The 72,089-nt window shown below is 38.6% G+C and overlaps 1 protein-coding gene across 1 annotated transcript; it reads right to left on the bottom strand.

Moving 5' to 3' along the window:
• Positions 1–20,161: 20,161 nt before the first annotated feature.
• On the bottom strand, positions 20,162–60,666 carry b3gnt2b (UDP-GlcNAc:betaGal beta-1,3-N-acetylglucosaminyltransferase 2b). Its single transcript, XM_042501907.2, has 3 exons — positions 60,400–60,666; positions 36,305–36,470; positions 20,162–26,542 (listed from the first exon to the last, which is right to left on the bottom strand). The coding sequence occupies exon 3, from the start codon at positions 26,515–26,517 to the stop codon at positions 25,324–25,326; it is 1,194 nt and encodes a 397-aa protein (XP_042357841.1). The 5' UTR covers positions 26,518–26,542; positions 36,305–36,470; positions 60,400–60,666; the 3' UTR covers positions 20,162–25,323.
• Between the last annotated feature and the right edge of the window lie 11,423 nt (positions 60,667–72,089).

The following is a 72,089-nucleotide window of genomic DNA, read 5'->3' as shown; positions in this document are numbered from 1 at the left end:
TAGAAAAAAAAAAAAAAAATTAAAATCAAATCAGTCCTTAAATCCTACTACATCTTTTGGTGTAGCTTACTCCTGCTTTAAGTCATGTTTAAAGAAAAACATTTGATGGCTCCAGTTTCTTAAATGTCAGAATTATTTTTAAATGTCAAACCCACGAATGTTGACATTATAGTAAGTTGAATATTTGGGGATTTGAGAGTTGGTTGGACAGAACAAAGCATATGAAGATGTTAAATGGGGGTCTAGGAAATTGTTGTGAGGATTTCCACTGTTTTCTTTCTATTGACCAAATGATTTATTTATCAGCTGAGACAATAATTAGCTGGTTTCTCTGCTGTTGAAAAGCATCTTTATTTTCTGCCCTAATACCAATGATGGCCTCCTGTGCTAAAATATACCCACCAGTGTTCATTTTTGAAACACTAACATCATTAAAAACATTATAACGATCAATTTTTCATCTCAGGGACCGTTCAGTTAATCTGTTCAGTGATAAAAATCTGATTTTTGGAGTCGTTCTCTCAGAATCAAAAAGGCAAAGGTTCGTTCTAGAGGAGTAAAATTGACAAACTGCGCTCTTTAATGCAGAAATCCGTTGAGGCAGAGAGATCTCCATCAACAACAGCCCAGGATGCCAAGTAAGGGATGCAGGTGCAATCGTAAAATATGCCAATACCCTCACCAGTAAGTGACTGCAACAAGCTCACACCTGTTCTCTGACGGCTGCCAAAAAACACAGTAATGTCTCACCTGAGTTAAGACAAGTCAGGTGGAAGGAAAAGAGTACAAGAAAATGTCAATTATTACAAACCAGGTCATCACTAAGTAACTCCTGTGATGAATGGAACGTCTCAAACAGATATTTAACAGCATTAAACTGGATCAGAGGGCAGATTTTAACATTAATGGAGACATTATGTTCAAGTCTTTGTGGCAATGTCACATCACAGCGGTCAGAGCACCTTATCTGCTACATCGCTCGGAAATTAGAGTTAAATGAATCTGTTTTGCCTCTGCTGAGGAATGGCTTTTCCGCGAGAGCAAATTGCCCATTTACACTCATCTGGGCGGCTATCAGATCCATGTCTGTGCGAAATTAAACCCACATTCACCCAGGGAGAACCTGGACTGTGCACAAACTGCGCAATGATCCCTAGTTTGAAGAATCACTTCTCCTCTGGAGGAACATGGTGCTGATTACATATGGCCTGCTCGCTGCTGATAGTGAGAGCCAATACATCACATTCCCATTTTATGCTGACTGCGAGAGCCGAGCAGATATGCAGCGGTCAGTATTGCTTCACAATGATTACAAAGTAAATGTTTACTCAAGCTGTCATGGTTTGAAATCCCATCATCTGCTGAGTGCAGTGGATCTGAATTATTTGAATGACCTGCAGTGAGGAGTTCAAGGTGCTTATTTTTCTTCAAAAGTAGGGCTGGCAAAAATCCATTAAGGGTCAACATATTTTGGCCATGAGTCTTCAAAATACCACAGAGCAGCCATACATTTGTTTTCATTTAAAAGAATCAGGATACTTAAGCACAAAGAAAGATAAAGGATAAACTTGTCGGCTCAACAAAACAATTGCCAGAAAACAATTGTTGGCATTGTATGTTTCTGCAAATAACAGATATGTTACATTTGTACGTCATTGTCTGTGTTATCATTTATACATTGAAACTTTAGATTTGAACAAAGCTGTGGTTAATGTATTTAGGTTAAGGCACAAAAAACGGTTGGTTATGGTTAGGAAAACATCATGTTTTGCCTAAAATGCCCAGTTTTGGTGGTATACTCCGAGCAGAAAAAAGCTGTTGTGTCTGGATAAAAAACAATGGCTTTTAACTATGACCAACTTGGCAAAAAAATGCCCCACAAATTTCAGGAAATAAGTAAAATGTGACAAGAAAATCACCCAAAAAATAGTGTTGAAAAAGGGGAAGCAATATTAATACAATTATTAATAATATATATATATTTTTTAAAAAAACTATATTTATAATTACAATAATTTTACCTTTCAACTATTTTATTTTTTGTTGTGTGTGTGTTTTCATGTTTTTATATATTCAAAAAAAAAAAATGTTAATTTCCTGCTAACTTTTGGACCATGTCTTGTTGCCTTCTCCCCATTTTTTGAAGGAAATTTAACCAATTTACTCAAGTTTCACATGGTTAAGAAGAGGTACATGGAGATCATTTGGGTTGAAAATAAAGTTGTTCCCATTTTTCAGACGATCCAGATATATTTCTGGTATTAAACAAATATAAAAAAACCATTTGCTCTGGGAAGCATGGCGGCACAGAAGGGTCAGATAAATGTCCTAAATATAGATGTAATTGTGTGAATGCACAGCAGTGTGATGCTGGAAATGTAACATGCATGGTCTGTTAACCTCCCCCCGACAGAAAGAGAACAAGCCAGAGAGATGTCACTAGATCAGCACACTGCTGCGAGATCATTAGCTAACAAGCGTCAGACAGTATCAGCTCACTGAGTGAACAGAGAGTCCAGCAGACGAGTCACTCTCCAGTTACTCTCCCCGAGAGAGAGCGAGCTCTCCACTTCCACTCACACAACCTGAACAAAGGCTAAATTAGTCTCTGGATGGCTGTCTTGGGGCTTTTTGGGAACCCAGTCAGGCGGGGTTGAGTGCAGAATGACTTCCTTGTGTGCTCGACCACCACCAGCCTGGATTAGACACTTCCGCCTGCCTTTTTAAATAGTCTGTTAATTAGCTGCAGGGTGGCTGGATGAAGTCATTACGGGCTTCACTGCAGGAAGTAATTCATCAACACCACTGGGCCTGTTTAATATGCCGAAATCAATATCGGCCTTTGCTTCTCTTTGGTGTTCCTCATTGGTTTTGCCTCGTGTGGAAGATGAGGCTTCAGTGTGTGAGGCGCATGTTCAGGGTGTTATCTGTGCTGCTTAATGGGTTTTTAGCCCTGCCAGCGGTCTGGCTCTGGGGACGACAATGTCAAATATTTCAACAACTATTGAATGGATTGCCATGAAACTTAGTGCAGACATTTATGGTCCCCAGAGGACAACGCCTGCTGATGTTAGTGGTCTCCTGTGTTTTCCTCTAATGCCTCCAACAGGTCAAAATGTTCAGATATCCAGTGAAATATCTCAACATCTACAGGATGAACTGACTCCACATTTTGTTCAGACACTCATTGTCCCCAAAGGATAAATGCTAATGATCAGTGGTGTAATGTAACAAAGTAACAATACTTTGTGACAGTATTTAAGTATTTTTTGGCAGTATCTGGACTTCACTTGAGTTTATATTTAGGTCATCTTTCACTTTTACTCCAGTGCATTTCTCCGTAGCATCTTTGTGAACGAGCGGATGAAAGGAGGGACAGACAGATAAATTAAGGAATGGGAGGGAAGAAGAAAATGGATTTTGTCATTTAAAACCTTCAAGTTTTTAAAAAAAGTTTCTTCAAGTGTAATTTATGTCATTTTTAAGGTGGTGTATGTTAAAAAGATTTAAACGTCATAATTCTCAAAATTGTACCTGCTTTTTTGTGAGCATTCATTGTTTGTTTTTCAATATTTAAGTGCATTTTATATCATAAAATTATGTTAAATAAATATACTTTTACTCTAACTTTAACTTTTACCAGAGTCATTTTCTGGTCAGAGATGTGTACTTTTACTCAAGTATGACTTTCAGGTACTTCATTCACCACTGCTAATCATTTTTCTTGTATTGTACGTTTGTATCGTATCTTTATGCAAACCACGGAGAGGTTACATTTGTACATTAGTATGTAGCGCGTACGCTGAAACTTTATGTTTCTTTACATTTTAAGAATGACTGTGGTTAATGTGTGGTTAGATTTAGGGTAGAAACACTTTGTTGTTATTCTTGACTTAAAACATTTGCTTTTGGTGGCTCGGCACTATCCCTGGTGGAAGTACAGTGATGAGCTAAAAACACCCATGTTTGGTGACTAAATAGCAGCTGGAAATGCTGCAATTACTCACTAAAAAACAGCCAGATTTGTTGTTTGTTGGTGTCTAACAGAGGTTTGCCCCCATATTTGAAAAATACAAATTTGTGGTTTGCAGAAACATGAAATGCTAATATTTTGTCTGGCGACGGGGCTGTTTGTCTTCTTCAGGATGAACTTAAATAAATAAAGTGATCCCTTGAGTTTTCATAAAGCTTCATCATCGGGTCAGAATTTAATTTGTCCAACACTTTATGACCAAATATTTGCAAAACAAATGTGATTTGTGTTTTATAGCACAAAACTGTCAGACACCTTTTTCACAGTAAACTTGTGACCTTACAACACAACCGTTCCTAAAAACAGGAGCTGACATATTTCACAGCTGTTGTGAAATGAAGGATTTTCTCAGACGTGTTGCTTCATATTTCTTTGTTTTGATTTGAGTTTTATATGCAACTCAAACGCAGTTTGTTTTCCCTCAGCTGAACATTATAAATCACTGTCTGCTTTCTGTCTCCTGGAATAAATTACAGCCAACACTACACAGACAGGAACTGCTCGTCTTTATTCGTCGTCAGCGGGGACAAAATTTAAGTTCTCTTCTCCGACAAACCAGCCGCAGGGAGGAGAGACATTAAACAGGACTCTAATGTTCAGCTCGGTTCAACTAGGGAGAAGGGAATTCACAGCCACCTGCAACGAGCCTGACATCCAAGCAATACATAAACACAAGTGACATCCGATTCTTGTGTTTCCCGCCTCCGTCGCCGTGTTTCACACCGCAGAGGCTCTCATGAGGTCTTTAAAGAAAACCCTGTTTCACCTCCAACAGTATTTGACTTCTGTTGCTGCTCTCTCTCCGTAGTGTCAGAGCTACATGATGAAGGGATGCCTCAGGATAATTACTGTACACACAGTGGTGGGAGAGGTATTCGGGACCTTAATTTGAGTAAAAACACTTATACCACATTATAAAAAATACTCTGTTACAAGTTAAAGTCCTGCATTTAATTTTTTACTTATGTAAAAGTAAGTACGTGATTCCAGGAAATTGCACTTTAAGTATTAAAAGTAAAAGTACCAAATGCAGAAAAATCTTAAAAAAAACAAAAAAACAAAAAGACACCCCCTCAAAATTATTTTTTTAAAAATTGAAAAAAACAACAACAACAGCCTCATTGTAAAAACTCAAATAATTGGAATAAATAATAAATAAATTGGAATAAAACAGACAAAAACACCTAAAAAGGACAAAAACATGCCAAAAAACTCAAATTTGTTTAAAAAAAGAAAAACATTTCAACCCATTTTTAAAATCAAATTAGTTGGTAATTCATTTTCTGTCAACTTGTTAATAAATTAATCAACTAATCACTGCAGCTGTACTTATATTAACAGTTTTATAGCCCAAAACAATATTTCTTAAACTCTTTTCAAGCAAAAATCTCAATCTGAAAAGTTACTAAAGCCTTCAGATATATGTAGGGAAGTAAAAAAATATTTCCCTTTTGAACGTGGTGGAGTAAAAGTATAAAGCAACGTGATAAGAAAATACTTTACATTCCACCACTGTGTACATGAATACTGCTGAGTGGAGGTGTTGAGCCTTTAATGGTTTGTTATGTTTACACTGAGGGGAAATGCGGGGAAAGAGGCGGTCACATGACTGGAAACAGGCCAGTTCAAATCATCATATCTGCAGAAATCTGGGTGTTAGAAGTGAGACAGGCAACACTTCCTCTTGTCTTAGAAACAGCCTCCCAAAACAATTACAAGCAAAGGCCCCCAGGTGCTGGTGTTTGCATGCATGTGACTCTTCCTCCTCCTCCAACAGAATAATGTGTTCTCAGTCCTCAGCAGTCAGCAGTTTAATAAAAAACACCATTAACGAGCACTGAAAGCCTCGCAGTGTCCACCAAAGTCTCCACATCTGGATGCATTTTCAAATTAGCCCCTAATAACTGATGTTAATAGAAGATATTTGTCAAAGTGTCACGTTATTCAGCCCTAAAGTTTTGCTTTAAAGGAAGCTGACCCGACCTGCCACACAGGAGCAGGCTCGTTTAAGTGGAAGAGGACGATAAACAGTCTGTCCTCGCTGTGAAACAGGACTTTGATTAAGGAGGAATGATGAGTGAAGACAAAAACACTCACATGCTAACAACTGAGCCTGTCTTCTGCTGTATTATTCACTATATTTACCATTAAATACACAAGGAACCTTCTTCTCACTCACATGTACACACATGCACATAAACTTACAAGTTCAATCATTTTTAATGTTTTTCCTATTTTTTTCCAAAATCCTGAATTTGCCCATTGTTAAAAGTGTGGATTTTCATGTGATTTAAGAACTTGTACTCTTAGACGGTCGCCCAAAGTATGTCCATACCAATTTTCAAGACTAAAGACCAATTGGAACAAAAGTTCTTATCATACCGAATATAGTCTTTAAAAAATGGGTTAATCTATTTTAAAATGCTCTCTGAATTTCGGTCATTCAACTAATTACGTAGCTGACTGTGTTTCAGCTGTAGTTTGGGTTCTTCTGTTAGGTTTTGTGTACTGTTTCAGTTGCTGTTGTATAAAAGACAAACTGACACAGACTTCAGCCTCTTAAAACAAAGCTTGAATTGCAGGTTTTGAAGATGTGCTGACTCAGCAGCCACACTGATCAGCGCTAATAATGAACAAACTTTCAGAAGATATTTCACAACACCTGGCTGACGGGTGAGAGCAGCTCCTGAAACACTGCCTCTGTTGTGCACCGTCTGCAAAATCTAGAGTTTGTGAGCTCCCCCGGCCTCCCCTCTCACACACACTGAGATTGGCACAGGGATAATTGATTTGTTCTGGAGTTTATTATCAGGAGTTTTTCTCTTTGGCTGTCCAAACATATTGAAGGCAGGGACGAAGGGTGGAAGACCTAATAGTTTTGGCAGCGTCTCCACATCGACTAAAAGCAAAGAATTTAACGACGGGGAAGAAAAAGAAAAGCAAAAGGAAAAAAAGGAAAAAGGATGCAACAAATAAGTTTATGTGTTTTAGAAAAAGCTTCTATTAAGGAAATGAAGAGTAAAAATAAAAGCATAAAAATTTAATTTTGGAGCACAGAGACTGCCCTGCAGCGAGACACTCAGCCCAGAAACAGAGACTCAACGGCCATCAAGCTCACTGTGATGAGGTTTTAAATAAAAAAGCAGCAGAATGAAGAAAAGTAGCTGAATCAGAGAGAGAAAAAAGAAGATAAAGAGAGAGAGCGCAGAGGAGGGGAGCCTAATACCCTCCTTGGTTGAGCTGCGGCTCTCGCCGGCCCACTCATTGCTTGCAGGTGTAATAACAGGGACTGATCCAGTGCCGGGGTCGGGGGTTCAGCGGCTCACAGAGGAGATATTTCTGCTCCCCTCTCCTCCCTCTCCTCTGGAAAAACAGCAGCTCAGCTAGTAAAATGTCTCATATCTCCGTCTCTATCTGCCACTAAAAAGACGTCAGCCATTAGGAGATGAGCCCAGATACAGCCTCCGTCGCCGGCTTGCTTTATTATCGCTTTTATGGCTTTTCTGTTGCACTAAATCATTTTGAGAGTCCCGGACGTGAAGCTGCACAATTACAACTACATCATGTTTGATGGGCCGCTCTGAAATCTAATATGAGTAAAGTGGGTTTAAACTCCACAGTTATTGTGGTTAGAGTCACACATATGAGGAGATTATTGATAATATTTTGACATGTTATTGATCTGTGGAGGAGGATTATCTGATCTGCTGCAGGTCAGAGGTCAAAGGTCAGATTTGTATCTTGCTGCATGAATGCATTCCTATTTTGTACCAATTTTGCAGAATAATACAGAGATGAGACCAAGTCAGTGTTTTGCAAGTCACAACTATGTCTTAAGTTTTTAAACCCGAGTCTCATGTCAAGACTGGCTTAAGTTTTTAAATTTAAGTTTTAATTCCTTTGCAAGTCATAAGGCGCTCCTCACCACATGTAATGCCATTTTAATAACAAAATAATGCTATATTATATTCATAAAATCATGGATGTTTTCCAAGATGTTTATTTATTTGTTACAACAACTGTGACTGAATTTAATCAACAAGTAGAGCTGACATTCAATCATTATAAAAAAATAAATAATACTAATGATGCATTTTATTTATAGGGAGCTTTTCAAGGTACTCAAAGACACTTTACAAAACTTCATAAAATATAATCCTCATACAACAGTTCATATGATATCCTATGAATTTGCACCTCACAAATGACTCCCAAGTCAAGAATTATAAGTTTCAGGTCGAGTTCCAAACTTTAAGTTTTGAGTCACAAAAAAGTTATTATGCACCTTTTAACTAACTTTCATGGCATTTTAACAAAATTGAGTGACAATTTATTTATATAGTAATATAATTTATCTGTATTTATTTGTTAAAAGGATTGTTGCAGGTTTTGCACTCCATGGTTTGTTTGTTTTTTTATTCGATTTGTTGACAATCTTATAAATTTAAAAAAATAAAGTGGCGCTCAGTAACGTAACATTAGGTCAGGGTTCTCTCCTGCAATTGATTAGATGCTGTAAGATTCGTACAAACAAAGAGGATCTAAGGAATCAAGAGTCGACTTTTCAGGACTGAATAATGTGAGTTTATTCAAGAAATTTAGGGATCTGTGGATCACTTTTTACATAACATACTTTTTTATCTTTGGGCTTAAAGAGAACGTATCGAATATTTTCAAGTCAAAGACACGAGTCCAAGTAAAGTCACGAGTCATTGGTGATAAGTCCAAGTTGAGTTGTAAGTCTTTTTTTTTTTTTTTTAACATTTTATCAAATAGAGTCTAAAGTCATCAAATTTGTTATTCAAGTCCAAGTCATGTGACACGAGTCCACACCTCTGATATCTAAAAATTTGATTTGATTTAGATTTTGCTTTTTGTTTGAAAAAAAATCTGAAATTGGCCTCGCGTAGCAGGACGCAAAAATACACAAAAATATGGGATTATAAAACCAGCAGAAACACTGCAAATCACATCAGACATTACAAATGAACGAAGAGCAGCTACAACGTTCCCTGCTGTCTTTCACTGCTCGGTAAGATCTGTACTCTGCGTAACTTTTCCGCTGTTATTCTCTACAGTAACATGCAAGACGACACTACTTCTCTGCACTAATAAGACACCAAGCAACAAGGTGTAACAAGTGTAACACTACTTCTGCAAATGTCAAAATGAAACAGCATGCAGTCAAAGTTACTCAGGCATGAAGAATGACTCAAATCAGATAAGAGGATAACTGCTGCAACTTAACCGAGGGAAATTTAAAACAGATGGTGGTCGACTCTGGGTCACATCTGGGCTCACAGGCCAAAGAGATGCAGATGTTATGAGTTCACTTTGTAAACTATCGTGATGTTTTTGGCAGGTTAACTCCATGATACTTAAGTACGATAAGGAACGTCATTTTAGGAGCTTGTATTTTGAGATGATGTAAATTAAACTTCCTCCCAGCAGGACTGCAGTAATTCTGTGTTCTTATTGCTACATAATCAGAGTATAATTTACTCTGATATTATTGCTACATGATGATTATACATGATGGAGTTTAGAGACAAGTTCTCCAGAGTTATTGTAGTTTTTCAGCCAAAAATATCTCAAAAACAATAGAACTTTCTGTTTGAGAAAGCGGTGACACAGTGTTTCTTTGTGTTTCTATGTGTAGCTCTATTATACGTTTGGAGGCAGTATTGTTAACACAGTTGTCTGTAGAGATACAACATGAATCCTTTAAACCAGCACTTACTGTAATGAGCTGCTGACTCCACCACCTCGCTTTTTGTTTCCGTAGAGAATCGAGCATCTGAAGAGCTGCAAACAAACACACCAACACAATTATGCTCAGCAAACACTGAGGCCTCCTGGGTAACTCAATCAGAATAATTCACTTCATTACTTCTCTAAACAGTCCGCTCCGCCGAAAGTGAATTTAAAATAGTTTACGCAACATTACTGACAGACAGCTGACACGAAACGCAGACAAAGCCGCCTCAGTGTCTCTCAGTGGCAGGTGATACACAAAGAGACAGAAAACCTGAACACTGAATGTAAAAACTTGTGCTAAAGCTCATTCTTTAACTTGATTTTGTTGTGAAATAAAGCAGTCCATATTGATTTATTAGAAATTTATTGATGTACCTTATTGTAAAGTGTTACCTACATTTTTTTATTGGTATAATTTATTTTTCCCATTCATTTTATGTTCTCTGCTATATCATGTAAGCATTCATATTGCACTTTATTGAGCCTGCTTGATCTTATTTTCTTTATTATTATTTTATTGTAGGATCCTTTATTTGCTTTTGTAATTCATTTTGAGGGGAGATTCGTTCATAAGCCTCTCGGGGTTTCCTGTATCTCACCTGCACAATCTGCTTCTATTATGTTGATGTTTTGCTCTTTTGTTCGTTAAGTTTATTTTGGAAAGACAAAATACATAAATTGAAACTTGAACGTCCAAAACTGACACTGAGGGGGAACCCAGTGTGTCATATTCTGATTTTAAGCGATTTTCGCAAAAATCTGTTGCACTCAAACACCTGAACAACGACTGAATCGCTTCTCTTTCATCCTCATTTAGATGGTTCATGTTTTCCTGCAGTTAAACTCACAATTTAGATGTTTCTGCCGTCAGATAACTGAATGAGAACAAAACAGTGATTTGATTGAACGTTACTTTTTGAGCAACTTTAGTTCTTATGCTCCTTGTTTACTGAACATTGGTCAAATCAGTATTTGATGATTGTGAATAAAAAGGAATTAAGTTAATTTCTTGAAAATATCTAAAGCTTCATCACCTACTGACCTTTAAAATGTGCTGGCTTCTCTGTAAGATTCAACAGATGTTTTTTTCTGTTAGATAACAGTTTAGAGGAGCGTGTAACAATAAAATGAAACTCCACAGGTCGCCCAAATATGATCCTCTGAGCTGCAGGAATAAGAGGACGAGCAGGGAGAGAAATGAGGAGACACACAGCAGTGAAGGTTCAGGTTCAGTCAGTTTTTCCATTTGGGATTTTGTGCCACCTTTTTCCTCCATGACAGCGTAAAAACCACATCTGCTTCCACTGAGGGGGATAAAGATACATCTCGCTTTACTGCGTTTGTTTGGTTTGATACAGAGAGACGACCGTTTGACGCAGGTGAGAGAGACAAACAGTCCTCACAGCCTGCAGGTCAGAGCAGACGAGGAAAGACGAGAAGGGAGAAACAGTGCGTTCAAATAAACTGAAGATGGTTAAAGTGGTCTGAAAGAATTTCATTAGATTTAACAGAGGAGATGAAAGGTAAAAAGGGAGGAGAAGAAAGAGGAGGAGAGGACTCCAGCTGGCAAAAACGAAAAACAAGACAGATGGAGGGAGCTGCACCGACAGCGATGAAGATGAATAACAATAAAAATGAGGCGAGAGTTTCCCTCACTGAGGTGTGTGTAATCATTAATTATTATGACAGCGGGGAGAGAAAATAAAAGATGCAGCGATAAGAAAACTCTTCAGATCCAAGATTACAAGACTCCTAAACTTTAACCCAAAATCATAAAAAGGAAAAGGGCAACAAAGGGATCAGTTAATCAGCAGCTGATCAGCCAGGTGCTTAAATGTCAGGCCTTAAAATTTGACTGCTTTAGAACAAAAACTCCTCTCACACTGGAATAAAATCTGAGGACATTTCCATTAATCAAAGACATTTCAGCTGCTTGTTGATGAAAGATAGAGGCAAACGTTTCCTCTAAAATACAGCAAATACACTCGCTAAATGCTGACACAGATTGTATTAGAAAAAAAAACAAATAAAAATAAAATAAAGATATGTATGTCTTGAACTGAATTTTAAAACTATAATTATAATAATTATAAATATAGTTGCCGACAGACTTTTTTTCCAACGTTTGAAAGAAATCAAACCAATTTGCTTAAGGTTTAAATGCTTATTGAAGGTGTCTGAATGCAGCACAGGAAAACTGATGTCGATCCAGGTTTCAAAGGGTTAAAGATAGAATTAAAAAAACTAAATTTTCCAGAAAACTATCAATCAGGAGACCAAGTCGGAGGGCATCTGCTGGATGGATGTAAGATATCAGTGAAAGGGGGCTTAAAGGTCAAGTGAACGTGTCTGAAAAGAGTTAATAATATCCTCTTGTCTTAATGAATATACTGAACTTTATCGGCGTGTAGTCAGACACAATGTGACACCAGAAAAGTCCACTTCAGTTGTGATTTATTGCAGACATGGACAGGTGTTAGGGCAGGTGCACGTGTCCATGCTGGTTTAATCTGCACTACAAACACAAACTTACCGAGAACAAAGAAACTCACATTTTCAGTTAGACAAGTTGTTGCGAGGAGAGTCCAGAGTTCAGCTGCAGGAGAAAACAAGCAGACCCACACCTGAACTCACTCCTGTATGCAGGCTGTCATCAGGGCGGACTCCTCCTCCTCCCTGCTCCTCCTCCTCCCTGCTCCTCCTCCTCCCTGCTCCTCACAGTGTGGCCCAGGTCCTTCATTTTTATTTTAATGTGGATCACAATGATCTTGATTTGGAAATCCCATGTTTTGCTATCCGGGATCAGCCATACCTAATGTACTTTTGTGCTGTGTTTTTTAAAGCATCACTCTGATCCAGATAACCAGAGCTTCAAAGGGGACAAAACGTTACAATGCAACTCTGTACAGATACGGCGGCGTCACTTTAAGTGTTTTTATTTGAAGAGAACAGCTTAAATGCAATTGTTAGAATCCACTTTTGTTATCATTAATATAATTTGATAAATCAAAGTTAAAATAAAGTAATTATTTTTGATATTGACAGATATTTGAAGGATTTTTTTAAATTTATTTTTTATTATTTTATTATTATTTTTATTATTTTATTATAATTTATAGGGACAAAATACTTTACTGTACTAAAAGGTTTACTTGGGAGCCTAATGTACTTTATCTACTTCATCACAATACAAGTTAAACTTATCTAGTGCAAAATAAAAAAGTATATATATTTAACAAATTTAAAAGTTTTACCTCATTTTGTTTTCTAAAATCTGCTGGGATCAGAGTAATCCTGATTTTTTTGGATCAAAGATTTCCCGATCCTACTCAAAAAAATTGAACAACAGAAAATGAACGTTTGTTCCCGATCAAAACCAAACCAGGATTACATTTTCTAATCAGGATACTTTTTCCTTTTGAGCAATCATTTTCAATATTTTCAGCCAAACAGCAAAAGAAGTAAACCATAATATGTTTGATGCATTTCATTGTTGTCCAGAATTGTGTCTATTTATGTTTTGTCGAAGCATTATTGTGCCAAATACTTGATTATCCATTTCACACCTCTAATTTATTCACGGATATTTTTGGAATTTCACCGAACATACAAATGTCTGCTCAGCTTTGCCAGAAAAAAATAATGATGCAGAAATTTTGAAATGTGTTTGCAAAAGTGTGAAAAAAGTTTGTTATTGAGCCAGAAAACAAAATCACAATGATATTTCTGTGGAGTATTTGCACTCTCTAAAGTTCTACAAAATTGTAATTCTAGGACATAATTTTAATATGTAATTATGATAATTGTAGCTATAGTTGTTTTTTTGTTTTTGTTTTCTTTACATTTTCCCCCAGCTTTTTGAAAATAATTTTCTAAATCTACTAATTTATTCAAATTTTTAGGATATTTTTTGCCAAGTTGATAAATGCTTTCCCCCCCATGACCGAGTGATAGAAACAGTAAAATCTGAAATTTAAAAAAAGAGCAACTTCCTCAAATTCAGTAAAAGAAATTTTTTTAAAAAAGGGTAAAAAAAAAAAAAAAATAACAACAACAAACAACAACAAACAAAGAATTGAAAAAAAGTGCTTAAAAATAATAACAATTCTGTAAAACATTTTTTAAATATATGATAATAATAATGAGAAATAGAGCTTTTGGGGGATTTTTTTCCCCACAGCATTTCTGAAAATAATTATCAAAATCTATAATTTTTTTGCAATTTGCTGAAAAGGTCTTGTCAAGTTGTTCATTGCTTTTTCCCTCCATGTCTTCAGAGGAAATCAAAACAGTTTGCTCATGGTCTAAATTTTTAATACTTGTGAAAGAGGCCTGAATGCAGCACATGAAAACTGATGTCAACATTTTCCTTGAGCTAATAACTTCAGTATTAATGAAAAATGTCAGACATGCAGCACACCATCAGGCCTCTGCAGTGTGGGCACACACCCTCCTCTCCTGCTGCAGCAGCAGGGTGGAGTCGTGTCAGAAGCACATTGTTAGTCTGCACGCTGCTGCAGCGACACTCTGAATTGCAATCTTTGCATTTTGATATTCTTTTCTTGCACGAGTCAGGCTGATGATTTCCTCAGCTTCGACTCTCCAGGGCCTCTCTGCTCGTACCGTCAGCCCTCTTCACACACTTCCTCTCTTACTTTTCCTCCACTCTCTCTTTTTCTCTTCTCTGCCCTTCTTTCCTTTTACATTTCCAACTCTCCATCATTTCTGTTTCCTCTCGTGTTGCCTCCCTTTTGATTCCCCTCCCTCATCATTTCTCTTCCCCCCAAAGGATGCAGAGAATTAGAGCACAACTTCCTCCCTCGGAAACACGGACTGGAAGAGCTGTAAGCTGTATGATCATTAAAACCAGGAGGTGGATCATCCATCATAACTCCCTCCACCTCCAGGACACTGTTTCAACACCGTGTTGCAGTAAATTGCTCCTCTTTCCCTCCTTCTGTGCCCTCCTGCGAGCGCAAAGTGCCTCACGTTGATGTTCAGTCTGGTGCCAGTATTTGATAAACACTGCGTCTCGAGAATCGTTTTTATTACTCTAATCAATGGTACTTTAGTTAAGTGCTTCTTTCAGATTATTATTCTGTTTTTATTGGAAAAAAGAGCACATTTAAACTGTTTCTATAAGGTTTACATTAGCAGTTTCCTATTCTACCGTATTTCTTCATTTTGGTGCTCCGACACTACTACTTGGTGAATATGTCAGAATTTGAATAAAACTGTATTTAAACTATAATCTTTAAGATTTTACGCATGATTGAGATTACACTTGTGGTTCTTGGTGGTAATGGTGAACTGAGATCCCAAACTCTCTTTTGGGTTGTCCGGGCTTGTTTTGCTAGTAACCAAACCAAAGTTTGTACTGTATATATAAACAAACAAACAAAATATAGAAATATAAGAAAGCAAAGTTCTCCAAACAAGTCTGCAGTTTTCATAGGAACTTTTTCTTTTCCAATGGAAAAAAAACCTTAAAGGTGACGTCTTTGATAATCCACAGTAATGAAGAATTTTAATGGAAAGAATTTATTGTTGAATTTCTTAAATGCAATTTTTAAATTCCCCTTGCAGCTGTATTGGGGTGTGATCATAGCAGAGATCTGAAAACAATTTTTAACATCATATCTCTACCAGTGGCTGGCTGTCATATTTTGGCATTCAAACATCACAAACAGACATTTCCTGTATGTGGGTGAATTAGCTGGAAAGTGTAGATTTGGATCAGAGTAATGACTCACTCCCTCCATGTCACATCCTTCACCAGGCAAAACCTCCACCTCACTGTGACCCACTGTTTCCTCCACTTTGCTTGTTCCAGTTTGGAAAAAAAAACTTTCCAGCGTCCTTGGATGTAGGAATGAGACTTCTGAGAGGAAACGTGTTCCCAAAACGTTGAATTACTGCTTTAAAGCTTTTCTACTAAATGTGATGTACAGAATGCAAGTATATAATATAATCAACACTTATTATGCATGAAAATGTCCTTTTTTAGGCTTTTCTTCTCCTGTTATTTCCTCTGAGTGACCCAGGAGTCTGACGGGTGATTAATGTCGGCTCACTTCCTTCAACAAAAAGCTGCAGGATACAGAAATATTCAGCCTCAAGGATTCTTTCCCCTTTTTATCTGCAGGCACCAGTTGATGCCACAGGCTTTCTGTAGCCTCTACAAGCCTTGAAAATGTATGCTGTGTTTGCAAATGTGTGTGTGTGTGTGTGTGTGTGTGTGTGTGTGACAGTAGGTGAGAGAAAAAGGTGTGTGTGTTCATGCTGCTGCTCCTTTAGTCCTGCAGAGATTACATTCATTTAGATGACAGATGAGGAAGTGAAACCTCCCGAGACCCTGAAGTACAGATCAGCTCATCAGTGTGTGTGTGTGTGTGTGTGTGTGTGTGTGTGTGAGAGAGAGAGAGAGAGAGAGAATATCTGCTCCCATCAATTTACGAGAACTTGCGCTCCAGTTTATCATCCCAGCTTCCTGGCAGCGTGCTGCTGCTGATGCTGATGCTGATGCTGATGCTGATGCCATCTATGAGTCAGGATGTGGTCAGCTTTGATCATCACCTTTTAACTGTCTGATTTTTAGATTTTGATCCAATAAAATACACTCCAATGACAGAAATTGCTTTAATGTAATTTTGAGGAACCTTTTGTATTTTTGAACTACGACGCTATTTACTCATCTGTCTGTGTCTGAGTGACTAATGGAGACGACAATGTTTGACTTTTTCAGTTACAGAGAGAGATCGCTGCAGATACAGCAGCAAAACAGGCTGAAACGTAATCCCTGAGGGCAACTGTGCACCATCAATTTACGTCTATTAAAAGGCTCAGACTGTTATTAGTGTCTGAAAGCATGATGGAAAGCATCCCTACAGAGAAATTCAACATTTTTCTTCACTTTTTGCTGATTCAATGTGTAAAATCAAGTCTCACTCAAAGAGAAGTGTCTATATTTATGTTTTTGGTGTCACAAAGGGCTCACAGAGAAATAACTTGTCATTATTATTAGTCAGCTATTATTGGATTGTGCATTTATTGCATGTTATCAGCCACGGCGGTGCCCTCAGCATGTTGGCCTGAAGTCTGCATTAACAAACAGCAACAAATCAAACATGAGTCGAGTTTAAACTAAATCAAAATGAAACAAAACAACAGAAAGAGAGAATTAACGAAGAGCAGATGGAGAAACTTTTCACGTGTCTGACAAAGTGTAACTGGACTCAGCCAAACTTTAAATTCCAAGCTTTTAGTAAAATGTGCTGAAATCTTTCTGCTGGAGGAGAAAGTGGAAAAGAGCTCAGTGGTCAGAATGACTCAGCTGTCGCTCTCTAATTCATTCAGAGCTGGATCAGAGCGCAGCTACAAATTATTCCACTGTGTTTGTTTCATCCAGCAGAGAGGACCAGACGGGTGGAGTTTGTTCTGCATCCAGAAGCTTCATCACTAACAGAGGTGGAGAATCAATCAACTTTCTGCTCTTTTGTGACGGTCAGAGCTTTCTGGCAGAATATGTCGTGCCGTAAACGTGTCTTTTTTTTCCAGCTCTGGTCTGTTTCCAACAACAGTACAAAGAACAAGAACGGGCCTTTTTGTTTCTGAGCAAAAAAAGGAAAAAGACCATCTGAATATCATCAGCAGCAGTGGAAGTAAACGGTTTACTGAAGCGCTCCTCAGCACTGTGAGCTAAATCTACATCGTTTTCAGTCTCTGCCAGCTGAAATAAACAGCCTGAAGTTTAGCACAATATATCAAAATGCCGTTTCCATCACAGATTTACGCAAAGCTTAAGCAATAGTTTCGAAATGTCGATAATGACACTGAGTGATGTTATGTGACTTCTCCTCTCATGATTACGCTCCAGTAACCATGGCGATGGATGCTCAGAACATTAGCAGGTTTATCTCTATTGCAGCCACCAAACCAGCCGTCATTATATCCAGTCAGAGGCGATGTAGGCGTGTTATGTGAGCGATAATGGAAAGACGAGCACCTCATTTTACTCTTTCTTATAAAACATAACTTTCTAAATCTAAATTTAAAAATTAATCGCCGTTTGCGGGACATTTCTTAACGTTGCTCATTGCCTTTACCCCCCAAGTTTCTGAAACAAATCAAACCAATATTCTCAGGACAGAGAGGACATGACACAAGCAGGGACAGTTTAAACAGAGTCAGTCTGTCAGCAGGACAATTAAAGCAACAAGACAAATTTACTCACAGTCCCTAAATCAGGCAGTTGAGAGCAGTCAGGCACAAGAAAACAGGTAACTCCAACCCAAAAATAAAGATGATCTGACAATGGACAAAGAAACTGGGCAGGAATCAGTAAGGAGACATTAATTATAGGAGTGAGAGCAGGTGAGCTGACTGAACGGAGCAGCGAGGTGAGATAATCAGGGCGGAGCAGACCAGCAAAACTGGTGGGAAAACATGCAGGCAGGAGGCGAATTTATCTGAAACTAACGCTAAACATAAATGAATAAAGAAGAATCAAACAAAGAGAAAACATAACCTCAAGAGGCGACTGGGGCAGATCATGACACACATATTAAAAAAATGACAGAAAATATATACGAAGTGAGTTAATTCTGAGATGCTGCAGTCGTCCTGAGAATAAATCTCTAAATTAACATTATTTTGCGTCTTGTCTTGCATACCCATCACACTTAACACTTATTTTATCCCCTTTTTAATTTTCCCCCTTTCTCCCCTTTTCTGCAGTGGCATCATTGGTTGTAATTTGCATTTAGGACAGTTTTTTTGTACTGTGCAGCCTTCACTGTGAGGTGCTGCTCACCTTATTAAGTTTTAATGCAGTGAAGCAGATCACAGCACACATGCTTCACTGGCATTTTTATTAGTCTTGCTTCTGTGTGATGCAAAGATGCAGAGGTTTGTTTTGGATGTTTCAGGACTCTGTATCTCTCCTGGCAGAGAAGACCATCTCTTAAAACGAAGAAAAAAAAACCTGTTCATCTCTTTAAATTTCCTTTAAAGGTCATTGGATCGTTATCAGTGAGATAATAGCTCACTGTACATCCCTCTTGTAAACCTCTTCGCTCTCCCACACCTGCACCAGATGAGGATTGCCTCCGCCTTAGGAGTATGGTTGTCATGACAACCGTGTCCCATCTCTCCCTTATCCCCGTGTGAAGGAGTGGAGGGTAAATACCCGTGAGAGGAAAGGCCGATGAGTTCGTCTCTGGAAGATGAAAAAAAAAGGAGAAGCAGCTCAACTTCTGCTGCTGCTGCTGCTGCGTGTCTGATGAAGGATTCCTCCAGCTCAGACTCACACACTATTTACACAAATATGCGCTCCAAAAACATTTTAATTTCTGCATCTGTCAGTTTGCTGTTGCAGTTTATTTGAGCTTTTAGGGCTAATATCAGCATTTTCTTTAAAACCACAATGTGTAGGATATTCAAACCTGAGTGATCGTGACAAAAAAAGACACTTTGATATTCCTGTACTGAAAGCAACAAATAAAAACTGTCCACTTACAGCCACACTTTTGTGGTTTCAAGTGACACATTTAAACAACTACTGAATCAGCATACTTTACCTTTTTATATTAAAAGGAGATGATATGTGTGATGTTAGCTGTCAAACTTTTGAAGGTTACTGACACTTTTATTTGGCAGCTGAAAGCATCTTCATCACACACACACACACACACACACACACACACACACAGAGTCTAAAAACCTGTTTCTTATCTGCAGATGAGTGTTTGTATCAGCGCTCAGGCAGGTAACACACTGCTGCCCTCTGCTGCTCGGACACTTTCACTGCATGAGCTCATTAGAAAAAAAATTAGAGCTTCTTTTACACAACAGTTTAGATTTTATCCAATTATTTGTTCTAATATGGATTTTTATATATATTTTTTTATTTTAAGTTTGCTGGAATATTTAATTGATGATGGTTTTCATGAAGAAAATAGTGTGTTTTTTTTAATCACGGTTTGGTCAAATCTGTGGGTAAAGTATTGAATATGTTACTTTTTTCCATGGGTCCCAAGTTAAAAATAAAGTTGGAAATTATTGGTTCTGTAGCTGTGGGTTGACAGGTTTTTGTTTTTTTTTTCAGTTTTTTCAATTTTTATGAAAGTTTAAAGTTTGATATGACACTAGCTGAACTCAGTAATTACTACATGTATTAGTCCAAAATGGTGTGATTATTTCCTTTTTTTGGGGAGGGGTTGAAAATAAATTCCATCTCCAAAAAATAATCCTCTCACCTCAACTTTTACTTTTGAAATAAATGTGACAGCAGAGGAGAACGGACAGTTTGAAGAAATGAAAACTTGTTAGGAGTCTTGAGTCTTTTTGAAACAAGTATAACAAAAAATAACATTTTTTTTACTTCACATAATTTATTTGTATTACAATAAAAATGCATAGAGCAGTATATACAAAAACAGCAAAATATATCTTTATTGAAATAATAAAGTCAAGTTCAAGATATTAAAAAAAAAGCGATCACGTGGTTGAAGGATAATCTTACAGGTACAGTACTTACAAACATCAGGCACAGATTTGGTGATCATCTCTGACTAGTGCGGGTGTTTTTTAACACAGTAACGACAGGTTTCTGACAGTACTCGTAAATATGAGTTAATGGCTTGTAAAAGTACGGACAACATCCAACATTTTCTCTCCGGGTAATGATCCAAATCCCGATTGATTAAATGCCAAAACAATCAGGCATTAATCATGTAACTCCACCTGAATCGTGTTAGAATTTGCTGGATTTATTTTACCTGTCGTGTCGACTAATACATTCCTCTGCAGGTCACAATCCTGCAGCTGGAGCTTCGGTTGCATTTCACCGCGTATTGATGGTAATGTGACGATTTTACACACTCACTGTCTCACTGTTCTGCCTTAAAAACAACATCTACAGAAGCTCAGAAAATGACACATGCTGGCTACTTCGACCAGAGAAACACTGACTGTCCAAACACAAGTTGTGCGTCCAAAAAAAAGGGAAAAGATAATTTCAAAACAAAACTGTCAAGCAAAATTACAAAATAAAGCGCAGTGACAGAAAAAGGCTTTATAATCGAACAAACAACACAAGGGGACACAAACAGTGAGACATAAAGACAAAGTTGCTCATCAGTGTGGACAACCAGACAATACCTCTAAGTAACAATTCAAAAAACAACTGACTGATGACTTTTTAAAGCATGTAAACATTTCATGTAGCCACAAACTGTGTGCAGCAAGGACAGAATGTGGCCTATTATTATTGGTATGTGAGCTTTGGAAAAATGAGACATGTGACTCAAAGAACAAGATGATGCGTCCTCTTCAATATTTCAGACGGGTGAAATAACCCCCACTCTGCTCTTGGCTCCTGTTTCCTTTTTAGTGTTTGTTTTATGCAACATGGATGGATTTTAGCAGGTAAATGTAAATAAAACAGTGTCCAGTAAGTTGGGAATCCCACAAAAAAATGATAAATTTAACTTTTAAGAATCTTTGAGATTGTCTTAACTTTTTATGTTTTCTTGTGTGACAAACACCAACTATCTGACACCTAAAAGTCACCACGAAAAGTCACATTACAGCGACAAAAAAGGTAAAACGGAGAGACGAGTTGTTTTAAGTGATGATTTGGAGCGTCCAAAAAGTCAAAAGTGAGATAATAAACAAATGGTTCAAACGCTAAAAATATATGTCTACAAATTTGGGATCTTAAATTGTTTTAAAGGGATAGTTTGTATTTTTTGAAGTGGTGCTGAAGGAGGTTTTTACCCATGGTCAATGTAAGTCAGCCAATTACAGACAGTAGATGTCGATCTGACACAGAGGCTTTGCTTTATACTGCTGTGGGATAGTCAGACAAAATATATTTTGGCAAACTAAAAAAAATATTAATTTCTGTTTAATTGAACAAAATATTGAGAGTATTTTTACCGATTTACAACTTGCAGAGTTTTCTATATATTTTAATAAATCTATTTTAATTTATCTTATTTATTTATCTTAAATTATTCTTCTGTCTTAGCATGCTTAATTGTTTTATTATTAATATTCTTTGTCTAATGCTTATATTCTTTGTATCGTATTTCCTCTTATTGGTGAGTTTTTATTTTTGTTTTTAAATTGTTTCTATCTGTTTCTCATTATTATCTGTCTTCCTTCTAATATACTTTTTCCTCCTTTCTTTTTTTTTTCAAATTCTACTTTAACTTTTGACTGGCCTTAGTATTATTGTTCGGCTTTTATAATCATGTTGCCACTGCAAGAAACCTTCTTGCTTTTGCTTTGCTTTGTTTGTCAAACAGTTTTTAAAGGTGCTATACTAATTACGTTATTAAAAACACTAATTTTAGCTCCTATTTATAGAGATGTTAAGTCACCTTTTTTCACAATGCAGTTTAGCTTTAAAGAGTGCGATATAATAATTTACCAGTTGGAAATCACTTTCTGACATAACGGTAAAGCAGTGAAGATCTTCTCAATATAGCGTGCACTAAAATGCTAAAAAACACACGCTAATATTGATTTTTTTAGGTGACTAAAGTACATTTTGTTGCTGACATCTACTGTATGTAACAAACTTTCAATAACCTTAAAAAATGTGCACTATCCCTTTAATGAGAGAAGATCACCGTCCTGACCAGCAGGGGGAGCTCAAACCGAGGCATGCAAACATGCTCTTCTTCTCTCAGATCAAAGTGTAACAACCAGGTTCATGGTCGGACTGACGCTTAGAGTCAGTGTTGAATTTATGGAGTGGATCCAGAGACTCTCAGAGCACGAATACTGAAAAAAATCGATTTCTTAAACTGAAACGAGTCCAAGTCGATTGACTCCTGAACCTGGGTAAAGATACATTCATCTCACACACGTCTGACCTTTTCCAACAGAGTCTGAGAGACACAAAGAGACAAAAACTGCATCTGAAAACTTTAAATCTGTGTCTCACATTCAGAAAACATTAGATAAAATAGATGCAAAGTAAATATGTGCAGCACTTCTCTCATAAAGCAAGAAAAGCAATACAGTAGTGAGCAGAAACAATGAAGACTTTCAATCCAAACTGAGTTATCCGCCGTTTCAAACCTTCACCAACAAACAGTCGTGGAAACAAAGTAAAAAAAAGACAATAAGAAGTCATTTCCACTATAAATGGATAAACGATCAGCGAACATTGCAGAGACAATTTATCAAGTAAAAAAAAAGCTTAAAAAGCTCAGACATGAAGTCCCACCTGTTCAAAAGCATTCGCTGACATCCCAGTGAAGCAGCGTTTAACAGCGTTCAGCCGCAGACACTCATGAGGCGAGTTAAAGCGAGAAGCTCTACGCCGGCAGCTCGAAGTGACACAAACCTCTGGAAATGCACTTCATGTGAGCAGTTTGTGTTTTCGTGTAAAGTGAGAACCTGAAGCAGAATTTGACAGCATTTTTGATTTCTCCACCCGTCTCCAAACCAAGCCCAGACCTGCTGAGCTGCACGGAGCTCCACTCGCACATTCCTGTTAACTGAAAGCAAAATGTGGATTCACTCTAACAGTCTGAAGCTCTGAGGACCACAGGAGGTTTTGTTGTAACATGATTTACCCACCGGTTCAAAAGAATTATGGAAAACAAAAAATCATTAATAAAACAAAAAGTGACACATCTGGATTTGATGAATTTACGGTAAAACAGACTTTTCAAGATGCTTTGTAAATGAACACAAACTGAACGAAACAAGTTCTGGTGAGGTTTAGTTTGAGTTGGAGCGAGTCACATGAATACTTTCGGGAGTGTGGATGGGAATAGCAGCACAAACTAAGCCTCCAGCAACAGCTACTGGGAAGTGTTCACTCGGAAGTCCTTTTAAAGCTGCAGCAGCAAAAAAACTGCTGCGTGTGGGAACGACTGGTGGTTACCAAGAGGTGAAGAATTAGGACCGGGTCACATGCTGCGTCTTTTAATGCCCAGAAAACGTGAATTTGGGTGCTACTCTTCTGTCTACTCTGTGCCAACTTTCACAGGCGGAGACAGGTTGTGCCTGACGTGGCTTAACTACCGTTACCAGCACCGTATCAAAGCCTGCTTAACAGAAAGCAAGAGCTAATCCTCCCTGCAGGTGTGTTTTTAGAGTATTCTCTGTCTAGCCCTGCGCTAAGGCCCTGTCTACTTGTAAACAGATATTTTTGAAAACATATATTTCCCCTTTATGTTTTGGCCTCTTGTCCATGTGCAAACAAAGTTTCGGCCACTAAAACACAGATTTTTTTAAAATGCCTTCTAAAGGTGCAGATTTTTCAAAACTATGGGTATCTGTTTGGACGTGTAAAACAGAGCATTTGGGAAACTGCAATGATAATGATTTTCTCAATTCCTGCACGCCCACTGCTGCTCTGTGTAATGAGCACACGCTGAAATCAACTACCGCTCCGTTAACATTTTGTGAGCGCTGCATGATCTGATGACTGCTTTAAACTTAGTATTGCTGCACCACTTCACATTTGAACGGAGCTGCAGCTGCACCTGCACCCCGTGTAATGTGGTTAACCTCAGTGTCTGCGGTTTAAAATCCATCAGAAATGACTGCTATGGATCAGATCACCAAAAATTGTTATAAAAAAAGTAACATTATAGCCTGTACTAGGGATGCACGATAATATCTTCTGATTTTGGCTTCAAAATTCATTGGCAGAGTGAACGTGAACAAAACATTGACCCTTTGTCTTTGAAGTATTTTTCCCATTTTGCGCAATGAATGAATATTACGTACAAAGAAAAGCATCGTATGTCTCAGCTGCATTCCTAAAGCTGAACTTTGTTTATCTCAGTGTGCACCCACTGCTCCACAACAAACAGACGCTTATGAATGTTTGTGCGCTTTAACGGCGTTGTTCTCGATTTTAAGCACGTCTTCCGTACGTCTTCATGGAAAACAACTGATTTGAGGGCAAAAAACGTGGCATGTGAACCGTCCGTATCAGCCTCACTCTTTCAATTATGTTTGAAACATCTAGACAGTCAAGAGTGCTGAAAACATGAGCGATTTTCATCACCGTCATCAGCGTCTTTTCCCTCGACCAAACAACAGCGAGTCCCAGGTGGACATCTCCCAGTTCTTAGTCCCCTTATTTCTATAATACAGCATTGAGACGCTCCGTCACGGAGCCGACACACAGTGTTAAAGCATTATAAAGGCCTTATATAAATAGTTGTGATATAAATATGTGCACGCAGAGAAAGACACGGCCACTTTGGGTGAAGCTCGTTCGACAGTAAAGCAGGGTTAGCTCGTCTACGGAAGTCTGCCGTCAAGTCAAAATACTATGGTGGCCACTTTGAAAACAACACATCCGTCCTCATTTTTGGAGGTAAAAATGTGTCAACTTGCTCCAAGTGACCGTTATAATAATATCTTAACTTAAAGCTGCCAACTCTCAAGTCGTGACCCAAAATAAAATATTTGTCTCTTTGACCCTTTGGGGAAAAAAATGAACTTGTCCTTGTCTCCGGGGTTGTTTTAGTCCCTCACTGCCCGCTGCGGACGCGTCACTGGCAGGTCAGGTTAGGGCTGCTGAGCCAGGCCCAGATCTGGATCATCTCCTGCGGGGTCCTCGGGTGAACGAGCATTAAGCTCTTGTAGGCGCAGGGGTTCGACCTGTACTTCTCCTCGATGTTAAAGGTCCTGAAGCCTTTGTGCTTCTCGGGGGCCAGTCCTAGTTTCCTAAGACACATCCCCGTGTAGACGTCGTCTATCGGGTAGAGCGCTACATGTTGGGACGCGTTGTGCAGACGAGCAGCGATGTCACCAGAGTAAAGGTACCCGCCTCCTCCTGCGTACGGAGGGTACGTCCCAACGTACATGCTCTCCGGGATAAAGTACTTGACCTTTTTGTCTCGGTGCGGCCCCGCGTTCGTGATCACGTCACCCACAAACAGGTCCTTGGCTTTGGGCTCCGAGAGGCCCTTGAGGAAGTCCAGGATGCGGTACGTGTTGACAAAGACGTCGTCGTCGCCTTTGAAGATGAAGCGAGCACCGGAACAGCGGGTCTGGATCCACTCCAGGAACAGAACTTCCTTGACTGTTAAGTTAAAGAATGAGTCTCTGTAATCCCACTGGATGATGTCTTTATGGCGGGCGCTCTCGTAGTGCAGCATCTCGGACAGATCCGGGTGGTGGTCCCCAGCTGTGGCGTTGCCAAGGAGGAAGATGGTAACCACTGTCTGATTAGCTATGACACCCGCCTGTCCCCAGGACTGGCGGATGGCCTGGCGACGGTCAAAGTGCGGCGCCAGGGACTTGACAGCCAGAAGCAGGAACGGCGGCGCCTTACAGATGTGAGGCTGGTCCACCATGATCGGATACGAGCGGCAGTGCATGTAAGCCAGGAAGTCCTTAAAGCGGTCCGGTAGGGAATTGTAGTCCTTCAACTGAGTAGTTACCCTGAGGTTAGGATGGCAGGGGTCAGAGGTCAAACTGGTGTCGTTGATCCAGTCAGGAATGTCTGCGGTGCTGTTGTTGGCCATCAGGACGGGATTGTTCTGAAGGTCCATAATCTGCTGCTGGCGGTTCCAGTAAGCAGAGTTGGGAACCAGTTTGGTCCAGAAGGGTTTGGAGGGGACATGGACCTTGTGATGGTCGTTTTTGTCTTGGCTGCTGTGTCGGGAGATGATGATGAAGATGAAGAGGTTGACCATCGTCACCGTCACAACAAGCTTTAGCCTTCTCCGCAGCAGCGCCATGACAGCGTCCTGCACCCGTCACCACCTGAGCCGACAAACAGAGAGAAAGACACAAAGACATTAAGGATGGGAAAAAACTTTTGTTCACAAGCTGCATTTGAGCACCAAATCTGAGAGGACATTTATCCAGTTTCTTGAGGACAGTGTGGACTCTTTGCGGGACAGACGATGTTATATTGTGTTCAAAGTCCGGATATCACCACATGCACTGAGTTTTTTAGGCCTTTTTCTCTCCATCCTGTAAGGAGAGCTGCCATCTGTCTGTCATTAGCCACTTTTTTTTAACCTTTTTACACAAAGATCGCACTTTAGAACCGCTACGAAGTCCCGTCTTTATGCCACCAAACAATGTTAGCATCATGCTGCTCCAGAGTGGGATTTTAGACAGCATGCTGGCATTGCAGACGCAAAAGAGGCATGACAGGTGTTACATATAACACAACAACGTCCAACTCCAGTGTGACATTTAACTGTTGGCTTTGTAAACAATAACAATCAATAATCATCATCCCTGTTATGTGGCGGCTGATCTCGTCCTCGCAGACATTTTCAGCCGCTGTTCTTCTTTGAGTTAGCTGCTGACAGCTACTTTTTAAATCCCTGTGGTGGGTCGTAGATATAACACATCATCAAAACGACACACCCTGTCCTGTCCATGATCCTGTCCTGCCGGCTGTCTATACAGACCAGTTTTCAGCACTCCTACTACCTCTGATGCCAGCTTAAAATTGAGACCACTCTGTCCCCCCCATTGTATCATTCATACAGAACGGCGAGGTGGAAAAACAGCGTGAAATTCCTGCCTTGAAGAGGCTACAGCTTGTTAAAAGCAGGAATGTCCCACTGTTATTCCATCTCAGCATTTAGTATAAAAGGTGTAATGACTGAATGGGGAACAGTGTTGTAAGAGCAATGAATTGACGTCTGTGTTAAAGGGACAGCCGGCAGGACGGTATGACTGTTGACGTTCAGATGACTTGCCCATCCTGACAAGGTCAAACACCCTACAACAGGGACAGGAAATGATTGTGATTGCAGTGTATTGCAATGCATTATTCTTATTTAGAAGTGCATGTATTAATTGTCCCACTAGAGGCCGACAACTGTTGTGTTACATGTCTTGTCTCTTTTGCTTCAGAATGCCGGCATGCTGTCTAAAATTACACACTGGGGTGGCATTATGCTGATATTATTTGATTCTGTTTAAAAAAGCAAAGGCGGCGTAATGAGGGCTCTTTGTTTAAAAAATGATTTAGTAATTATTGTAAGATTTCTGAAATATTATATATGCTCTTGTTTTGTTTTGCTTCTTAAAAATGCCAACAAACAGTGCAATATGCACCATAGTGATATCGTGCCTTGGTCTGCCAAAATGTTGATAAAAAAATGAAAAATCCTGCATAATATAAAACAATATTAGAGCATTACAAAGATAAACATAGGGCACAACAAAGGAGCAGATTAACAGTGCACATTTTTTTTAAAAACAAGGTAAGTCATGTTAAGTTCAGAATGACTATTTTACAAGAGGCATAAAACTTCTTGTAGAGACATCAAACAGTGAAGTTACTGGTTTTACTATTCAGAGAGTAAGAATAAATAACCGTCTTTGTGAAATAATGACTACAGTGTGGCTGCTGTTTAAACTGCATGTGCACCTGACTCCAGCACTGACAAACAGATCTTTCTGTAATCTTTAACCATTCAGCACTAAAAACAAACACAACTACAAATGTCTTTGTAGGAAAACAGGAAGCAGAAATCCTGCCAGTAACCATGACGAACTACAACCACATGCACTACTGCTGAAAACACGTGTGTAATACATCTTTAATGCGCTTCTTAAGAGCTCGGTCAGTCCTGACAGGAATCACTGATGGAAAAATCAATTGATTTTCCTCCTCCTAACGATCATGTGCTTTCCATTTCAGGGAAAACAAGATAGTCATCATTGTTTCTATGGTCTCCATGGTGAGGTGAGAGATGTGTGCTTTCACCACACATCTCTCGCTATGTTAAGAAGAAACTGATGAGAAGATATTTCAACCACTGTGACAAAAAAGTCACATGACGTTGAACAAACATTTTATTCAAAACTGTTGGAAAATTTCAGAGGAGATAAATATCTGAAGATCTAAATCACATTTTCACTCCTGCTAACAAGAGCCAGCGTTTCTCTCAGGACACCTCAGAGAGGAGCGACTCAAAGCCGTCATCAGCCGTTTAACAGTTGTAGAGCTGTAAAGTTGGTCAACCCTTTGAAACCTGGATCAACAGCAGTTTTCTTGTGTTGTATTCAGATGCCTTTCGTAACCATTTAAAGAGGCAAAGAGCAACTTGGCAAGAAATGTCCCCTAAACTGCAAGACAATAGTAGAAGGTGACAAGAAAAATGACTTAGAGAGAGAGAGAGAGAGGAATTTGTTTTTTTTAAAAAAAGTCAAAAAACTAGTGAAAAATGTTTATAGAACAACATATATGATTATTTTAAAAATATATTTTAAATTATGTGACAGATATTATTTTATCACTTTTTCAGGTAATTTCCTTTTTTGTGCTAATTTTCAGGAAATTTTCTTACAATTATTGCCATTTTCTTGCTAATATTTTGTGTCATTTCTTGTAAAGTTGCTCATTGACTTTTTTTTGATGCTCTTAAGAAGACATCAGACCATTTTGCACAGGTTTCAAAGGGTTAAAATGCAATTTTTTTTTTGCTATTGCTGCACCGTAGTCCCACTTAATCATCTGGCTCTGATTGTTTCAGCCACCATGCAACACGAAGACAGAAAATCATTCTGCAAACTCTGCAGATCAGTAACAACAAGCTGTCAGGTTGTCCAGCAGGGTGTGTGCTCTGGACTGACAGGCAGTTAACACAGTTATTAACTTTGGCTTCAGTCCAAACTAGACAAAATGAAACAATTAGTCACCATAAAAAGAAATGTTCACCTGCAGTTATGTAACAGCGTGTGCTGCTCAGTAAGCTGCACTACAGCTGCTGTGTGTCTGTGTTTAGTAATGACGTGTTTACGTAAAGGGATTGCCGTGGATTTTTAAAGTGGGGCTGTATGAGACACTTATGTATAGACAGTGTATAACATACAGTAGCTGGCAGCTGCAGCGCTCCCGGTCTGCAGAAATACACTGGCCGCACACCTCGCAGGGGTTGATTTCAGGTTTGGAAATTTTTTGTCCCCCTGCTACTGTGGCCAAAATCTACCAGCAACTCATTAGATCACTTTTTTAATTTGTGGCTTGTGAGTTCAACAAATCTAGCAGGCACCTGCATATTTTACCAGACTTTGTCTGCTGGCTGGAGCTAATTTCCAAACCTGGTTGATATCAGAATGTGTTTTGGCAACTTTAAAAATGACCTACCTAAAAGAAAAAATCAACATCAGTGGTGGATGCCATATTCAGAGTATTTTCACCTCTTTATCTCGCCATCACACAACCTTTTCCTACATTTCACATAAATTACTTTTTTTTACTGATTTTATTGCAATTTGTGACTTTTGATAGCTATTTCTGCTAGCTGGTTTTTTGTTGAATTAGTTGCTTTTATATTTTGTATATCCCTTTGCATGTGAATTCAGGACATTGCATTAAAACAGCTTCATGCTCAGTCAATTTTCCCTCAATAAACAGTGGCTGATGATGATTTTTCAGAAGTTTGGGTCGGTTTAGCAGCTGATATGTGACCCGACTGAAACAAAACTTCACGTTTAAAACACTCAATACAGCGTGCACTTAGACAGATACTGTATGTTTTCAGTAGGCCTTTTTTAAAGTGGCTAAAACACATTTCGATATCGACCCCTCTGAGTCAATACGAAACAGTTTGCAGCAAACTGTAGCCGGGGAAAAGCCACAATTATCTCAGAGTGCAACAAATGCAAGCTACCAATTTCAGCTGCTTTTTTTATTCCGAAAAGGATATTTTGAGGACGGATCACGTATTTAAGTTGAACGATTTTCTAATTCACTGGTTAGATCCTGGAGACGCCAGCGAGCCAGATGGACCTCTATGAGGTTTCATTGATCAGCAGGTTTTCCTCACGCTGATTACATCTGGCACTAATTTACTGGACAATGCCAGGCTGTGTTTGAGCACGGTGGTTTCCTCCTGATAAAAGGTCCAGTGGGGTGAGGCGTCTCACCTGTGTGGGACTCAAGACTGTGTTTGCTTAAATTCAGATATCTCATTTTGGAGCCAGGCGTGGTTTGGTATCATGGATGTATTATTGGACTTGGTTACCAGACCCAAAGATGGCAGCTACTTAGTCAAATGAGAATTGCTCAGCTGGCGCATACACAAAAAAGGTTTTTTGGTTTCGATATCGACCCCTCTACACATGGTAATGCTGAGCTGTCTGCTGCTGCAGACCAGGAGTGCACCAACCAACTGTAAAAACACACAACGCCCCACTTCAAAATTCCCAAACTATCCCTTTAATTGAAGCACTAAAACAGCAGAGGACAGTTTCATCGTATGATATATTTCAGGATTTGTTCTCGCTTTGGTTTTGCTCCTTTTTTTCCCGGCATAAACTGAACCAGTGAAGAAATATGGACAACATGTGAGCGGTGGGTTTGAACAGACAATACGGTCTTTCGGGAGGTTTGAGTCTGCCTCAGGTTTCTGTTTTGGCATGCTCACACACCCTCAGTGATAACATCCTCTTTGCCGTCTTCTCTTCTTACCGAAAATATCTGTATTCTTCCCGTTTCCTCCTCATTTTTGTGATGGCCAGTGAGGAAGCGTTTACATCTGCATGAGCCACTCTGGGAGTTTTTATTGAGTTATTTATGAACTATTTGGAATTCTTGTGGTACTCTGAAAACACACAATGACCAACATTATCCACGGTGAGTAAAAACTTGTATTTATTGCTTTTTTCTCCTTTGTTTATTTAGCTTGCAGTAGAGCGGTGACAGGAAACGAGGGGACAGAGAGGAGGTATGACAAAGATTCCCAGCCAATCTGGTGACCCCACGATCAACGCTTTGACCCCGCGGCTACCACGACGCCCCACTTGAACTTTCCAAATTTGATTCTGAGGCTGTAAACTTCAAACTACACGTATCCTGTATAAACAGCACTTTGAAAGCAATAAAACAAACTCACGACTGGATAATGAAAAAAAAAAAACGAAATAAATGGCAGCGAGCGTGCAGCTTTTGCTCCAGAACTGAGCCAACGGGCCCGAGGGTGAGCTCTGAAAGCCAAAAGTCTCCACATCTGGGAGATATTATGGACATTTGGGACCTTTATTTTTTGACTTCTTGACCCTTTCAGTCAAATTCTTGTCACATAAAATTAAAAAAAGCAGCCAGTAGCAGCTCTGTGAGGAATCAAAGGTTTTTACTATTCATCATAAAATAACTGAAACGATAAATCCATTATCAACTCCTCATCTTTCTAACAACTAATTGATTAATCTGCAAATCAACTGATTGACCATCTGTTTTACTTCTTCACATAATTATCTCTGTCCTCATCTGCCTGCCCTTTCTTATTTATATTTTTTATCATAGCCTATAATTTATTTATTTATGAACAATTTAATAAAATCTTTAATCAGAGTTAAGAGACTGTATGCACTGTTTGACTGTTTCATGGGAACCTCACTTGTCAAGCCCTTTGTGGGTTTTCTGGGTTTCCCCTGCATGTCTCCTTTTCTTGAAATGTATATCATTGCTGTTTTTAATGTGTGCTAAATAAATCATATCAAATCAAACTGTCTGACAGGGAAAATCCCTGAGTGCGATTAGTGTCATGCTGCAAAGAAAGAGAAACACAACATAGCATGATAGGGCTATATGACAGCTAAATGCTGAAGGTTTTACTCTCTGGTACAATAAATTTAACAGTTAAAATGTTAAACGGCTCGTGCTTCAGTGGGTTTATCTTCCTCCACAGCACAGACTGTATCCTTCCTGCCTCGTGTCGTGTTGCTCTCTTGGCCTCCTAGCAACACCTCTGCACCGCTGCGTTCCTGTTTGCTCTCTGTCCAACTCTCTATCCCTGTTTACCCCTTTTATTCCTCACCTCATCTACCTGCCCTCTCTTTTCCTGCTTTCTCTTGTATTTGGCTCATATTTACGTAAAAACAGGGAGCACAGGGCCGGTCACATCCTCACAGGATGATGAAACATAATCCTGACAGTATCTCAGTGTCAAATTACTAAGAACGATAATCACAGATGCAGCTTTTTCACTCCTTTTTCTCGCTTTTTTTATGAATGATTAAGCTTTCCTGTCCTGTGCATCCCCATACAAACAAGGAGACTTCTGGAAAACGGGTATTAGGGGAGGAGGGCTCTGGAGAAGGAACAACATGTTGACGAGACCACAGCTTCCTGTCGTCTAATTAACCATCAGCGGCGCAGAGCTGAACATACGCCTACCTGCATCAGGCTGATGGAACATCTGCGGCTGGTTACAGGGCATTTGTTTCAGCCGTTACACGGACGTTTCAGCTGATTCTCTTATCAGTAAATCAGGTTTGGGTGCTGAAACTGTTAACACGGGAACTATTTTGGTCACATTCAAGCTTTAAAGCCACAGAGCAGATTTATGGCCCAACGAGCCCTCGTCACGTGCAAAAGCGTTTTCCCTCCAATATTCAAATGTTGTCCCTGCTGCGGTTCACACCTGCAGTCTTGGATGCATATCTTATAAAAACCAAACTGTTGCATCAAGATGCTCTTTTTAAGAATAGATTTAGATGCAGAGCACACACGGGGTTTACCAAGAAAAGACATTAAGCAGCTTAACAGGAAGCACAGCATGTTTGTGCTTAATGGAGGTCCAGAGCGCTCGTAAATGACATAACAGTGGAGTCGAGTATCTGCTCAGGAAACATCTTTGGCTCCGTATTAATGACTTTCTACTGTATGGAGACTCTAATTGTCTGATATGTATGTGGTAATGCATGATAATGATAATGTGCGAGAGAGAAGGATCAGATAGAGGAAAATGAAGCACAAAGCAGACGCGAAAACCTGCATGACAAAAAGCAGAGAAACCATTATGCCTGATTTTGATTATTTAAATCTGGGGGGTTGGCGACTTAAAATTATGCCAGAGGAATCAGATTTGGTAGTTTAATATGAATATTCGACTTTTTTTTTCCACACAGAGCAAGTCTTTCTGTCCTTCTGTCTTTCAGTGTGCGACAATCTGATCACGCAAACAGCACGAGAGCAAACGATAATGTTCACGGGGAAATGAGCCGGAAGCTGGGCTCTCTTTCTGCCCACAATGCTATGACACAAAATCTGGTTAAAGATCTGTAACCCTCTAAGATCCAGACGCCTGATGACTAAAAGATTTTGTTATTAATGACCAACTTCAAGTGATGGCGACTTGACTTAGCTGGAAATGTTTTAATGTCCTTATAGCTTTATGGAAAACTCTGTCAATAATTTAATTAAGAACGAATGATCTGTATCAAAGGTGGATTAGTTTAATTAAAATTTTATTCAATTATAAATTTAGCAGCCTCCTCATAAGAGCCTTATGTGGTGCTTTTATACAGAACAGAAGTCGACCAATATTGGTTTTTCAGGATCAATTACAATACTGATTATTAGCATTTAATGAGACCAATAACTGATATTTGGAACCAATATGCATTTACATCAAAAATGAAAATATTTCTGTCGATATTGAGAAATTTGAATATTACAAACTCCAACACTAAACTTTGTTTAAATGCCTTCAGCAAATGTTCAATCAAAACTGAAACTTTGGAAAACCTATACAGAAATTTCCCATCAACTTTTTAAATCAAAATGAATACATAAAAATAGCTTTGTGGAGTTTTACAAAGTTAAAGTTCCTCCAGTGTTGATACTTTCTTTCCATTTATGGCGTTAGTTGAGTGTAATTTGCACATTTTTTCATTAATTAATTTTACTGACAATCATTGGAATTAAATGCTGATACAGATAATTGGTAAAATGCAGAATATCGGCCTGGTCAATAATCTGTCGATGGTTTGAGTGGGTATGTTTTAAGTTGGGAATTTTTTTAAATCGGTTAATTTGCCACCAACTGACTAGATGATTGCTGACTAAAAGCATTAGCAAGTATGTTTCTATCGAGGTTTCTCTCTTTGCACCGTGAGTCAATACGAAACATTTTGCAGCAAACTGTAGCCGGAGAAAAGCCACAATTATCTCAGAGTGCAACAAACGCAAGCTACCAATTTCAGCTGCTTTTTTTATTCCGAAAAGGATATTTTGAGGACGGATCACGTAATAAAGTCGAACGATTTTCTAATTCACTGGTTAGATCCTGGAGACGCCAGCGAGCCAGATGGACCTCTAAGAGGTTTCATTGATCGGGACAGACAGCAGGTTTTCCTCACGCTGATTACATCTGGCACTAATTTACTGGACAATGCCAGGCTGTGTTTGAGCACGGTGGTTTCCTCCTGATAAAAGGTCCAGTGGGGTGAGGTGTCTCACCTGTGTGGGGGAGGGGTGTGAGACAGCAGAAAACAATAGCTGTGGCAGGTTAAGAGTCGTGTGTGTGTGTGTGTGTGTGTGTGTGTGTGTGTGTGTGTGTGTGTGTGTGTGTGAGAGAGAGAGAGAGTTTAGCAGATCTAAATGAGTTTCAAGACTGTGTTTGCTTAAATTCAGATATCTCATTTTGGAGCCAGGCGTGGTTTGGTATCATGGATGTATTATTGGACTTGGCTACCAGACCCAAAGATGGCAGCTACTTAATCAAATGAGAATTGCTCAGCTGGCGCATACACAAAAAAGGTTTCTGGGTTTATTTCCGCGATATGTGGCCCTCTGAATATGAGCAGTTTATGGACTTTATATTGTGATATCACAGATTTTTAAATCACTTTTCTGATACCTAAAAAAAATCTTAACACAAAGAGCAATAATGAATCCTGTTTGTGGTTGGAGGTGTCCTGTTTTGCGAGGCTAAGCTAAAAGGTGTTTAATGAGGACTAGTGTGTAAGATTTAGGCAGCTTTAGTGGCATCTAGTGTGAGGATTGTAGATTTTAACCAGCTTAAACTTCTCCTGGTCAGAATTCATTTTTCGTTGTTTAGGAGGTTTTTACTGGGAGCCGGATTTTCCGCAGAGGTCTCCTCCTCTCCAAAACAAACGGACCAGGTGATTTAAACCGGTAGACAAACTGAATAAAGCAGTTCAACTTTACAAATCATTATTTCAAATGCTGTTCAACTCAGAACAGCATTTGAAACCTGTTAATGAGTATTCACCTTGATTCTCTGATAACTTAAGATTCAGACGTTTAGGAGGTTTTGACCGGGAGCCCAATGATCCAAAGAGGTCTCTTCCTCTCCAAAACAAACAGACCATGTGATTTAAACTGGTAAAAACACTAAATAAAGCAGCTTCACTTTAAAATAAACTATGTTTTCCTAACACTGCTCCCTGCAGAGAGGCCGCTAACTTTGGCGGCTGACGCAAAAACACGTATAGTCGTATCTAGAGCCGGTATTTGGTTGTCCGTTCTGGACCACTGTAGAAACATGGTGGTGAGAGCGATCTCTGTGGACGAGGACCTGCTTCCTATGTAGATATAAACTTGTCATTCTAAGGTAACAAAAACACAATTCTTATTTTCTGGTGATTACGCTGTAGAAAACAAATTTATTTGATCAGATTCCCCTAAATGCTCCACACTGGATCTGCACCTGCACCTGCACCTGCACCTGCACGCCTTGAAAAAGACGTATGTCACCTGAATATGCTGCAGTGTGTTCCTGAAGGTGTGAGTGCTGGTCTCACCTGTGCAGGTTAGAGCGCCTCCTCAGCTTGTGTCGTCTTGGTGTCGTCTCTCGGCTCTCTTAACCCATACTTAGCTCCGCCCTCTGGGGAACAGCAGCCAATGAGGCAAAAAAAAGGATCAGGCAGGGAGGAAGGTGAGCGGGAGGGAAGATCTGGAAGGCCAAACCTGAAAACAGATGAAACAACCTGCGTGTCAGCATGCTGACAGGATCTTTGACTGAGCAACACGACAAGATAAATATCAACCGCTTAATGGGAACTCAAAAAACCAGTCTGTGTTACCCATATGCTGAAAAGCAAATGTGTACAAAAGAGGGAGAAAGTCACACTGAACAAATGTCGAAATATTAACAAGCAGGAGGCGGCGAGGGTTAACAATTTATCCTGTATTTAACTAAGTGATTGTTAATATTTTTAGATCGCCCTGTCAATTTTATTGATGGCTTTTACCCGTTAGAGACCAGAGAGTGCGGCTCGACTCTGATCTCAGCGCACAACCACAGTTAAGCTGCTGTGTGTTTGAGAGAAGCAGCTGTAAAGTGCAAAACATGTACGACACAAACACAAAAAAACGCAAAAATTAGTCAGTCAACTTGTATTTTTCTGTATAATGCTAGTTTAGAATAAAAAAATCTTCTTATTGTGTGTTGTTTCAAGTTTGTGTCATTTTTTGACCTCCTGATACATTTCTTAATTTCATTTATACAGATTTTATGCAATTTTTATCTGTGTGCAAATAAAGTAAGAAAATTGTATTGTTATAGTAATCTTTTAAAGCAAAAATCTACAATCTTTTGTGGGTCCAGCTTCTTTAATTTTATGCTCTGCTTTTGACATACACGATAGTAAACTGAATATTTTGAGGGTTTGGTCTGTTAGTTCTGGGTTGTGGGACATTAGAGTATTTTCACTAGATGTTTTATAGACAAAACAATTAATTTCAAAACACTCATATGTTTTTAGGCTCACTATCAATCCCAAATCATAACTCAGATGCCCGAGTGTAGGAAAATACATGAAAAACATTAGAGGAAGCAGAGAGCAGGCAGTTTCATGTTTTATTCTTGTTCTAGTGGTGAATTTAATTTGTAAAACAACAGAAGCAACTCTGTCCAAAACCACAGTTAGTTTATTCCACGACCAGAAACCACAAATCACAATAACCATCCGGAAACTTGGACAGTTGTAAAGCAGAAGTCAGCAGCAACTAGAGTTACACTCACACTGAAGTTCCCCTTTTATTCTGAATATAACAATTTTCTGAATCTGATGCGGGTCAAATAAACAGAATATTCTGTTTAAATAATCAGAATTAGACTGTTTTCCAAATATAGCATATCCAGATTCAGATGTGTGGGATTATTATTTGGATTTTAGGAGCATTGATACATTGCACATAAACTAACTTGCAGAGCTTTGGGGTGGACATGCATGAAGAAATCCCTCATCTCTGGTCAGTAGCAGAAATACACCTACTTCTAAAGATTATGAAAGACTGATAAACAGGTTTTTGGATATTCACAAATATCCCAGCAAAGAGCTTTACAAGAGGGAGTCCAAATTCTCCACCGGTAAGAAAACGTGAAAAGAAAATCATATTTTGATGCAAAGAAACCAAAAGACACACGGCTGTAGCTGTTCTACCTTTCCATGTTTTAACGTGACAGATGACATGTGAGGACACGTTAATCAGAGTATGCACGGCTGCATGTGAACGGGAGCGTTCGTGGAAAATTATTTTTTATTAGATATGTAAACAGCATAGTATGACTATTGTCTTTTTTTGGAGTAAGGGCAAAAATGGACTATTGTACATGTAAAAATGCTCTCTGTACTCAAAAAAAGACTTAATTCAAGAGCTGATAGGATCACATTTCACTGCAGTAACACTTGTGTGATTTCATGTGACAAATACATGATTGCTTGATTGAAATTTTTTTTAAAAAAAAAATGTGTTTGGAAATTTGCCACATTGTCTAATAAATTAAGAAATGACTTTAAAATCGCCAGGAGCATCAGCAGTAAGCAAACACGCAGCACAGTGATCAGGTTTCTCCAGGAGAGTCTGGCTGGTGAAAACAGGTTTCTAAACTTTCCCTATGTCCACTGACGAAAACGGTATTTGTCATTTACATGATGTTAAAGAAACGTGATTAATGCAAACACTCAACTGTAGCCTGCGCTCAGCTGACAGCTCAACACAAACAGGCACAGGTGGAACAGAGATAACATGTTAAAGGGTAACATTCGAAACAGGAAACAGACAGCGACCCTACACACGGTTTACAGCACAGACATTCAAATCATGAGGCGCTGCAGCGTTTCTTTAAATACCCAAAGAGAGTTTCATAAGTTCTTCCCACCACAGATATCAGAGCAGCTATAATTGTCGTTTTGGGGGATTTCCTTTAGTTTACAGTATTTGCGCTCACCCATGTCATTTTGTCCCCTCGGGATTAAAGCTCGTTATGTTTGAGCTTCTCTTAAGCTGCATTCACAACGAATTAGACGTTGCAGCAAAAACACAAGTCCTCCATTTATTTGAATTTGGGTTGTGCGTCTAAGCTGCAGGGGAAGCTGAAAAAATTGCAGTGTACAACAGCAAAGAGCTGAAACAGAATCAACTTTTGGTGAATAACTTCCTGATGTCATGTCGAGGTGAACAATCAGCACAGTCTCTTTCTATTATTAATGTTATTCAGAAAAAAACAAAACATGAACAGCTCGTGTGTACTATCCTCCAAAGGAGAGCACTGGTACCTTTTTAAAAAAATCACAAGTAGCTAAACCACCGATACCGATACAAATACACCACTTCATGCAAAACATTTTTTTCTACCTCAATCGATACCCGTGACGTGGATGGAAGCATTCAGCTGCGTAAAATAACCAGCGGCCGGTGAAGTCATACTTTTTAACATTTTGGTGGCAACTGGGTTCAATGAATGTCAACTTCATCAAAAACACGGCGCTCGACTTCATCACACGACAGCTCACAGTGACTGGCTGCAAACATAAACATTAACTTTTTAGGTGGTGTTTGCCTTTAACCCTTTGAAACCTAAGCAAACCAGCTTGATTTCTCACAAAAACATGGAAAAAAAGGTAATGAGTAACTTAAGAAGAAATGATCCAAAAATTCTCAAGAAGCTGGTTAAAAATTATAAGACAATTACCTGAAATTGGCACAAAAAAGAAAAGTAAAAGAACAGAAAAAGGAAATGGCCTGAAAAGAGTCATCAGATTTAAAAAGCAAATAAATAATAATAATAATTACTATCAAATAGTATTTTTCTGTAACTTCATTTTAATACATAATTGTAATAATAAAGAACACATTTTAAAAATATATATTTTTTTCTCTCTCTTTTTGAAAACTAAATTTTCAGGTCATTTTCTTGGAAACGTTCACAGTTTTTGAAGTAGTTTGCTACACATTTTATGCCAATTTCCTGGTTGCTTTTTCACAAATCTTTTTGAAAGATATCAAACAAATGTGCTCAAGTTTAAGATGTTGAAATGTTTGTGAAAGGCATCTGAATGCAGCACAAGAAAACTGATGTAGATCCAGGTTTCAAAGGGTTAATGGGTTAATGATACTACAGCTTAAGCCAGACAGGACCCGGGCTGCTGCAAAGGTCACAGCCTGTTTGCACACACTCTACCAGGGGAGCTAAAAGCCGCCCAAAATGCCAGTGTTTGGGTCACTTTCTTGTCTCGATAATTAATTCTCAACTTATTAAGGTCAGCAAAAACTATCAAGGTCATATCCATATATCAAAACAACTTGCCCTTGTGTTTATATGCCTTTGATGACATAAAAATGTCACCAAAATTTTAGCCAACATGAAGCCACAATCTCCTTCTGTCCTCTCAATCCGCTTTCTTTTGGAGCTGCTCCAGATAGACATGCAAACATTTATTTATCATCTTTTAATGTCCTTCAGTCTCTAATTCCAATGTGTGTATATTCCTAAAATTAAAAGCAAGGGATGTACTTATATCATTATGCTATTATCATTCTAAATATATGGCATAAAATGGTCTTAAAATGACAATAATGTAGTTTATCACAATTATTTCTGGGACAATAACAGTACTTATGGTTACGTTCATTTGTCTTTCTCAGCAGCAGTGATACTAAAGTCACGATAATCTAAGGAATTCTACAGATCTTTTAAGCCAACATAAACAAACTAAACCAGGACAAAGACCGCTGAGAGGGGAGATCGTCTTTCTCTTGTCGGCCTCCGCCCACCACTCCCCCAATAATGGGCCATTTTAGTGCCACTCCCACACCGCTGCACTGATCTGGTGTCAGTGCATCTTACCTCCGGTGGTCGTGTTGCTGCACGCACGTCTGCAGCGCTCCACATCTATCAGGGAGCTAAAGCTGCTTTTCTGCACCGTTTTCTGTCGTTTACAGAACGACGCCTCAATTAAGTGGAAGTGTGCTTTAAGCCGTTAAGTTATGCTGTTCCTTTTCAGACCTTGCATGAACTTTTTTTTTGTTTTTTTCCACATTATAGTCTGTGGAGAATAAAACAGTAGTGAATAAAAAAACATGAGGTTTATAAAATAACCAGAGTCTAAAATAAACACAAGTGAGTCAATGAACAGTCAGACAACAAATCTGTTAACTACCTGAAACTATGACTGACATCAGTTTTTCTTGTGCTGCATTCAAACGCCTTCCACAGGTAAGAAATTGGTAAAAAAAAAAAAAGTTGTGAGAATAAATCTGAAAATCAATGTAAAAAACCCCACAAAAAAACAGAAAATATATCGGAAAATTAATTTAATTAAAAATATTAGAAAATTACAAAAAAGGGGGCAAATGTATATTAAGATTATTTTAATTCAGTTTTTTAAAATATGTTGGAGAATATATAATGGATTTTTTGGGGAGTTTTTTGCGGGTAATTCCCTTGTTTATTTTCTTCATTTTACTTTCCTTTTTTCATTTTCAGGTAATTTCCTTGTTTTTGGGGTTTTTCTTTAATAGTTCCTGTGTCATTTTGGGGTTGTTTCTTCATAAGCTGTTTGTCTCCTTCTTCCCACGTCTTTAAAAGAAATCACGCCAATTTGCTCAGGTTTCAAAGGGTTAAACTAAAAGAAACAACATCTATATTCTTAAGCTTTTGCCAAAAATGACGTGGAAAGCTCCCTTAAAACACACGAGTGGTTTTGTTAATCATTAACCCGGCGTTTCTACAGGCTAGATATGAGGTGGCAGCAGATTAGGAGGACATATCACCTTTCACCGAGCTGCGCTGACGTACTCACGCCGTCTGAAACTTTCTCTTAAAGATTATCCAGAAATGTTAGAGGGAATATGAGCAGGAGAGTTAATCATGGGTTCAGTGTGTCTGTAGTTTGTGAGTAACTCGGTGACTCTGATCTGAACACTGTGTACTCTGGACTTTGTGCTCATGAAAGAAAAATACTTCTTAAACTTTACTCTTTGATTTGTTCAGAAACTTAACACCTTTAATTCCTGAACCGTCAAATCTGACAATTTGATTTTACTTTTTAAAAAATCGAGGATACAAATTGCCTTGAAAAATTGAGGTAAATAAAACTTAATTTACGTATACTTTATACCTTATCGTTAAGTTTACTTGAAATTAAGTTCTATGTTAATTTAGTGAAGGAGTTGCAACATAAAAATGTTTAATTAAATCAATCTCAGTTTTAATCGATCAAAGTTTTAAAAGCTTCAGTAAACATGTTTACTCTGCTGTATCTGTATTCTTTTGGTTGCAAAATAGTCAATCATATTTGTATTTTCTAAAACATGTTGACAAACACAACATCAGAGATTTCCTAACTTCATCTTTGACAAAATCCTTTTTGTTACCATCAAGTTAAGTCACACTAACAATTTCAAAATTAAGTAAATATAGATATATAATCAAAAAATTAATAATTTCTTGAACTTTTTTTGGTCATTTTCTTCTGTGTTTCTGTTTTGGACTTTTCTTTTTTGGACTTTTTTCTAAAGGTAATTTTCTTTTCACTAATTTCTTACTGTTTTTTGAGCCATGTGTTGGTAAGTTGGCCGTTGCCTTTTCCCCATGTTATGAGTTAATTATTTATTTATATATTTATTTATTTTATCTTATTTTTGCTTGTTTGTTCTTTAAACACAGATGCTATTTGTTATTTGTAAAACTGAAAATTAAAATACTTTTTTCCAAAAAAAAAAAAATCTAAGGGATCCAAAACAAGATTGTTTTTTATGAAAAAAAAAAAAAAAAAACCTGTATCAGCCTAAATCCAACAGTGGTGCTATAATTCAGACACTCCCCAATAATAACTAGGCTTAATCATGCTACAATCTTTCTCCACCATGTCAATCACTACCTGTCAAGCAGAATTAAAAATAAACTTGCAAAAAGACAGGAATGCCAAAGGCGTGTGAGGTCTGCTGACAGACCAGATCATTTCTGAATGGCCTCACTGCTGCAGGGCTTTCGTAACGGCTATGGATAACTGCATCAGGAACACACAGCAAGTCTTTAATTGAAATGGGCCTAATATTTCAGTTCAAGGTCATGTTAGCTGCCATTTCTGTTCACAGCTGAGAACACAACTAATGAAGCAGCAATGATTAACAACCTGTTTTTTTTGGTGTGCTGATTTTTAGTAGCAGCTGCTGAATTAGAGAAGTGTTCTGGTCATTGTTAAACGCTGTATGCAAAAAGGCTGTGCAGGTATACAGGTGTGCACTCTGCACTCAGCAGACAAACTGTGTGAGAGTGGAGTTTGTGATCAGCTCGTGAACACACACACTCAGCGAAGCACACGGTGTGACAGAGGCCAGCAGAGCATGTGAAGCAGAGTCACACTGCTGAGTGCTCTGTGTGTGTGTGTGTGTGTGTGTGTGTGTGTGTGTGTGTGTGTGTGTGTGTGTGTGTGTGTGTGTGTGTGTGTGTGAGATAAAGAGGCAGCACAGCGACAAGTGGGGACCCCCGAGGCCACGTCAGGTCTCTGGACAAAGTTCAAAATTCAAACAAGAGGGACGTCTGACCGATAAGAGAGGAGCAGGCTGAATGATAAAGCCAAATCATCCATGGCTTTTATCTGAGGGGGTCCCACCTTAGTCTTCACTAAGTATTGAGACACGTCTCTGAATTGCAATTTATTCCAATTTCCATTTTCCTCCCAGTTATAGGACACACACAAAAAACAGGGCCTATCCGTGTTTTACTCAGTCCATTTTTCTCATGTTTTACTTCTTAAATTTCAGTGTGACGTCTTTACCGAGAAAAAAAAGAAAGGCACAGACCACCCATGCCACGCTAAAAATGCATCTGCTGGAAATACTGCAGGCCTATATGTGTCCTACAAGTGGTCTATGAATATATACAGAGGAGTATTTGGTTACACAAACAGAGCAGAATCATGACATCTCATTTAACAACGTCTTACTAAGTTATTTCTCAAATTTGTCCCGGAGAAATGTCCCCTCACAGAACTGCAGTCCGACAGTAGAAGTACCTTTGTGCTTTTAACAGCCTTAAAAAACCCATTTACAGCAGGGATACTCAACTTGCTTTTCTTTGAGGGGCACTTTTGGAAGTTGACAGGTGGCCTGGGGCCAGTCACTGCAGTACCATCGATGATACTAGGATTTTAGGACGTTTCAAGGATTTTAGAACATCTGAAGGATTTTAGGACATTTCTACGATTTTGGAAATTTCCAGAATTTCAGGACATTTCTAGGATTTTCAGACATTTCTATTTTAGGACATTTCTAGGAATTTAGGACATTTCTTGGATTTTAAGGCATTTAGGATTTTTCGGACATTAAGGTCTTAGCTGGGACCTCTGTCAGGGGGTGTGGGGGATCCTCTGTTGGCCCTTTTTTTTACTACTCAAGCTCTATTATGATGCTGTTTTATGCCCTCTGGCGCCTTAACTACAGAAACAATTACCAGTGTGAATCACTTTCTTTACAGTGAATTAGAAAAAAAAGTTTTGGGGGGGGGGCACCCGGCATACCAGATTTGGCCCAAAGCTATATATCACTAATTTACATGATTTAGTTCTGCATCATGTGTCCTTGCAACAAACTGTTTCATGCAGAGAAAATCCAGAAATGAAAGTAGCCACTGTTCTTTCTGCAACAAATATTAGACCTGCCAACAAAGAACAATCATTTTTTGGCTGCTATTACACCAGCCAGCCATACTTGTCATTGCTGAAGTGCAAATTTCAATTAGAAAAACATAATTTAACAATAAAACCAACAGCAAGTATAGTGTAGAGCATTCAAAAATCTTCCAAAATCTAAAAACTAAAAGCACACGACCAGGCATCCATGCCATGCTAAAAATGCACCTGCTGCAAATACGGCCAACCTAACTGTGTCCTGCAAATGGCCTGAGAATATGTAGAGAGGAGTATTTGGTTACACAAAGCTGAATCATTATATTGCATGTCTCCCTGTCAGACATAGCCTCCATAAAATGTTTTATGATTCTGGTTCATCAGGATATTTATTTTAACTTTACATTTATCTCCTTTTTTACTTTTTAATTGTTGCACGTTTTATTTCATGCATTTTGTAAAACATTTCAGTCAGCCATTTCTGTTATATAAATAATTCCCTTTTTGCACACACTGTCGATCCTGCACCTGTGTAGAAAATATACCAAAGAGGTGATTTTGAGCTCCACTTGACAAAAGTCTGAGGAATATAAGAGGATGTTACCGCATGAGGGAATGTGGGCCTTATAGCAACACGGTGCGAGCAGAGAGCGCCATAAATAGCCTGAGGGTTGAAACTGAGAGAGGTGCCGTCTGAGCTGGAGTCTGCCCACCAAATATCGACAGTCAACACCAGTATTCACAAAGGGCTAAAGGTCCCACTGCAGCTTTTACAGTTAGTCACAGACACGTGGGCTTGACTAATGATTTTGTTGGCTTTTAAAAGTGTTTTAAAAATTATTTTCAGTCAGATGCACACAAAAAAGTCTGGTTGAACATCCCGTTTGCATGGTGGACATGTCTCTTTGAGACAAAAAGATCCAGTTGCTTTGATTGAAAGTGGAGGTCAGGTCTGTGATGACTCAGTGTGCCTACAGATGATTGTGTTTTGCTCAGTGACACTTCAGCCGAACCTGATCCCCCGGCCTGTGACAGTGTAGCTAAAACAACCTGGTACAAATTGCAGTACCATTCATGTCCCTCAGTGTCTTTGTAAGGGGACAGTTCACACCAAATCAAAAATGCATATCCTTCCTCTTGCCTGTAGTGCTGTTTACCAATAGACTGTTTTGGTGTGAGTTGTAGAGTGTTGGAGAATTCGGCCTTCTCTACAAAATAATGGAAGTAGATGACACTTTGGGTGTCAAAGCACCAAAAAATAAATACATCTGAAAACTCAACACCATTGTCTCTTCCCAGAAATCATGACCCAGTTACTCAAAATAATCCACGGACCCTGTTGTGAGCAGTTTCATGTAGAAACTATTTTCTTTCTACGGACCTTCACCCACCAACCGGATCACTGCACAGACAGAGGTGTGCATCTGCTGGTAGCTCACCAAGCAACAAAGAGCTAGCTAAAGCCTCGTTCCCACTGCACAAAAAAGGCAAACATCTGGCTTTTTAATGCAACGAGAATGTATACAATCAATGTCTCTGCAGTAAAAATTAGTTTCTAATCACCATCGATCATTCACCTCGTCAACAGGTGCGGAGCAATCGTGCCGTCACTAGTTACACTCACTCTCCACCTAAGCAGCGTTAAAACACATAAATGTGTGATCTGTAGAGAAACCACTGAAAAGTCTCCACAGACCTCGCGTCATGCTCCTGATTCTTTCTAACTTTCGTTTCATAAAATGTTGGTGGAACAAAGAGAAACTGACATCAGCAGACAATAATCAGGACACACACACACACACACACACACACACACACACACACACACACACACTGAAAATAGAAAGGAATTTCTAATTATCAACAAAGACTTGTCACTTCGACTCTGCACGCCAAAGGTCACCTCTCTTTGTGCCGTGACTCGTCCCCTCACACTCACCCTAATCTAAACTTAAAGGAGTGTGACATTGTGTGTGTGTGTGTGTGTGTGACCTGAGTGACAAACACTGTCCCTGTCAATGCTCAGCTAATGCATTACATAAAACATACCTCGTGTGACACATGACTCACAGTGTGACCTCATGAGCAAAGACGTTGTGTACGTACTGTATGTACAGCGGCAACATTAGTCCTGTACTCTATACTGTCATGATGAAACCTTTCAGGATTAATAGCTGCAGGAGCTGTGATACACAATAGATAGTCGGGATTAATGGCATTATGAGGCAGAGTTACAACCGTGGATACAATGGCTTTAGAGTAAAAACCTATAAAAATCCACCTTTTGACAGTATTAAATAACATAAAGCACAGTTTATCATGTAAAACCAGCTTCTTGTGGGTCATGATATAACTGGTGGCCAAATGCAGCTGCTTAGAATATGAAGCGACACTATCGTTCATTTGTAATCATGTTTCTGCCTACCTGGTGAATGAAACTTCAACATTCACTCTTCTTCTAGCTCTGCTCATTTGTATATTCAGCTTCTAAATGCTCCTTAATGTTCACAAGTTAATTACTAACTTTGTCCGTCTGCTGACTCAGGGCGGGTAGCAGAGCGAGGCTATATCAGAGGGTTTTAGCCGCGACCCCACCCTTTGCCAACCACAGTTTTTGCCCAGGGAGGCTGAAATTTGGCATGAAGGTCAAGTGCGTGCGCACGTGTGTGTGTGTGTGTGTGTGTGTGTGTGTGTGTGTGTGAGAGAGAGACAGACACAGAGAGAGAGAGATTACAAATTGTCAGCACAACGGTCAATTAATCGATGTAATCATTATTTGAAAAAAAACATAAAAACATATATGTATTTATATTATATATATTATGCATATATATATATATATATATATATATATATATATATTCTGACAGCATTTCATAGCATATTGATTAATCAATCAAATATCACACGTTGATTTTATTCTGTACAGCAGATTAATCGATCATCAGTTAATTGCTATCATCCCTAGTTTATGCCATTTGGGTAAAATCCATAACTCATGAAGCTGCTGTTGTAGGGAGGCACCACTGGACTATTGACAGGTATTTGTGAGGCTGTGTGTGTGTGTGTGTGTGTGTGTGTGTGTGTGTGTGTGTGTGTGTGTGTGTGTTTGTAAATGCATGAATGTGCAGATGCATGTGTTTAAGTTGTTGCAGTATGGCTGGGCGATGTGGAGAAAATCAGAAATCACAGTATTTCTCCCCAAACACCTCTATGTTGATACTGAAATGAAATTGTGGGTGTTAACACAAAATAATTGCACAATGTGATTTTTGATAAATTGCTAGAACAGTCTTTTAAGTTCAGAAAATGACGTCACTTTACTGCAATGCAGCTACAATATCGCGATATTAATAAAATATAGATATAAAGCCCAGCCCTAAGTTGCAGAAAATGCAAATTCATGGTTGCTTTCCTGAAAGCAGAAGCAGCTGAGAGCGGTGAGTATGAATCGAAACTGTAAAAGCTGCAGGTCAAAAAAAAAGTCGTGTTGAGGGAAACAGATTATTCTGGAGTTTTTCAACCACAAACAGCCCTTTTCACATCGTCATGTGACCCTCTGATGTTACAGTAATATTGATAACAGTGTTTTTCCTACATAAAGAATTATGAGGTGACCTATTGATATTTCGTCTCGCCTCCAGCACTTGACAAAACTGTGACTGGGGTCTTCATGGAAAACACTTTTCTACCACTTGTGTTGCACTTGTATTTGTATTGTATTTCTATCATTTATAACTGCTATTGATATTAAGATGAAGAACAGATCTGTCTGTTTTAGCTATACTGCAGCAAAGTGGCTACCAGCTCTATAAACACCAAAGAGAGCCGATAAGGTCATAATTAGTCTCATTTCCACTGTTTTTGGATGTTTAAACATATAGTTTTATATCTCAAACTGGCACTTACAAACACCATTGCCTACTGGAGTCAATGTTTGCGAACGCAGCTTTATAGATTTTTGAAAAGATATTCACATGTTCAAACTTCCAGGATCAATAACTACAAAGAAAACTCTTGTTAAAACACAAACAATTCCTCTTTCCAAACCCCAGTAAAGTAGACAATAAGTGACAACTTTATTTTAATCAAAACGAGATGTGATCCGAGCTCGACTGCCCTCAGTGTGCAGCCTGCTTTGAGACAAGTGCTCAGGGACCGTCTACAAAGTGCAACAACAAGAAGAGATATTATAAAAATACTAAATAACTTCATTCTGTACTCTGTAGTGTCCTTCAAATCAATTCATACACATAATTTTTAGGAAAGGTTAAAAACATTGCTTTAAAAAGTATTTTCTTGAGCCTGTTGAAGCCTCGGTGCACGTGTGCAGCCATGATCAGGATGGCACCCCTTTGTCTCATTTTAAACCAGGAAAAAAACTGGATTAGTGCTGGTTTAATACACTGACAAGGGCACCTGCGGACGTTCTTTGGGATATTTAAAGTAGGAAAAAAAACAACAATTTGATCTTCAGAATTCAAAATCCTGATGTTGAAGTTCATGCATCCTTTTTAATTGCTTTTGGGGACAATTAAAAGACTACCAAGAGTAAAAAAGAAAAGACTTCTGGCATTAACTTTGTTCCACAGCACAGTTTTATGCATTTAAGTGGACTGAGAAAAAAGCCTCCTGCAGCTGTGGGTGATGTGGTTGTTCAGCCTTTCAGTGGAAAACGGCTAATTGCAGCTAATGGCAGAAGTTATTACAGGAAGGGAAAGAAATCAGCAGAGGTGGGCAGTCTCAGGGTATTATTTATCTCAGAGTACACTTAAAAAAAAAACAAACACAAGAAAACATACACAGATTGATCGTAAGATAAGGCGAGGCAGTATATCACATGTGTGTCAATAAGAAAGATAACACAGACACAGCAGCTTTGTTTATGGTAATAATGCAACTCATAGAAATGCAGTTAGGAAGGCAAATGGGTTTGAATCCCAGGACAAATTTACATAAATGAAGCAGAAGCGAACAGAGAGAGAGATAAAAACGTATTTCCCAAATGTGCACATTTTACAGCTCCTTTGTCAGCTAAAATCCCTCCTTGGTTTTCCTGATAACAATCTGAAAATGTATACTTTACGTAATCAACATTGAGCGGGACTTGAGCTGCCTCAGCCACACCCACCTCCCGTGGGACACTTCCTCCTTCTGACATGAGCTGCACACATGACCACATTTCAAAACAGGATGCTCGAGTGTCTTCCAAGCTGCAGCTGTCTGCCTCGCTGTGTTTGTGCAACAGCGCTTTTGATCAAAATAAAATTAAGATAATCAGGTTATAATTTTTCTTCTGCATTAGGTTTGGGCGTAATTAAATAAAGGAGGTAGTGACCATGACTCAGAGATGATGAAGCCTTGAATAACCTTGACCTCAAACAACCTGAACACACATAAACAAGAGGAACCATTCGGAAACAAATTAAGAATCATTGGCTCCTGTGCAACATCAGATATGCACCTAATCAACAATGGACGGCTGTATAAAAGTCTGTCCCACATCCTCAGGGACACGAGGCAGGAAGACGGTATGGGGAAGACAGAGAGGAAGCGTGCACACAATGCTTACAGAAAAATGACACATCTCATTTCTGCACACTTTCAACAGTTTAACCTCAAATTCTGCTAACGTTCGACGTTTCTTTGCTGTGTCCAGTGAGGTTCGGCTCTTGTGAAACTGTTGGGTGACAAACTAGTTTCCTTGTAACTGTATCCTCGTGCATCTGTGTGTGTGTAATGACAATCTCTCACATGTCCTATCCTGTTGCACAAACGCTGAGGGCTCATTAACCCGTCTCACTGTCATCTCCGCCAGATAGTTTACAGAGAGGAAGGACAAAACCACCGAGCTAATTTGTCAAGCCAAGCGACTCGTAAAACGGACGCTTGGCATCTCACTAAGTGTGTCCGATACGGGAAATTAACAAACCAGGAGTTAGAGATGCTCATAACATGAACTTGTCCATCACAACTTCCCACAATCAAGGACCACAATATATAAGCTCTTTTTTTTTAAAAAAAATCTAATATGAAGTCTGCCATTATGAACAGCCTGTCACATATTTATCTATCCAAGACGTATTTTTATGTCCTGTTTCGTGTCCTGTTTTATGTTCCTGTTTCGTCGGACCAACGGTCAAAAATCCCACAATATTTAGCTTAATATCACAGAGCATTGATTAAAACAGCAAACATGCACATTAGAGAATGCAAAAACAGCAACTATTTGGCATTTATGATTAAAAATTACAATAGATCTACTATCAAAATGGTCCAGATTTCTGTTGATCAGCTAATCTATTTATCAGACATGTCTGCAGGTTTATTATTAAACTGAATACCTTTGGGTTTTGTACATTTGGTCAGAAAAAACAAGACATTTAAAGAAATCTCCTTGATCTTGGCTACTGAGACTATTAAAAAAAAATCTTATATTTTATAGACAAAACGATTGATAAAAATGATCCATGATAACGCTGCAACAATTAATCAATTCGTTTTTGTGAACTACTACGTTAATCATTAACTAATCTGATAATTAGCAATCAATTTGAGCAATTTTTTTTAAAATAAAAAATTCTTGGTGCATTTTGGGAAACAATAATCGAAAACTTTCAACAATGTCTAACATCAAAACACTAACTGGTTAAGAAAGAAAAAAAAAACAGACAATTAATTGACAATGTTAGTCGCAATCCTATCGAATATAAAACGTTTAATTGCACCTCCTGAGCAATGCCAAAAATGCCATTTCTGGTTCCCAAAAGCAGATGGAGACTCGTGACAACGAAAGCAGAACCAGTTACAACGGCTGCACGCTAAGTTTCAGGTCAAGTTCCTCCTAAAAAAAATCCTCGCTGATTCTGCAGACTTGCACTCCTGCGGGAGACATATTCACTAATATCTAAAACTACTTTGAGATTTAATATCTCCATTATAATCAGAAACGGTCATTAATTTCTCTGAAAATGCTCTGCTGAGTGACGTCTTTCTATCATATTCGTGTCACACTGTCTCGAGCACCTCCACAATCATCAAATGTTCCTACTCCCAAAACGAATCTGCAGTCCAGGTACTCATTCTGGTGTTGCGTACTGGAAAGTGTACAGAGCAACACTTAGTCAGACTGATGAAAAAAACACTGTGTTCCTCTGGTGTCAATTTGTTTTTTTAACGGCCAAATTTTTTAACGCTCTTCAGTCATTTCATCTCAGTCTAACTGAGCATGTATGCATTACTTTCACTTCGAATTAATCAGATTTAGAGAAAAATGACCCTGAAACTTGCAAGAAGCAAAGATGGCTTCAGCATTGGCCGGGCTGGCAGAGTCTGTGGGTTGTAGACGTCTACCTACACTCAGAAAACAAATGGAAAAAAAAAATGAATGCAACGGCTTGCATCAATCTTTTCGAGTCTTTTTGAGCAACTTTTGGTGAAATCACATGCAACCAATGCACTACATTAAGTCAGGACTATAAGCTTTTCTTCAACAACTACGACTCACTTTAAAGCATAAATGCAAATTTTATTTGAGAAAATGTCCTTTGTGTCATAGTTTTGTGGCCCGCAGGTCCCGGATATATCTTGTCTGTCTGATTTTGTCCAGGCGTGTTCAGTGGTCAGAGGAGGGGACTTTAAGTCCTGAGCTGCAGGTGGAGAAAAGTTAAATTATCAAGCCAATTTCTTTCGGTTACCACAAATTGAATTTCGCTTTAAATCAGAAATATCAGTTTACAGGATCAGGTTGATGCAATTATCAACATTTATGTCAACACATGGAAACAATGTTTGCAACTTAAAAAGGTTTATCTGAATCAATGAACTGAATCCAGATCGCTTTAATGAACTTTTAGTGTGTACAGCCAATACTACATCCTAAATTTAATGCAGGCTCACTGTGCAGAGCCAGCGCAACAAATGCACGTCACTCTCCTTAGACTCACTAACTTTGAACTCTGAAACTTTGCTCTGTGTGCTGAGTCCATAAAGAAATTCCACTTATATAAAGGCTCTCTGTGTGCCATTACAGGCAATGCTGGTGTCAGTTTATATCAGCCCATTAATGCCTATAAGGACTTTAAACCCAGTGATGTATTAGCAGCAATCAGGACTGCTGTCGGCAAACTGACTGTAACATTATGGATTAGTTGTGTCCATGCAGCAGTATATATTATCCCTGTAAGCTGGTTTTAATGGATCTCGGAAAACAGCGGCAGCCAAGCACTTTAACAGCAGCAGCTTCATCTGACTCTGGAAAGTACACATTTGGGTTTAGGCTCATTAAAAGGCATTATTGGTGATTTTAAAAAAAGAAACAAAGCGTGTAATTTTAAACCCTGGCTCTCTTTCAAGATGAAATCTGAAGGGACATTAAAAAGCTTCTTTTGTTTTGTGTAGTTTGACTTTCATTTTGCTTTTGCGGCTTTACTGGAAAACTGATATAGTGGGTAAGCCAATTTCACATCATGGTAACAAACACAGAAAGCAAAGCAGGTCTTGCTACAGAACTCTGTTAACTATACTATATTTATTTAAATATTGTGTATATTCCTACTCACTGTAAATAAGAGTGCTTGAACAGCTTATTCTTTGAAACCTGAGAAAATTGGCTCGATTTCTTTCAAAAACTCTTTCAAAAAGATAAGATGAGACAAAAACAATTGCAGGAAATTAGTCAAAAAGTACAAGAAAATTACCAAAAAAAAGTAAAATAATAAAATAAAATAAATGAATAAATAAGAGGAAAAAACTTAAACTTAAAAAGTCAGTTAAAAACAAAGAAATTATTTTTAAAAATTATAAAAATCCTGCAACATTATTTTAAATATTTAATCATGATCATTAAAAATACAATTTTCCACAGATTTCTTTTTTCCCCTTGACATTCTTCCCTGCCTTTTTAAAAATATTTTCTAAATCTATTTATTTCCTGCAATTTGTTATACATTTCTTACAAAGTTGCTCATTGCCTTTTATCCCATGTTTTTTTTAAAGAAATTGCACAAGTTTTCTCGGTGTTCAAAGGTTTCAATTCTTGTGAAAGGCATCTTAAAGCAGCACGAGAAAAGTGAGGTCACTTATTTTTAATTATCAAGGTATATTTAGTCTCGCTAGCATGTTAACTACAGACAGGTCGATATACGTTTTTTTATGTAATGCAGGATAAATAAAATCTCAATAAGTTAGTTGTGGTGAATTTCCATTATTGGTAGAGTTTTAAATATTAAGTTTGGAGATTGCTGGTAAACAAACAATAAACACACACACCGACCTCAAAAAAGCACAAGATCTCCATCAAGTATTTACACATTACATAACAAATTATATAATACCATATTTAAATCAAAAGCCTCACTTCCTAAGACAGTTAAATCTTTTTTTTTTTTTTACTGAAAAAAAGACATGTTTGATCTCTGCTGCAATAACATGAGTTTCTTAACAAAATGTAAGGTGAAGTTATTGCAGCATGTTTAATTTCCTTTTTAGGAGTTTTAAGCACATTTGGAGGATTATCAGGATAATATTGTGAACTGCACTTTTTTTCTGGGATAATATTGACTTTAAATTTTCATACCATCCCATGAATGACGTAAACAGTATGTGTGTGGAAAACACTGATGTTTGTGAGGAGATAACCCGTGTCATGTGCTGACATTTTGGGAAATAAAGTATTTGTTGTTTACTGATGAGTGTGTACTTGAGGTGATGCGTCCGTTTCATGTTCAGCAGGTGTGGGCGCATATTTGACTCTGCCCATGTTGAAACTGAAAAGGAGCCGTTGTGGCTTATCTTACCATTTATAACCACTTCTTAACCAACGACAGCTGCACTCTCTGGTTTTACCTTGCTGTCAAATAGCCCTTTCTTTTGGCACTACTTTCTCTCAGCTGTATTCCTACGCATCCCTCTCTGCTGCGTCGGAGCAGCATTTATACAAGTTTGAAAAAAAGCTAACAAGTCAAATGGAAGTACTTTTTCCCTGTTTGCCTGCTAATGTCAGCTGAGTTTCAGTTTTTGAGCGCAAATTGGCAAAGTTAAAATCGGATTGTTCCTTATTTGACTGCAGCTTTCCCATCAACTGCAGACATTTTTCCGTTGTTCTGCATCATGACCGTACAGACAGAGCCTGTTTTGTTTGCAGACTTGTTAGGTGAGCCTTCTTAATGTTGGTTGTGATAAGGAGCTCGACTGGCCAGCAGCCAGGTAAACACATTTTCTCTGTAAACTGGAGAAAATGTTGGCTGCCATTCAAAAGTAGTACTGTGAGGTATTGTTTGACAGTCTCTCTAAACAGGGCAGATTTCTGTGTCGACATGAATGACAGCAGTGTGGTTATAGTACAGACATGATCGCATGTCCCCATAATTAGCAGCACCCCTGGGTAACTCCAGCTCTCCCGTTTGGGGTGTGCTGAATTACTGACCTTGAAATGAGAGGAAGGCTGCTGAGGAGTCTTTAAATCAGCTGCAGCTTTTAAAATGAACTAATTCATTCAACTCCTAAAAAAATACAATTTTTTCAGTCTGCTATTAATGCATATCATACACTACAAGACTGATAAATCTGACTCTCTCTTACATATAAAGACTGTGAGTTTTTAGTCACTTAAGATCTTGCAAAGACTGGGGATCTTTCAGGGTCACTATTTGCAAGACTATAACTCAATTTCTTTAGAAATCATTTCCATCCAAATTCCCTCTAAGAAATATATTCAACTTTGACAATCACATGTGTTTGCAAAAACACATAATTCTAGAAAAATAAGTTAAGACATAAGCTGTTGACAATATTCTCATTAATTTGGCATCATTATAATCCATGAATATAAACTGTATTTGTGGACAAACATTTTGGATTTTGCTGCCTCAGCTCGCGACCAGCCTTCATTGATTAATTGCAATATTTTAGTGAAAAGGAGATAGAGGCAATCATAGGGCAAAGTGTTTAAAGAAATTGAGATTTCTCACTAAAATAACCCGGATGGTGGATCAGATACACTAAACAGACTCATGATCACTTCAGGACTCAACCAGTTTCTCGTCCTTTTCCACAGTCTTAGAAAACTGAGACTTATTTAAGTTAACTCATGCGGTTTGCTGCTTCCTCTTTGGTGCTGTGCTTCACTATTTGCACAAGCCAAGACTAAATATTAAACATGTTTAAAATTTCAGCAAGTCAAGACAAGAGAAAGATTGACTTAAGACAGTCGTGAAATCACCAGCCTCCAAACTCGTCAAATTCTGAGACTTGGTCTGCAAATTCGGCCTCAGACACATACACAGAAAGTATCAGTATGATACGGAGGTAGGTGGCATCAGTTTATAACAAGGCTGGACAGCACCTGTGGCATTGGTATGACATGCCGCAAAACAGTTCCAGTTTAAAATGCTGCCTGTAATGACGTGATATAAGAAGCTGGAAAGTCCCTACAGGGCATCTGGGAGGGGTGGTAGATGGATCCAGCAAACCACAGACTTTCACCTGGGAGCCCGCCGTTCACTTTCAGTATGAACGTTGAGCAAAACCATGATGATTTTTCTAAATCTAACCACGTGTTTGAGTTTCACAAACGAATAAGTGCATATGAGGTGTTGATTTTGAAAAAGACTGTACGCATCTAACGAGCAGAAACTGTACATTTGCTGTGAAAAGTCATGCATATTTGAAAAGACGCAATGCATTTAACAAGCATAAATTGGCACGCTGTCCTGGAACGTCAACAACATACACAAGAGGACACATAGTGCGTCATATGTAGATGCAAAGGGAATTACCAAGTGGCAATATTTGACAAGCTGGGGTAAAAATACTTATTGAGATCATACAAGAGCGTACAAACTGAGGAAAAAAATGTTCAATATTGGAAATTTGCAACAGTGAAATTGCTTAAAAAGATGTTTGGTCTAAGGCTGACATAGAGCAGCCCATTTTCTGCTATTAAACAAAGTCCTGCACATGCATGGAATAACCAGCCGACTTGACTTTGACATTGGTGGTCCTGAAAACATTAGGAAGAAACTCTTATGTATATAACTGCTATTACTCATCCCTGTTCCTCTCCACTAGAAACTGTTAGTCAGCCACAGTCTGGAACGTGTTGAATAGTAATGAGGAGGGTTCAAAAGGTGGCACAGATTCAGTAAGATGAAAACATGAGAGTGGGTAGAGAAAATGTCCTCGATCCAAAAAGGTCACAGCTTGATTTATTCAACAGGTGAACGCACATCCCGTGACGGTCAAAGTGTCCTTGAGCAGGAAACTGGAGCTGCTCACCGAGCTGGAGGAGGACGACATCAGCGAGTGTCTAAAAGTGAGCACTCTGCATATTCAGTGGAGAAATTATTGGCTATTTATGCAGAGTGCTGTCTGTGTCTGAACGCCAAAATGGCTTTGAGATGATCAAACAGACTGGTGGACCATTTGGCCAATAAAAATTAACTTTTTGTGAATTTAAAATGGAAGAAAAATCAGCACTTTGGGAACAGGAATTTTAAAAAATGCCGTCCAACACCTCTGTTTCATGGATTTATAAAGAAAACAGGCTACAGCATTGGAGGTCCTGTTCATTCCTATGAAAGTTTCTCAGTAGTGGCCAGATTAGTGGCCATCCTGCAACTATTCGTTCCACCGGATGTACTGTGAACATGAGCAGATTATGACTGATTCTTTTGTTGCAAACTCATTTAAGCAAACATGGACCTGCTTTTTCCTGAGCCAAGTTTCTCCCTAACTCTCTGAGACTGAAACAGCATTTTCGGACATACAAATCCGGAGAAAATCAACTTTATTCTGAGTCTCCTTTATTCTGAGTCTCCAGAGGGGATGCAGGGTTGCATACCCTCTGGAAACCAGTTTCAAAAGTTTGCATCTTCAGGCCCCCAAAACACAGTTGTCATGTGAATGAAAAGCCAAACCGCAACCACAAGAACCGTTGCCGTGTAAACGGCCCCTCTGTCTCAGCAACACACTCTTGAGAGACCCGGAAAGAGAAATAATCTTTTACTCGGCTGAGATGAGATATTAAGTTAGCAGATTAAAAACACTTTAAAACGAAGAGGGGGATGTGGGGACAGACAACCACACCTCGTTATAAGTCCAGAAGTGTATACCACTGGCACAGCTTGTACTGCGTTACTTTTTATTTTAGAGCATCTCCAATGAAGCCGAAAAGGCTTGATTTCCGTGGTATGAAATTCACCAGATGTTCAGCATCAGTGTGTCCCTCAGAGCAAAACAAAGTAGAGACTTACAGCAGCTGAGCGTGGACAACTGCTTTCTTTCGGAGTAGTCCTCTGCTACCTTGAAAAGGGATAAAATAATTAAACTGTGCCGCTCTTCGAGAATTCAGAACTATAATCGGAAAGAATGGATCAAATCCTGATAATAAAACAAGTCATTTTTAAGTATTATTTTGTAACAGGCTGTTTTTTCTGCTGTAAAGTTGTGAATTTTAACATGGGGGGCATTTACTCTGATTTGAAGCCTGCCCCATGTGGCCATTTGAGTAACTGCAGTTTTTGGCACGTCCACACTGGCTTCATTTCTCAGCTTCGGAGGAACAAACATTAAATTTATACTCTGTGCAGTGTCGTATTTTTCAAACCTGCTTTCATTCATCCACACTATGTTCACAACACTTAAAAACGAGGTCAGAGGACGCAGCGGCGAGACAACTGAGTCCACTTACGAGACCACCAATTTCATACCAGCAGCTAACTTCCAGTAATGCCAAACCTGAAGAGGGTAAAAATGATATTATTGTGCAGCTCTTCCAGACTTTAGAAATGTTACTGGAGTGAATGGATTTTTTAGGAGTTGTGTCGCTCAAACAATTCATCCATCGATTTACAGATATCTTTTTCCTCAATCTAAGTCTACGGGAAAAAATCTTTCCGACCTCCATGGCATCACGTAATGGACACGGGTATTATAATTTCACATTTGCCCACTATGTCAAATCAGATTGCTTTATCTCTGCCATGGCAACTTGATACCGAGCCAAATGAGCAACACATTGATTCAACAAATCATCACAAAAATCTGAAATGACAAAACCTCACAAGAGTCACTTTAAATCGTTATCTGATGCAACTCAACAAAAGACATACTGAACATACTGTTCTACATCACTATCTAATAACCATGCAGGTCAGGGCCTACATACCATAATAAACGGAGATAAGTCACATCTGAGATGGAGAAAATAATGCAATCATTATCATGAGTACAAGCTGATGTGCCAAACAGAAAGATATAACTGGGACAACATATGAAGCCAAGATGAAAAATCATGTGGTTTGAGATGGAAAAAATGAGCCAAAGTACCAAACAAGCCAATTATTGTGCTCCAAAATTTCACATTTTCCATATTAAATCGCATAAAAGCATACTAATCAATTCAAAAAAAGGGGGATTTATATAAATCCAAACCAGTTTATGTGACTGCTCCTCGCTTTTTTTGGATTTGATTTACAAATGTTCACTGTCTGCTCCCCATTTTTATTTACCAGAAAGACAGAAACTCACCCTCCACTGGATGACAGCTACTCTACTCATCCAAATTGTGGTTTGGATTTTTTTGTCTAAACATAGCTACACTGCTGACACACACACACACACACACACAAACACACACACACACAGACACACACACATCTGTGCAGCAACTCTGGAAAATGTTGCTCATGTGATTAAAAACTTTTATCTTGGAAAGCACATAAGGCATCACAGAGAGAAAAGAAGATAGATGAGGCAGAGAGGAGGAGAAAGAGTAAAACTGCTACTGAAGGAGGAAGCTATACAGGTTAGAAATGTAGGTTAACTGATATAAAAATCAAAAGCCCCAATCAGAAAATATTCTCTCAGATATCTCCTTCAAATATAATATAAACACTGGCCTGCTTTTCTGCCTCAAACATGTATTAAGTTTGTGTTCGAGTCTCTGACGTTTCAGGGGCACAAACTTAGTGTGTGTTTACAATGACCAGGGCAGCTACTATTTTTATCACTGATACATTTGTTTGACATTTTCACCATAAATTGATCTATTGTTTAGTCTAAAATAAATCCAATAATAATGAAAAAATGTCTGCCACAACTTCCAAGAGCAAAATGTGACGATTTTAGACTAAATATAATTAATTTAGCTGCATTTTTAATGATACTTAAATAGGAAAAGGGTGGCAAACAGTCACATCTGAGAAGCTGGAGCTAGGAAATGTTTGGTATTTTGGCTTTTTAAACGACTTTAACCCTTTGCAACCTGAGCAAGTTGGCTTGATTTCGTGCAAAAGCTTAGGAAGAGAGTAATGACCAACAAAAGGAAAAAAGACCCACAAATTAACAAGAAATTTGTAAAAAGTAGGACAAAATTACCTGAAAATTGTCAAAAAAAAAAAAAAACACAAGACAAAAAACGTTTTCAAAAAGGCAAACACGACTTGGAAAAAATGATTCAAAATATAATATTTTTCATGCAATTCTGCAACCTAATTATGTATTATGTAATATGTAATTTCGATGATTTTTGACGTATTTTTTAAAAATATGTTTTTATTATTTAGAATTTACTCCAGTTTGTGTAACATTTCTGTGGCTCATTGCCTTTTTTGTCAATGTTTTTGACAGAAATGGCACCACTGTGCTCAAAGTTATAATACTTTTTAAAGGCATCTGAAAGCAGCACGAGAAAGGAGATGTCTCCAGGTTTCAAAGAGTTAAACGAATAATCGATTATGAGAACTGCTGACTGGATTTTTATCGATAAATCCGTTTCTACAGCTGGTTACAGCAGCTCAGCATATGTCGGGATAATGGTGTAACTTTGATGTTTCTTTAGTCTCGCCACTGAAGTTTTAAGTTGCAGCCTGTTTGTTATTTTCTGGTTATTTTCAACATGAAAGTCGGAGTAACTTAAATTGCAACATTGTTATTTGTACTGAGACTTTTTGCCTCAGTCAGTCGTGTTGGTAGTTTACCTCCGTTAGCGGTGAGACGGTCGCCTGTTTCTCTTTAAAGTCCTGACACAAAACTCCTCCAGCTGCGGGTGAGCTCCTGTTTTCAGCCGTCCTTCTTCACCCCAACAATGGCGGAAAAGTTACATACATCCACGCCACTTCTCTCTCCGGCGGCTGAAAAAGAAACGTCGCCCTTTTTGTTTTTTTACACCGTGAGTCGCTCCTGTTTTTACTCCACCGACGACGACTGAGGGGTCTGCGGCTGCAGGCACCGACTCCGTCTTTGAGCTGCTCTCCGCGGTGATGACGCTGCTGTGGGCGGAGCGAGGCTCTCACGAGAGCACACACGCGCCGAGCGCGCGCGCGCACAGAAACCCCAAAAACTGGTTATAGCGTTATTTCATTAAGATGAGGTGTCATCATTTCAGTTTGATTTAATGGAATGCTTAATGGTTGCGTTTTGGTGGGAATTAACAAAGTACTTTTACCTACAAGTATTCAAATTTGAGGTACCTAAGAGGTTTTATTTTATGCTACTGTATTGGCTACTCTGTTGGCGGAGGAAGTATTTACATCCTTTACTTAACTGTTTGAAACTTCAGAAAATGGGCTGATGTCTTTCAAAAACTTGGGAAGAGGGAGGCGAGCAACTTAATCAGAAATAGTCCAAAAATTAGCAAGAACTTTGTAAAAAGTTACAAGAAAACCACCATAAAATAAGCTAAATAAATAAATGAAATTAAAATAAAATTAAAAAAAAAAAAAAAGTGAGAGCCTAAAATGTATGTTTTCCTTTCTCTGTAAAAATATAATTAAAAGATTTGCAAATATATATAAAAAATATAAAATATATACATCCTTTTCCCCCATTTTTAAAATCATATCTAATAATCCCTTGCACAACTCATTTTCAGATCAATATCTTGTACCCTTTGACGTTTATTGCCAATATATTTAAAAAAAAAAAAAAAAAAAAACAAACAAAAAAGATAAATTGCTGAAAATATTTTTTTCTTTTCTCTGCAACATAATTTTAAATATATAGTTAAGAAAATTACAAATATATTTTTCTGGACATTTTTCCCTCCTTTTTTGATCATATCGAATAATCCTTCCCAGCTCATTTTCAGATCAATATCTTGTCCCCTTTGACGTTTATTGCCAATATATTTTTTTAAAAAAACAACAAACAAAAAAGACAAACTGCTGAAAATATTTTTTTTCTTTTCTCTGCAACATAATTTTAAATATATAGTTAAGAGAATTACAAATATATTTTTCTGGACATTTTTCCCTCCTTTTTTTTGATCATATTGAATAATCCCGCCCAGCTAATTTTCAGTTTATGTTTGTGTGACATTTCTTGCCAATAAAAGTAAAAAAACAACAAAAACAAACAAAACAGAAAAAAGAGAAAATGCTAAAATCATTTTTTCTCTGTAACATAATATTAAATGTATAATGCCAAGACTCAGATCAGTAGATCAATAACACTGTTGTGCATTATATAACAGCCGGGAGTCAATTAAACCTGGAGAGGAGTATCCCTCCAGAGGAATATTAGTCTGAACAGTGATCAGGCTGACAAGTCTATTGTCTGTTTGCTTGTTAAATTTCTGGCAAATACAGCAACTGTCATCAGTCTGTAAACAGAGATGGAGCAGTTACACCAGTTACAGTTCAGTGGGAGTGACACTTGCCAACAGCTACAACTGTATAAAGGCATGTTTTTTTGTTCATTGATTATTTAAAATAAGTCAAAACTGGATTTGTCCGTAATCTGAGAATTGTCTTAATATGTCGTCATCCAGATTGCACTTAAACTCCATTCCCATTGGTGTGCAAATTTATTGTCTCTTTTTCTCTTGTTTCACTTTGTTTTTATCGCAATCTTTCGAATCAGAAATTCCTTATTGATCCCTTACTTACTTTAATGAAACTGTTCTTTGTTATAGTTGCTCTGATGCCAAGCAGATTGAATTATAGAGTAGTAAATAAGTACCAGCACAAAGTATTTAAAAACATAACATCCAAAATGTAAACACAGAAACAATTAGCAATAGTATGTGAATATTAAAAATATAAATATGTATAATTTTCTGAGTGTGTTTAGTGTGTAAAAATGTGCCTTTGCTACAATACAATGTATAAAACTAGTAAGTTATAAATAGAACAAATGTGCATGATGCACAACACAATATACACATAAGGACTTTGTGCTTGTAGTAACTTCATTTTGTGCTCTTTTTGTGTTTTATATGGTTTGTTTTGGAGTTATTTATTTTATATTTCTGTTCAATGCTGTCCACCTGTAACTTATGCTGCTACCTGTCTATCAGGACACTCTTGAAAGAGAGATTTTTAATCTCAAGAGGTTTTTCCCATTAATTTATATATATATATATATATATATATATATATATATATATATATATATATATACACATAACATTTATTAAATATAGCCTACATGCAGCAGAACTAAAAAGGTCCCTACAAGATGCACCCAGATGGCAGTTAGAAGTTGGAAGTATGTGTGTGTGTGTGTGTGTGTGTGTGTGTGTGTGTGTGTGTGTGTGTGTGTGTGTGTGTGTAATGGGTGTGGGGTCTCCAAACAGCAGGGGTCCAGTCCCCAGGCTGTCCTCTCATAACGACCCAGGCCAAGACAAAAGGGGGTCTGCGAACTGCAGGACTGGAGGCTCTACATCCCTCTGCTTAGCAGACCCACAGCTGGTCACCCCGAGGAAACAATGGACACCCAACAGGCGCTCATAAATAATAATCCTGAGGTTCACATGTGATTAAACTGCTCATGCACACAATCTTAAGTCTGACTCAAAGTTGTGTTATAAATAATGAAAATAATGACTGCAGGTTTGTTCTCTTGATGGTGCAGATACGACTTAAAAAACAAACAAACAAACTGGCAACAAGTCACATGACATAGCTGTAGGCAAAAATATGTTAGTGCAGTAAACAACGTGGAAAAAAGGCTGCAAGGCCAAATGCAGAGCTAATTTTGCAGCCAAATTGAACTAAAATTGCTGCCAAAACAAACAACCTATTGTTATCAAAGCCAAGTTTACTGTTACTCAATACGTCCCAAAGGTGTAGATTTCTCATTTCAGTATTTAGAACATGTGCATCTGTACCCCTGAATAAAAACAATAGAAACAAATGACTTTTATTATGACACAATTAAAGAGATTTCCAGCCTGAATTAATGCAGAAAAAAAAATGCATAAAGCAAATAATACCCAAAATAAAGTTTTTGTTGCTCAAACTTTTCTAATGGAGGATATGCCCCCCCCCCTGCAAAAAACCTGCAAAATACTTGCACACAGATATGTGCATGTTGGTCTAACATCTTGTTCAGAATCATACTTTTGCTTTTACACAATATGTCTGTAAGAAAGCTAGAAAGAGAAAGAGGTGAGAGTTTTGGTGATTTATTTAGATTCTGAAGTGGTGAGTCAAGATGGAAACTACAGTCTTTTTCCATTTTGTCTCACAGGCTCCTCAGGGCATCTTCTCATCATTAATCCTGCAGCTGCAATAAGTACGTGTACAGTCATTTGTATTTAACAGCACTTTATAGATCATTTGGAGTTTACTGGTAAATGGATGGACTTAAATTTGTAGAGCTCCTCTCTGGTCTTTTAACCACTCAAAATGCTACATGTCACCACATGTCACATTCACTGGTGGCCGAGGCTGCAACACACAAGGTGCCACCTGAGTTAACCGTTCACACACACTCATAGCAATGCAGCAGAAAGCAGTTTCGGGGTTCGGTATCTTACCTCAGACTGGAGGAGTGATCTGCTGATCGCTCAGTTGGTGGATGACCTGCTCTACCTCCTGAGCCACAGCTGCTGCAGTGCTAAAAGGATAACACTGCGAATATTATGTATGTTTTTGTTATGTTAACAAATCCCTCAAAAAGACACAAACCAGCAATTCACTGATTTTTGTATCCAAAGTCTGATGGAGAGTTGCTGATTCCGCTTTTCCATAGAGCTTCATTAGGCAGGTTTGTATTAATCCTCAAATTGTGCAAACTTCAAAAAATTGAAAATGCGAATATTAAACATACCCAATGGAAATACGTCATATCTCCCATTTATTGCAAAAAAGTTTTTACGCTTGCATAAAGTGGTATTTCAGGCTGTTCAAAAAAGCCATATTTCACAAAACTGCAATGTTTTTATAGGTCACATGATGTGATGGCTATGTGCTTGTAGACAGGAACTGGCTCCCTCATGATGCAGCAGGAGCTACAAGAGCTGTTATTGCATCACATAACTCTTCAAAAGTTGAGCGGATCATCTGGAAGTTTTGAATCCACAATTCCTCTGTGAAATCGTGGACTATCATCTACCAGAAATCCCTCACGAGGCCGCTCCCACATGTAAGGGGGTTGCCTTTCCATTATCACTCGCACAACACGCCTACATCACCTTCCACTGAAAATAATGACGGCTAGTGCGGTGGCTGCAATAAGAAATAAACCTACTAATGTTTTGAACATCCATCGCCATGGTTACTGAGTGTTAGTGCCAGAGGAGAAGTCGCAGAGCATCACTCAATGGAAACAAAGTCATCTGGCATTTGTGTTTTATCGACATTTTGAAAATGTTGCATTAGTTTTGTGCAAATCTGTAATGGAAACCCCCGAGTGTTGTCTAAAAACTACAACACATCAGTGAGCCACACTGTTGCGCTGGTCGGCATGTTCCTAAGTCAGAAGGAGTTGTGAGATGTGCCAATTCATTGCTGGTTTTGTCTAAATAAAAATATAAAATGATGCCAGGATGATACTGTAATGGATATTAAAGTGCTAACACAAAACCCCATCGTCTACAGAAGCAGGCCAATATAATTGTCTCACATGGCGTGATGTATAACATTTCCTCCTGTGCTGGCAGAATGAATCAATATATATTGTATTAATATTTTACAGCCTAATTATGGCATGATAGATCACCATCACATAAAATGACCTCAATAGAAAATGATTCCACTGATCAACAATAACTCAGCTGTCCTGAGTGTGATTACCTCTCAGAGCTAATTGCCTAATTTTTCTCACAGATTACTGTCATAGACATGAACACATGCGTGCATGTGGTCTAAACCCTACTGTGGGCCGGGGTTAATTGCCTCTCGTACATTAGCGCCTACACCAATCACTGTCTTCAGCACAGAGGGCAGGGCGTTATTCTTGGCTAACGATGTTAACAAGACGGGATAGGATGGCAGACGGAGCAGCGGGTGGACTCAGGTGTCTCTTCTGTCCACCTCAGAGTCTCAGGTGGTTAGTGAAGCGTTGTCTGGTGTGTATGTGATCACCCAAGGGTGTCTGCAGAGCGCAGGCTGCCACCCAGCTGCTCGTGTATCAGGTTTAATCAATGCACGACTGACAAACGCTGCTGCTAATGAGGTGCAGAAAAAGAAAGTGAGAAATTAAAAACTGATACACACAACTGATCGAAACCAGAAATGTTTTGACTCACTGAAGGGTTACTATCTGGGTTTTTGTCTCCTAACACCGCTTTTCTACTCAAATAAGCACATGCATGCAAGTTTTTGAAACACGGGTAAACCCATTGAGTACTGCATTCCCACACACCACACGAGTCTGCCTTTCTAATTTTTGTGAATCCCTGCGATGTCGTGGACAGGCTGAAAAACAGGTAAAAAGTTTTCAGTGGTTTCTTCTTTTTATACATCTTACTCAGTCTCCTTCAAAGTAGGTGCAGAATATTGTGGATATGTGTTTTAGTGCTGCTTAGATGGAGAAGGAAAGTAATTAGTGATGGCACGTCATTGCATTCACCGGTTAAAGAGCTGAAATTATCCCTTTTGCACCGGTGTTGTGCTCCCATCTGAGCCGGAGGTGACAAAAACCTGTCAATGCATGGTCGATTGACACAGGAGTGAATACTGATCATACGCATTCTCATCTTAATAGAACACGTAATATTTTATTTTCTTCCCTCTTTTACTTGTTAAATTGTATTCATATATTTACTTTATAGGGGTTCCTGTGCCATGGGGTGGAGGATGGTCGCAGAGGGTATTCAGTCAAAACTGGAAAAAATGAATCTGTCTATTTTTGTGAAACTCAATGAAACCATACAAAAAATTGAAAACATAATTCAATCTGCATTACATTTTCCTCAAAATTGATTTGCTGTTTCAAATACAGAGCTGCAGTACAGACAGGAAGACAATCTGTGTCTGGCAATGGATGCAGCAGTGTAACGGGGTGTGGTGGGACCCATTTGCAGCACAACAGAGCAGGTGAGTAATTGGTAATGACCTTTATTTACTCTTTTTTCAGGTTGAATGGAGCACAGGTGCGTATAATCAGGCTGCAGGTAAGTAGGGACAGTTATCAGGAGTGGAGGAGATTTGTAGAAGCACTGACGTGAGCTCACGTTCACAGGTGATAGTTCAGAGTTCGAGTGAGGAAAACTGTGAGCATGAAGCGGACTGGCAGGTGAATGTATGAGGTAAGTTACAGGAAGGACTACTCCAGCATCACCCCAAAGATGCCGTATGAACACAACATGACATTAGCATGACCTTTGACTTCAACTCATAATGTAAATTTTGTGATTAAATACTTAGTATACTTAGTCTTCTTTTTGAGGAACTGCAGCTCAGCCCGTGCTGCTTTGGTTCTTGGGTTGAAGCGCCATTCGTCTGTATTTTTAATAATGTGCTGCTGGGTTCTCGATGGTGTGGGTGATTACAGCCTGCAGGGTAACTGAGCCAAGACCCGACACAATGCATGTTTCCACAGTCCAGCACACACACACATGCTCACACACACACACACACACGCACACACACACACACACACACACCTTATTGCAACTTACTGCTTCCACTTAGATTTCAATTTGGAAATAGGAAACAATACAAGAGGCATGGTAGCAACATTTGACCACACGTGTTGTAATTTCAATTGTGTGGTTGAACTGCTGAAATGCTCAGGAATAGACACATCTCCTACAAACACACCCAGTATGTTTCACTTTCACTGTTTGGGTTTGGATCTGTTGAACTCTTCTGAGACACACTTTGCATCTACCTTCTTTATCTGAGGACACGTGTCCCTGCACTGAATCAGTGCCTGATTGAGGTGATAAGTCCATTTTAAACAGAGAAAACGCCTGCACACTATCTGCAGCTGGAGATCATAAAAATGCAGTGACAAGCAGACTTTGGCTTGTGACTGTGTTTGGATTAGACAGCTGCTTTTCGGAAGCACAAAGGTTTAATTTATGGGCAAAAACATGCATATAACTCAATCAATCATTCAATCAATCCATTTTATTTGTCACATTAAGTCATAAGTCATGTAAGGTACAATTACAGTGAAATGTTATCCTGCTACTTCTGTCAGTGTGTGGCAGAAGCACTAAGGCAGTGACCTCATTTAGTTATTGTCACGGCCTGAGGGTAGACGCGCTTCCTGAGCCTCTCATTGTTGGCCCGATGTATCCGCTACCTTCTTACCAGCCTGAGCAGGGAGACAAGGCTGTTATCTGTGTGGTTATGATCTTTAACTCTGAGAACCCGCTTTAATATTACTCACACTCGTATTGCTCTGTGCACAAAATGCTCTTTTCAAAATCACACTTTAAAAACCATTTTACATTAATATTTTTTTCTACATTCATTGAGTTATTTTTTTAACCAACATCAGCCCTATGATTAGGGCTGATCAAATATTCATAAATTTTCAGAATTTTAACCTTTAAAATGACAGGTTTTTGTCATGATGCCATTATGTTTTTAGATGGGAAAAAAACCTCAAAAAGTGAATTATTTTCAATTCACTACATGCTAAGTCATTTTTGTTTGTTTGTTTTGATTATCACAGTCAATGATTTGCAGCAACATTGATTGTGACAGTGCACCCAGTAATGCAAAATGGGTCAGTCATTTTAAAAAAAAAGTGAGCACTGAAGAGATACATACCACTTAAAAAGGAAGTTTTTTTAATATTTATTTTAACCCTTTGAAACCTGAGCAAATTGTCTTGGTTCTTTCAAAAACAAAGGAAGGGAGCAATGAGCAACAAAAGAGAGAATGGCCTAAAAATTAGTGAGGAATTAGTAAAAAAAAAAAAAAAAAAGAAACAAAAAAAAAGTACTTAAAAAATCTAGACATGTTTCCCTAACTTAAAAAAAGTGTAAATCTACAAATTTTCCTGCAGTTTTTGCAATATTTTTCGTGACAAGTTGCCCATTGTCTTCTTTCCCATATTGATGAATGAAATCAAACCAATTTGTCAGGGTGAAAAGGTTTAAATACTTGTGAAAGGCATCTGAAAGCAGCACAACAAAAGTGATGTCGCTCCAGGTTTCAAAGGGTTAAACAAAAAAGTCACACCCCAAGCCACCCCCCTCCTCTGATAAATAAAGTACAGTCCCACAACACCGGCACAGAGGCCAAACGATGTTCTGCTGTGGACATAGGCTACTTTAGACACCTAAAAAGAATCAATATCAGTTTAAATGTGCACTATATTCGAGTATATGTTCCTCTTAACCTTCCACAACAGCTGATGGAGGCAGCGGCAAACCAGCAACTCCACCATTCAGTGCATTAAAATGAGTCACTGGAGTCTGTTGTTTTTGATACGGCTTCAAACCCCCATTGGTAAGGGCTGTCTCATAGCAAGCGGTGAAAATATTCTAAATATAGCATAAGCCGCGTTATTTGTGCCCCCTCCCCCCCATGTTAAAATGAAACCCACATCCTTGATGCTATGCTAAACACTGAGCTGGTGCACAACAGAGGTGTGACTGACTGCTCTCATCCACAGATAGTGTGTAGAATCCCTTTGTTTACAAAATAAAACGGTTATTGTGACAACACGAGATAAGCAAAAAGTGCATAAACCTTAGTGCGGTGAAATATTTCAGTGCCAGCACTAAACATGCAGGTCAACAATGATGAGAATGATGCCTGACAAATTAAAGAATGAGTGCACCTTTCCAGAAAGAGACAAAGACGCAGTTACCGAGAAATGATGCAAAGGGTGGAGTTATTTTTGGCATGACACATACTGAGTATGCTAATCTTTGGAAACCACAAATATCACACAATGCCTCTCACATTAAAGATGCATTAAATTCCCTCTGGTTAACAATAAAAGTGCTCAATATTAAATAAACAAACATATATTTGTAAAATAAATAGTCACATGAATAAACAGTGTAAAGTTTTTATTGATAACAGCTGTTCTCAGTCATTTGTGTGTCGAGGACTCCTAAAAATATACACACTGGGTCACAGACCCACATAAATTTTCTCTTCAGTGACCTCCTTCTGAACATATTTTGGTTGTTAGATATGAAGACCAGAAGTCTGTATTTGTGAGCTACAGTTGAGAAGAGCAATGTGGAGGAAGTGAAACCTATAATAAGAACAGTCTCTCTCATGACTTTCACCTCCAGAACTACATTGGGTTCATTTGCAAAATTGATTAAATAGTGAAATAAAATGCAATTCCATCATTCCCATTTCTATACTGGAAATGTTTTATAGTTCATTTTATCTTTTATTTTAGTTTATTTTTATGTTCATCTCATAATGTCATATTTCATGACAGTAGTGTCGCAGCCTAATCAGCTGTAATAAAAATTTGTGAAAATAAAAATCTTTCAAAATCTATTCACATGATTACTTGTCATTGCGTATTTTTAACCCAGTCACCAGAATAAATGTTAGCTGTACATTTTTGCAAAACCAATGATACTATGCCACATTTCCACATTATAATATAGCAAATATAATAAAACTTTATGTTTCAACAAAGCTGTGAATGTGCGGTTAGGTTTAGGCACAGAAATCACTTGGTTATAGGTAGGAAATGAACATGTTTTGGTGTTAAATACCTGTTTTTGGTGGCCGAAAAGCTGCTTGAAATGCTGCAATGTCAGTAAAAAAAATAAAAATAAAAAAGGCTGTTTTTTGTGGCACTATGCCCACTGGAAACACAGTGGCAGGTCGGTAAAAAACACCCAAAATAAACTCTGGTTTTGTTGTTTGACTCAAACTGCAGCTAAATACCCCCCTCCACCTATATATATATGTATATATATATATATATATATATATTATTTAGCAATGTTGATAGGATATGAAACTTACAAATATAATGTTGGACGCTTTGTGGTTTAGTGGACTTTCTAAAGCAAAGCGTTAATGTGAATTATAAACGCAGGAAGCCAGAGCATCACAGGGGGCGATTCAGCTCATCTAAACCACAACAAACTGCTGCTGGGGGCAGTCAAGTTTATGATGGGAAATTCCTGAGACGTCTCTGAGCAGCAGAGACATTGTTCTTCTGGGTCAGACTGCAGGGAGTCAGAGATGCACCCATAAACCCACACACTCACAGATACATCCTGAAACCTTTACGTGAAGCCCCCAAACAAACATCTCTCTGCAGGTTCGAGGGGAAAAGCAGCTCAGTTGTGGATGCAACAGGTGAGAGTCAGGGGAAAATACTTTGGGTGGTGTCGCACGACAAGTGGCACAAATAAGCCTTCACACTCGTTGGATCAGGCCAGCAGCTGTGCAACATTAGCTCGTGCTAATGCGTCGAGGCTTCAGTGGATATATATGTAATAATGCACAAGCACACATTATTAACCAGAGTACTTTGTGGTTGAGCTGAAGGGATGATGGTACTAACAGATGGAGATGTGCAGCAGCCAGATCTGTGATAGCAAACAGGTCTTTAGCTATAAACAGCTTCCATTACAGATTTGCGCAAAACTTAAGCGATATTTTTAAAATTGTCCATAAAACACAGTTTCCACTGAGTGATGTTATGCGACGTATCTCCTGATTACATTAAAAGAAGCATGGCGATGGATGTTCAGAACATTAGCAGGTTTATTGCATTGGATTTTATGAAAAATAAAACTCACCTTATATTTTATATATTTCCTCAAGCTGCTGGACCAACAACCTAAAATGTTGCACATGTAAAAACTAAATGAACCCTCCCAGGACAAAAATAATAATGATGCTAAACCTTAAAAATCCTTGTCTCCTTTTTGTTCTGCAGTGACTCTGGTGAGACGTGAGGGGAGGGCTGGTTGAAATTCTTTGTCATTTGTCTGCTTGAGGTTCCTCTCGGAGCAACAATAGCAGCCTTGTCGCTCTTTGCACAGACCCTGGTAGCGATGTCCTTGGGTCCTGTGACTTTGGGTCCCGGGTGTCCGTCTGTTCATTCCTCTAAAACAATCCGAGCCCTCATCTTCTGCTGCGATTGGTGCGGGCAGATCATAAGGCTGTCTGACCACAGACGGCGGATAAAACATATCATTCATCAAACCATTCAGCTGGAAAGTAAATGTAGACATTACCTGTTTCCACTGGCTGATAATACACCTTTGACTTTCAGACATTCAGTGTAATAGCTGTTAAAACTCTGCATGCACATACAGGTGTTCTCAATTATTCTCGATAAGTTGGGTGGAGTTTTTTGATGAAAGGTATTCCGAGGTAACAGCAGGAAAAGCAGGTGTTGACATGCTGAGCAATTCAATTCAAATTTGAAAACACTTCAATTGTTCCTGAGGCTGATTTGCAAAGGCAGGTAGAAAAGTGCTGAAACACAATACAGGAAACATTTTAAAAGAAGTAAAAATGCAATAATAAGCGGTACACAATAT

This window comes from Plectropomus leopardus, chromosome 13 (assembly GCF_026936395.1).
Source record: "Plectropomus leopardus strain MGB_pleo_1.0 chromosome 13, ASM2693639v1, whole genome shotgun sequence".
NCBI classification, from domain to species: Eukaryota; Metazoa; Chordata; class Actinopteri; order Perciformes; family Serranidae; genus Plectropomus; species Plectropomus leopardus.
Note: the sequence above shows the minus strand (reverse complement) of the source record. Positions and strands in the feature narration are given on the sequence as shown.

Coding starts and splice junctions, on each gene's coding strand:
- b3gnt2b (XM_042501907.2), bottom strand. CDS start 26,517: ATGGCGCTGCTGCGGAGAAGGCTAAAGCTTGTTGTGACGGTGACGATG.